Below are 72,089 nucleotides of genomic sequence, written 5' to 3' on the forward strand. Positions count from 1 at the left end.
TAAGCTGTCAGGTTGGTAGGCACAAAGAACACGGCAAGCTGACATCGGGCATGAAGCACTGCACAGGGAGATGGGGAAGGTGTTGTGGATCACCATACATTTTCTCTGATTTTTGTAGCTTTCTTTAAGAAGCCTCCATGGCACAAGGTGCCGGCTGTGCATCGCCTCCTGGTGAGCTGTGCCACACGACAGTGCCAAACCAAAACACCAGATACAGGACCGGGACAGATCCCCCCAGCAGCAAAGCCCATTTTTGTGGCAGAAAACAATCATACAGAACTTCAGACCATGGAGTTTCCTAAGGTGGAAGGCAAAGTGCTGCAGGAGCAGAGCAGGGCGCGCTCTCTGAGGGGGGGGAACCAGCTCTGCAGCCACAGCTGCTTGCCTCTCCCTGCACGTTTGCCAACTTTCATTTTTTGGCACTCGGGCTGGAGAAATTTTTGCTTTTTGCCAGGTGAAAGGCGTTGGCTGAGCTGAGGTTACTCGGTAGTAAATTCTTTCTAGAGCTCTGTTTAACATTACTTGGACCCAGTGCAGTTTGCCCATCTGCTCACTAGCTGCTGCGGCCCTTATGGGTGCTGAGACATCAGCAGCATCCCAGCCCTCAGTTTTATGGCTCCCATTATTTTCTCCCTTCCCAGGCATTCTGCTGAGCAGGTGCCTTGCTGATCGCAGTATATGAGCCTGGATGCAGACACCAGGGCCTGAAAGACATTTCAACTCCTCCAAAACCCAGGCATTTTTCAGCAGTTTTTTGGCAGCCCGTGCCAATGGCTTTGAACATACTTTTTGTTTGGATCTCTCCTCCGAGCCCTTTGTCACAGGTTTAGTGCCCCCAGCACAGGAATGGATCTGGTTTGGATTAAAGCAGTAGCTTCTCTGTGGCCTCTGCAAGCTGAAGTCTCAGCCTGCACATTTTTGGTTGGTGTTTTGCCTGTAATCCACATTGTCTCGGCAGCAATAGGGCTGTGTCATCAGCTGCTGTTAATGGCTGCCAATTTCCTTTCTTCTTTCACATAGCTCAGAGGAAGTCAGGCTAACCTGGCAGGCCCCGATCTGCTTGGCTCGGTGGCTTTCCCTTCCCTTTCTGCATGCTCCTGCCTGCTTTCGTGGCCAGCATTACTCTGGGTTTTGGAGGAGGCTGCATCTCTGTGAGGTTCTGCAAGCCACTTGAGTCCAGAAATCTCAAAATTTCAGCAAAATTTCACCCTTCAAATCACCACAGCATAGTGCAATTTTTTTTTTTTTTTCATTTTTTTTTTCTTTTTGGCTGCAGCCTGTGACATAAGGACCCCTCAATGTGCCAGCAGTGCTTACATCTCCATTACCCGGAGCACAGCCCATGATCATTTTTCTTCGCAGCCTTGCACACCTCCCGCCCTGACTTCTGGATAGCAGCAGAAGCTGCCTCCAGAACAGACGAGCTTATCGGAGCAGCCTTCATAAATCAGGTCTTGCCTTTAACCTTAAGCCAGAGCTCTCAGCGTAAGATAAAGTGGTGCCAGACCACACAGTTCATCCCGAAGACGGAGGTATAAACCTCGGAGCCTGGCTTCATTCCCGGGCAGATGCCAGCCCTAGACACATCCTGCTCGCAGGGGCCGGCCAGCGCTGGCTTCTCGTGCTTTGGCTGTTGGTCAGCGCTGGATTCAGAATCCAGCTCAGTGACAGATGCAATAAACCCTTCTCTCATCTGCCTCCCATTGCTACCCAAGGAACGTTATGATTTTTGTCAGCTCTTCTTGACCCTCTCGTTTCTTTCAGCGCTTAATGCTGCTTCTAGCAAAGTACTGCCATCAAATCTTATCTGATCTTTTTCCTCTTGAGAACGAAAGAAAAAAAAAAAAAAAAAAGAAAAAGAAAAGGAAAAAAAAAAAGCTTACATAAGGAATTCAGGTCATCTGAGTGCTCCTTCTGCCTTCCTGTCGGTTCAGGTATGTATAAAACTGACAGCTGACTATTTTATTAATTTACACATAATAACTATTATTTGGCACTCCTCCACAGCTACTCCAAAGTCAACATGAGTGTGTTAATCAGCTACCTGTGCCATCACTGCGATGTGATGTGGCCTACAAATGAGTGGCCTGGCAGCTGATGGAGGCTTTAAGGACCCAAAGCTCTTCCAGCAGTGTCTGTAAGAGGCATTTCCAGCAGCACAATTCCAGCTCAGCCTAAACCCGAGTCACAATTTCTGCTGTTTAAACGCAATCTAAACTCCACCTGCTGGCTGAGCTCCTTAACGGCATCATCTCGGCACAGGGAGGGTGCTCCAGCATCCCCTGGCAGTGCTTAGGGGCTAAAGAAAAATCTCATGGTACATCCGACTGAGAAAAGCACCGGGCAGGACTTTCTAAAGTGATTGATGGTTTTCGTAGCTCTGTCTAATAGACAGATGTCTAAAAGATCTGATTTGCAAAATCACTAATCGCTTTTGAAAACGTTGGGCAGAACAGCATAGAAATAATGAAATGCAAATGAGTCTAAGGAGAGACAAGAGAAAAGTCCTCTGCGTTTGTTTGTTTTTTTTTTTAAATGAAAGAAAAAAAAAAAAAAAAAGAAAAAAAAAAGAAAAAAGAAAAGAAAAAGAAGAAAAAAAGAAAGAATGTATTTTATGAGCAAGGTTTGAGATAGTAGTTTGAGTAACCAGATGTTGCTTCATTTGCCAAATCCAGTTTCCAGAGATATCTTTCAAATAATTATATAACAGTGGACTTAATTATGTGTACAGATGCAGAGCACAAAGTATATCGTGATAATGAGCAATGAGATTGGTGCAGAAAGTAGATGTTCACTGAGGATTCCTGCATGCCTATGTTTTTACAAAGCCATGGATTGAAAGAAAATTAGGATTTTGCTTTCTTTTCTTTATTTTAGCACCAAAAAAAAAGCAACTTCAGTGGAAAAAACAATATATAGAGAGCCATTTAAGAATACGAGGTGCATTCAGGAGAAATGCTGTGCACTACTAAATGTTTCCATCTGTGATAAGGGTAATTTAGCACAAAACTGCACATCTCTTATTTTCTAAAAGCTGGCCAGACCTTAGAAAAATGTTATGATATTAATGAGACAGAAACCTCTGAGAATTCAATGCATAGCGTGTAGGGAAATAAAAAAAATAATTTAGGAGGCATATTCCCAAGCTGGGGGGGTTGTCCACAACAACCAGCACAGTCAGCAAGTCTCCAAATACTATTTCCTTTTCAAAATAGCAGATAGATTTAGATTTTCATTTTGTTACATATTCATATTTCATATTCATTTATTATCCAATAAACAGTTTATGTGACTGTATTTCTAGCCTATGAATTGTTGGGGAAGTGTTCACCACAAGTATCACCTGGAGAATGCTTTGATTTCCATGGTTTGAGTCGTGGGACAGGTCAACTGACACGTGAGCCTAATTCTGCTTGCCTGGTTGATCCATGAGCCCCGCAATGACCCTCCAAGCACCTCCAAATAAATATCCTGGCATATTTCTCCATGATCTTCACCCCAATGCTTTCCATAAGCCACTTTTTTATGAGCAAAAATGTCATCAAATGAATTAGCAAGAAGCAAGAAGAAGGGAATGCCATATCCCAAAATAAGTTGTGGGGCTTTATGTAAATACAGTAACAAGGAATATTTTTCTGTCAAAAAAAAAAAAAAAAAAAAAAAAAAAAGATCTTCTGTTTATACATTACAGACACAAAAAAGTCTGTCTCGCACCTCTAGGCTTGTGCTTGGGTTCAGGGCATTGATGTTTTCCTACCTTTACAATGGGAAAAATAATAAGTTCCTTCTTCCAAGGGCTATGTAGAAGGATGGACCCAGTGGCTTGTTGGTACATAGCTGGATGCTGGTTACCCCATCAAAAGCAGTATGTATGAGCACAATCATATCACAAAACCCACGAGAAATAAAATAATAATAATAATAATAATAATAATAATAATAATAATAATAATAATAATAATAATAATAATAATAATTTTAAATAATAACAATAACAATAACAATAACAATCCAGCAATAATCACTGGGTTTCTCATAAATATGTGTAAGCTCTTTAAAAGCAGAGGTTCTGAACAGTTGTCAGGAAACCAGGACTCCAGTTAGGCCCAGTTGGTCACGGTCCATGCCTGGGGCAGCTGCTGGCCTGGCTGGAGCAGGGGTGCAGTGCAGAGGGAGGTGTTGCTTTGCTCCTTCCTGCTGTTCTCCAGCCCCGCCATGGGAAAACCTTCATGTGCTTCACTCATTGCACTGATGCTTTGCAGCATGCAGATTTTTAGGAGGAGCAAAACAAGCACTAGAACTCATTACTCGTGTGTATTTCTGAATTAAATCTGTCTGTTGTCTTCACACTCATGTTTTTCTGAATATTTCTGCTCTACCAGCAGCTGGAGGTGGACTGCTACAAAACGACACGGCAGATCTTGCTGAGCCAGCATTACCACATTTACGGTTCGTGCCTGTTTCCTTAGCCATGCCTGTTTCCTCAGCCCACCCCAGCTCCGTCTCCCAGCCTGGAGGCAGCAAGTGGCCTGCAGCAGCACCCCCAGCACTTCAGGTCCTTCCCCAAAGTCCCCTGTGATCGCAGCACATGGCTCTGCTTGGACACAAACATACAAGAACAATTCATATCCACACAAACATCCAGCACCATCATTTCTTGCTTCGTTTTCTCCCTGCACAGAGAACACGCTTCAAAATAAACAGGAGGTGCAATGGGCTCTGATATGAACAGATTTACAAAGGGCATTTTAAACTCAGGATGTTAGCCCCTAACAATCTTCTGTTTGCTGTGAGAGTGATCATCATATCTGTGGATTTTGTTGAATTTAAAGAGTAGGGTTTGTCTCATGAGATGAATATGGAAGCCCCTGATTTCAGAGCTGCCTGGTACTGTGGCAGATGCCAAATCTCTTGACTCCTTCATGAACTATATTCTATACAATACCTGTTGTCCAGCATGGGAGCTTTTTTAATTAATATTCCTCAGAGAGGTGATCTGATTTTTCTCTTGGAGGCAAAGAAATGGGTCCGTTTTAAAAATAACCTGCTATTTGAAGTGATGCATCAGCGAGCTCTCATGCAGAAGAGCAGTTAGTAAAGTATGCCATAGCAACAGCCACATCTTAATAGACGATCATCTCCTGGACATCTCCCCCTGCATTTCTGCAATTACCAACTCTGTCTCCTACCATCTGCAATTACATAAAATCCCTCTGGCAACTATAGCTATTGCTTACATGGAAAATTAATGTTGGGGAAGCTATGGGATTTAATAACTAAAAATAAGAGATGTGAGTTATTACTCCCTGCCTATCCACCAAGCTTTCCACCAGCTACCAGGAGCCACAGAGCAGACCACCATGGGACGTAATTTTGAATCCTCTGGCTTAATGATATAAATCATAGCTCTTAGATTTAATACTTCATTTGCACAATAACACAGAACTTTCCCCAGCCACTTGACATTCAGAATGCACTCATGCAAGAGGCTGCTTTGAATAGCAGAAGAAAATGAGCTGCGCTGCTTAATGCACAACCTGAACCAGGTTACGCTCCGAGCAGAAGGCTGACACTACACATAAGAGGCAGACAAGTGTGCCTGCTCTCCGTGTGCTCCAGCGTGCTTCAGTCTTATTTTAGAGCACGCTTCTTCCGTACTGCTGGGAGACAAGCATTCATGCTTCCTGATGTCACTGCGTCACACTGCAGTTTTGCTGACAACTTGATAACTCAAAACAGCATTTTGCTTTCATTTTGATGAAGTACGTTTTGAAACGCATTAGGTCGCTTTTATTTCGAAGAAGCAGGTTTTGAAATGCATTATATGGGAGGTTAATGTTTTCCCAACTCTTCAGATTAATTATGACTTTACAGATTTTTGGCGTGTCTTTGAATCACAGCATCCATTAGCTGCATAAATGACTTCACAATCTGGGTTAAGAAGTGCAAGTATCATCATGGTTTTCATCTCCCAGATTTAAAATGGAAAAAAGTTGCCTTCCTTTTTAAAAAGTGGCATTTTAAAAATTTTCAAAGCAATTAAGGATTTGTGTGTGTGTGCGTGATAGGGGACATTGATAAAAAGTTGCATAGATGATACTTTTCTAGAAGAAAACAATTACAGCAACATTACAGCAATGGCATAGATATTCAAAAATTAGGTTGTTGCAAATCTCATTTTTGGAAAAACACAAAAGGTTGCCTGCCTCCAAAACCAAAACCAAAACCAACAACAAAAAAAGGATTTTGAACAAAAGAAGTCAATTATCTGTACTAACTCTCTGTTTACCAGCCTGGAAAATGAATCCCAGACACCCACTTCTGCTCTGAAAGTATTAATCTAACCATAACATATTAGCACCAGTTGGTGCTTCTGCTACAGAATAACATGTCTGGCAATAATATAGAGTTGACAGTGTCTTGAGAACACTGAGGCAGGAAAAAATAATTGTTTTTTACATTCAGCAGAGGGTGAGTACACTCACAGTTGTTGGGACCTGAATGTCAAAGCAAGGAGTGGCTATCTGAAAATGGGATTCATTCTGTTCACCTATGGTAGAGGATGGCTGGGTTTAAAAGAGCAGCTTGCTTCAACAAAGCCAGCTGTTGGTTTTTGAAGGATGCTGGAAACCAATCTGCAGCTCTCTGTTTGTCTATATAGTGAAGGTAAAGGGGATTGTTATGATCAGTGGCTCTGACCCTGCACAAAATGTTTCCAGCATCAGTTCCAGGCATTATGGTCAATCTCTCTTGCATAAGCTCCTGATCTTGATGGGTTAATTTTGGGTAACGGGCAATCTGCATATCTTTATGGTGGCAGGAAACCAGAGCAAAGGGAATGAAAAGACCTGCTCCACACACATCCAACTCCTGTAGTGCAGAATTTCTCCCGACAACCACGGTGGGTTATAACAACCTGTATCGAGGCCAGTGTCGGCCCTCTGGAAATCACAGTTAATGCTCTCTGCGCTCAGCGGGGACGGATACTGGCTCTGTGCAATGCATTAAAGCGTGATGAGCATTGACTGGATTTGGTAGGAGGTCACCGTGCCCGTTTGACGCAGAATGCAAGGATGTCAATAGCATTACACAAATTACAGGTATATGTAGGTGATTGTGGCCTGCCTTTAAGGAGTTAACCGAAGCACGGATTAGTGGTATAGTCTGCAGAAAGAGAGCAGACTAAGCAGCTGAAGGAGGTTCAGATAGCCCCTCCAGAGAAGTAGGTCACTCCTGAGGAATTTGAACTTTCTCTTGACCATGTGAGGGTGGAAGGAAACCAGCAGGGATCTGCTGGCTTTGCACACTAAATCCTGAGAAGATATTTCAGCAAACCAAAGTAACCTAGGCCATGTATTCTGAATATCCAATATAATAAACACACAAAAGCACCACTGACAAATGAGGTGACACATTCAGAATTAAGATAGCTATCCCAAAGTGAAAATGCTTGTCTAAGTTTAAGGGAATTACATCAGCTGCAACCCTCCCCACATTGCTGCTTCCCCTCCCAAGCAGTATTTCCTCCTCTGCCACCTATGCTGCATAAACAAGTTGGGTGTTTAGATTCTCAATCACTTAAGACTATCTTCTGCAAGTAGTCCCTTGAGGTTGCTCAAATTGATTATAGAGTCAGGATGTCAAAATGAAAAAACACAAAAATGTAAGAACACAAACTGTTTATATTAATCATAAAGGCAGCAGAGCTCTTGGAAAGGTGTTTTTTATCATCCTATATCTAAATAAATACATCACTAATCTGGCAAAGGGAATAAAACCCGAGCCAAAGTTTGTTTTAGTGAGGTAGTTTATGTAGTGTAGTTTTACAGACTTTTGTAAGCAATGCTCCCTTTTATACAATCATTTGTGCCACTCTATGTCCTTTCAAAGCCAGCCAAAATGAGCCCTCTTTGCAGACCCAGCAGACATTCAGCTTGATAAATCTGTGCGTTGGTGGGAGGTGAGGCAGGCGGTGTTAACATTATGATGATCAACATCAGTCTCTGTGCCAGCATCCTATTCCATGGAAAAATTGTTCAGGCTTTCTGCAAACCCAGGCAGAACTCAGGCAAACTTCAGAAATTCTCACCAGTTGTGTTTGGAAAGCTTTCTTCAAAGGCACAAGATCAAGATTGCCCTTAAAAACAGACATCATGAACGATGATAGTAGAAAGGCATAGACCTGTGCTGCTTTTGCAGATAGCTATCTTCACCTGGTTGCTGTGTATCAGCCCCATTAGACAATATTGCAGGTTCTTTAGATTCCATCTAGACCTTTCCAGCTTTTCATGTCAACAGAGATGTTTGGGTTGGTTTGTTTGTTTTTAAATAACATTTGTGTGGGTGACAGCAAAATGGGCTGGGAAGAGGAGTAGGCAAGGGAAGAGAAGAGGAGCAGAGCTGTGGTGTGAACGCGGAGGAGGAGGTGGGAGGGAGATGGCGTGTGTGGATGGGAACCTGGAAAGCAGAGTGTGTCCTCAGCTGTGTAAGATGAGCCATGGCAGATGGCCTAATAAGTACTGTATCCATATCCTTAGGTTAAGGGCAGTCAGGGACTATGCGGTGCTTTACTTAGCGGGGAGTCTTTGTTAGGCAAAACTGCGTGTGTGAATAGCATTGGGTTTGCAATTAGCGCTCAGGGAGCACAGCCAGACCACGGTTGCATTTGACTGTGTGCTGCACTGCAACGTAATGAGGGATGGCTTGGGAGAGCAGGAGTTTAGCCGCACTAAAAACCAGACCGATCCTGGCCATTTTTATGGGTGAGAACAGCAAAATTATAATTACTGAGCTTGGTTAGCGGAATTGCATGGTATTGCTATTGGGGGCCACACGGACTGTATGCAGTTCTGCCTGTACTGTGCCTTCTCTCCATCTATTTCAGAAACTTTTTTGGGTGATGTATCTCAGGCCAGGGGCAATATTAACCCTAATTTCTCTTCTATAATCCTCCCCCAGTTCCCTGGTTTTCATTCTTCCTTTATACCAGTCCCTTCTGTTCTGCTTTCTCTATCATATGACAAAGCTTCTGTGAATATGTGCTGATGCTGAGCAAAACAAGGAGAGCCGGAGCATGGCGTGCTGATGAGAGAGAAACTCCTTGCCTCCACCTACTGTCCCTCAGCCCTTCTCACCCCTCGCCCCTAGGGTTTAATGGCAACGATGCTGTGCCACTGTCACCTGTCACAGCTCCAGCAGCACCAAGGGACACAGGGGAAGAGGCCACAGGCCTCATCTTGCACTGAGCACTGGAGAAAGGGAGAAGCAGAAGGGTCTGGGAGCAGCTGGGGGACAGCAGGAGCAGGGAAGGTGCTGAGGGGACACCAGCCCCTGCCCCGTAACCCTCAGCTGGTGCAGGCAGGGGCCGCGGGCAGCGGGGAGCCAGCTCTCCCCATGCGGCAAGGTGCGCTGAAGGACATCTGTGCCACCACAGCAGGAATTCCTCCAAAAGCTCCATCTGGGGCCTTGGCAAGATGGCAGCCAGCCACTTTTGTACAGCAGGAGAAAGCAGTGCTCGCCACGGCGCGCTCCTTCCTCGCTCCCCGAACAAGGAACTTCGCTCGGGGAAGGATGCGGCACCGACCCCATGCTCTGCGCTCCCCTCCTTGAGGAGCGCGCACGATTTGTACACAATGGCCGAGGTCCTGTGTCCACACTGGGGCTGGGCGGCAGGGAACGGAGAAGAATTGAGGGGAATAGAGGGGAATTGAGTGGAACTGAGGAGAAAACTGAGGAGAATTGAGGGGAACTGAGGAGAAAACTGAGGAGAATTGAGGGGAACCGGGGAGAGCCGCCTCCACAGCCCGGCGGGCGCCGCTTAGACGGGGGTGGGCGGCAGAGGGGACGGAGGTGGCGGCGCTGAGGGGACCGTGGACGGTGAGGAGACCGTGAGGGAACCATGAGGGGACCGTGAGGGGACCGTGAAGGGACCGAGGGGACCGGGGGCGTCCCCGTGAGGGGCGGAGGAGGCGGGGAGGGGCTGAGGGCAGGGGCTGAGGGGAGGGGAGGGACGCGGCGCGGGGCACTGTGGGAGCCCGCCCAGCCGTTCCCGTTGGCCCCGCGGGCGCAGCGCAGGCAGCGGGAGCGGGGCGGCCGCCGGCAGACATCTTGCGGCCGGGACCGCGCCGTAAGTCGCCGCCGTGGGGCTGCGGCCGCGTGTGGGGACGGGGGAGCCGAGTCCGCCCTTCCCCGAGGGCTGGGGCCACTGCCGGCACCGCTGAAGGAGGAGGAGGAGGAGGAGGCGGTGGTGGTGCTGGGGAGGGGTCCCGGGGGGCAGCCCCCTCGCTGAGGCGGCTGTGTGTGTGGGGTGGTGGGGGGGGGGGGGGGGTGTTGGGTTTTGAGGTGAATTTGGGTGGTTTTTTTGTTTGTCTCGCTCGGGTTGCGGAGGCCTGGCGCTGCTCAAGCCGGGGGAGCCGGTGTGGAGGTGGCAGCGGGGTTTTGGGGGTCGGCGGGCGGGGTGGGGGCTTCACCGGGGGAGGGGGGGGGCGTTGGGCCCGGCGGGTCCCGGCCTCGCCTCAGCGCTCCCGGCCCCGGGGAGCCGCAGCCACCGCCGCCAGCTGCAGGCGACGAGAAGCAGGAGGTGTCCGCAGCCGGCTCGGCTTCGGGTGAGGAACCCGTGGCGTAAAAGTTACCTGCCCAAGGCGAGCGGCTTCGGCATCAAACGGAGCCGAGCGGCGTTTTGAGAGCCGTCAGAGGCAGCCAGGAGGGAGCGAACAGCGGTTTTCGGCTGGAAAAGGGGGCCCCTCGTGATTTCCTGAGCTGTCACCTCCCCAGTAGCTGCAATATGTCTGCCTGCAGGAGCCCGGCAGCCCCGCGGGCTGTCCCTGGTAGGGGCTGCGAGGAAAGGTGGGTGTAGGGGCTTAGGGCATCTTGCACAGCACCCAGACCTAGGCAGGGACCGACGCGGTTGTGCACGTAGCAGGCAGCCACAGGAACGGCTGCTTCCGTACCCCGCATCTCCTGAAATCCTTTGGTTTCCATCCTGATCTCCCAAAGTAAGTTGCAGAAGGCCGGGGCGTTCGCATCTGAAGCAGGTGTTTGGAGCCAGCTTGTTTGCGAGCCCGGTGGTGTAAGCCAGGTTGCTTCGTTTGTACTGATGGAAAGAAAAAGGCTGTTGAGAGGGGTTTGGGTGAGGCTTGTTATTTCTCTCTCGACTGTGGAAGTAGAGGACCGTTTTTTCCCCAGGACTATGTGAGGCTGTCACTTAGCAACAGGTCTGTGGGGAACTTTGCAGATCCGCTGCCTCCCCCGTTCCTGAGAGTCGGTCGAAGTAAAGGAGCTAACAGCAAGTCAGCAGCTACTGGAACCCGAATCTGGGTTCTTGGGCACAGCACTGAGTTAAAAGGTTCAGGCATGAACAGGACAATTACAGTTGCTTCCACGAACATATTTTAGCAATCGAACGTGATGTATTTTGTATCAAGCAGTCCCTAGCCCACTCCTGAGTGTATTTCTAAAAGTGGTCTGAAAGAAAGGAGTTACATTGCTTTTCTCCCAGGTTATTTTGCTGTGTTGCTACATTGTGGTGGCGGTTGTGTGTGCCAGGTAGCAGTTGCAGGTTACCTTGCTGTATTATATATTGTAACCTCGCACGCTGAAATGTTTTAGGCCCCTTGGGTTCCTAAAGAGTAACTTTGTTTTGTTGTGTGTGAAGCATAGAGTACTGATTGCCAGTAAAACTAAATGTTGATAGTGCAAATTAAGCCATAACTGATCGAAGAAGTCATAGTTAAGGCTATAATTTGGCCTAATGATGGTAATAGAGGAAGAGTGCTTAAGCACTGCTTGCTTTATAGATCAACATTAGCAGGAAGAAAAACCTGCTACTGCAAACTGGCAAAGTAGGGATAAAGAAGCAGGAAGCAGTAATTGATGCCACAAGAGGAAAAAAAAAAGAGCCTCCAGAGAGAGCCTCCCTTGGGAAGAAGAGTATTGATCCGGGGCAGATCAGTGAGCATTAGGCTTTGTCAGCGCAGTGCTTCTGAGAGGTGAGTTTGGAAAAGAAGTGTTCTAGGCGCAGTGCTCCCTCATTTGTTAGGGAGGGATGTAAACAAGAGCCTCTCTGAGCACAGAGCTGTTACAGTGCCTTGCCCAGACCCACCCAGAAGAGCAGATGGACAGGATTCAGCTTGTGGCCCTTGCTGCAAAAAGGGTGATGCTAGAAGCACAACACTCATGGCCCCATCTGTGGGCTGAGTTCTTGCACTCCTTGTCCTCAGAAGTACAACATCTTCATTAAATTTTTGGATTTGGAAGCATCCATGTGAATTCTTTACTGTGTTCTCACTGCTGTCCAAAATGTCAAGTAGCAAACAAGTTCTCAAAATGTTCTTTGAAACAATTTTTCCAGAACACCGGATTCATAAACAGTCTGGTGATTTCAGGTCCTGTACCAAATTTTACACTTCCTACCTACTCTACAAAAAGCTACAACACACGACTGGACTTGTTCTCATGCTAGCACTCCCAACAGCGGTCAGCGAATACAATTGTATTTACATTTTCCTGACTATTGGTGGCAGGGTGCCCAGCTAAAACTCTTGTCACACTCCCAGCACTGTTCAGAGAGGACATTTGCACATTAAGAGGATATTTGTTTCAAGGTTTCAGACCCATTGTGGAGGGTAGGGACTTCTGCCAGTTGAATAAAATTGTGCAATAGTATTCTGTTTTGCACACAGATTTGGTGAAAATGTTATTCCTCTTTTCATCCTGCTCTGCATTCTCATGAGGGCACTGGTAGATGAGTATTCTTTCAGGTTTTCATGCGAAAATAAATGTATACTGCTACCTTTGCAGATAAGAAATTACTGTAGTGCTGGAACAGCTGTTGTGCAACCAGTTTCACTCCTCTCTTCCAGACCACAAAGAATTGCTTCTTTGATAAAGCACTTAAGCTGAAATTTGAAATCACGACAGACGAAACAGTTACTGAGTTATTAGCTCTTCTTTTATGACTGTAGTACCTAGAAACCACGGTCACAGCCTGAGACACTGTTGTGCTAGGCAAGCATTATTAGAGACTTTTTTTTTTTTTACTGACTCTGTAAGCAGTGCATTTTATAAATATGTCAGACTAGCTTCTGATTAGCCAAGAACAGAGCAGATTAGTTGTCAAAGCAAATTCAAGTGTACCTTTTCAGAGAGAGTTCAGTGAGCAGCTATTACAGTACATAAATAGGTTTAAGATGGAGTGGCAGCACTTACTTGTTAATCTTTTGAAACAATGGAAAGAAAATAGCATTGCAGTTAAGCCCTTGTGATACAAAAGTGGACTTTTCAGCTTAGTCTCTGTGTAGGAAAGAGGAGAAAAATAATTACTAAATTTTAGTATTTGTCCTGTTGTAGTAATGGTCTCCTGCATTCCCCTGTACTTACAGATGTGATGCTGTAGCTCTAAATGTAATCATCTGTTTGCTGAGTGCAGTTAATACACCAAGGTAAGCCCACGAGGAGAACAATCCCTGTCTGACAGCAGTGGAAATCAAGTAATTTATTAAGTATTTAAAAAGCAGTACCTGAAAACTATTAATAGTGAGTGCTCTTTTACTGCTACTGCTGGATAAAAGGGTCAGAGTGACTGAGTTAATGAAGTGGTGTCTGAGCTATCAGAAACCAGGCATCACTTGACTGGGGTGTGCAGTCAGTACCTCCAGAACGATCTGATGGTAAACTTTCAGAAAAACAGATGCCTTTGGCCTTTAAATGTAGATGGTATTTAAAAGTGTTGTAGTGGAGTATCTACCTTCATACAGAAAGCTATGGCCAACAGCCAGCTTCAAGCAGAAAAATATTAATTATGCCGATTTCTTTTCTAAACCTGAATTTTATTTTGTTTCTTAGGCTACTTATTTCTGGCTTGTAAAGACATGACAGCAGAGGAGCCTTGTTAGAATCTTTGCTGTGTGCTAACATAATACCTTCACGTTCTCATTTCTGTAATTTTTGAAACATTAGGAAGTGGCGTGAATCTTGCTACAGCCTTTAAGAGGCTTTCAGAAAGCCGTGAGTCAGGTGCTGCATTCTGCAGCTGGGGCAATCCGTGTCCAAGCACAGCAGAGCCACTGGAGAACACAGCATTAAATTTTAGTCCGAGTCAAAGGTGGGCTTATCTAAGTTTACCTCTTAGTGATATCCCATGATTATCCCAGTGATAATTCTGTGAACTGTCACCTTGAAACTATATCATTTTATTGTCAAGCCTTTAAAGATGCTAAGCATTTGACAGAATTTCTCAGTAATTGCGTTGCAAAGGCAAGAGAGGAGTAAGAAAGGAAAAGGCTGGTCCATTGACTGGGATTTTTTTTTTTTTTTCCTGCCCAAATCTTGTCTGAGCTGTGGTACATGTGATAAAGCTCCCTTTGGCAAGCACTGCCTCCCTCATCTGCTGGCTAGCAGTGACTCAGCAAACAGCCCTGGTTCATTAATGTTGGCTGTGAGCCAGAGTTTCTGGTGCTACAAAGATAAACCATTTGAAAACATATAAGGCACATAGTTTTCTTTGGTTTTTGATCTGTTGCCCTGCTCTTTACATTTAACTCTAATAAATTTCTTTGTGGTTTCTGCAAGTGAAATCTTTTTTTCTTTCCCTTCTCTTTTGCCATAGAAAACCAGAACTGGAGAAAAGTCTTTGAGAGCTCACTGGGCCATCCATCCCTCTGCTCAAAGGCAGGACATGCAAGTTCTGTAAAGTAATGATCCCAAATCCAAGATTAAGCCCCAGAAAAGCTCTTCCATTCCAGGTTCTCCCTTCCCCTTCCAAATTAAGCAGTTGGCAAAATGAAAAGTGGTGCTTAGAACTTAACTGGAATTTCCCTCCCTTTGCTCCCAGTATGTCAAGACATAGCAATTCCTTACATCTGGCAAGGATGGGGTCCTTTAGGCAGGATGCTCTGAAACTCACTTTATCACATTTTACATTTAATATTAAAAGTTACAAAAGTGCTTGCTTTGTTCAGTATGCAAGCCCCTGGCTTTCTGGTTTGGGCAATGTTTTTCTTCGTAAATAACCTTACAACTAGATAGCTCCTTAACGTACAGTAGGAGAGGATCGTGTCAGGATATTTCCAGGGTCATCCTAAGTATTGAGAGAAATGTGACCAGTATAAAATAAAAGGGGAAATGAACATCTAGATTTTGTAGAAGAGGTAAAATAATTGTTTTTTACAAGAAAAAATTATACCGTTTTATATATGGGTAGGGGTTAGATGGTTACAGATGATAGGAAACTTGAAGGTATTAAGAAGAAAATAGCATGTTAAAGGGGAGAACGCTTCCCAATCTCCAAAAACAATGGAAACTAAAAGCAAAATGTATTGCTCAAGCCTGATAAAGGACACTGGTTGAGCATGATCAAAGACAATTACATTAACAACAAACTTAGCATCACTTTGAGTAGATGATATTTATCCAGGGCCGGTGATTCACAGTAACTGTTTGTTTCTACATACGAAGGAACTGCTTCCCTTACTTTGTGAATAATCTTTTTCTTGGAACTGAAAATGAAAGGGCAGTGCTCTTTCATCTCCTCCTGTTGCCAGTTACACTGTGGCCATCTGTGGATGTCTTCCATTTGGATTTTTAGGCTGGGTGAGCTGTATTTATGGCAGCTCCTCCCATGCTGCTTTAGCAATAATTCTATATCGCCCCGTATTTTACTCGTGCTTTGATCCAAATGTTGTAGCAGGTCACAGGTGGATGACGTTCTCCCAAGGGAAAACAAAAAAACCCAAGGACATCAGGAAATAAGGACTTCCATATTGTCTTCCAGCTAGCCTGACCATCCCATAAACTCAGTGAGCTGGATTCCATAGATCAAGACCACAACTGTCTGCAGAGAGGCTTTGTGAGAGCTCACATCTGTGTGTCTCTCAAAGACCTGATCCAGTTGCTCAGCTCAGGGGAGACAAGAAGCCCCAGAACTTCTCCATTATTTGCTTCCTTTTTCTACTCCCTTTTTCTACTCCTTTCCTATCTTCCACATGGAATGTGCAAGTTCTATATCCTGATTTTTGGGAAAATAGGCAGTCCAGAACAAATATGTTCCTTTTGGAACATCTCTACTGAATTTAATTGTTTCTTCCTTTTTTTCCCCTCAGTAGAAGTGTGAGTAGATTGTTTAATTGTTCCCATCCCAGTTCTCAGACTCATACCAGTTAGGAGGTCAGATCTGTAATTAACATGGCATTCAGTTTCAGCTTTTTCTTCCCCAAGCTACCCTGTTCTGCAACAGGATCCTCACTAAAGCTATGGAAAGGATTTTCACAAGGGATTAATGACCTGTTTTTGGAAGTGTTATGTGTTAAAAATGTACTTTATTGTGACAGCTAAAACTCGATTACAAATGATTAATATAAATTTACCATTTAAGGCTTGCAGGTTTCCCTTGGAAAATATCTGATTTTTGTCATTCACCTGTCAGTTACAAAACAAAGGAATTCCAGGTGAGGCTAGAAGCACAGCTGTTTCTCATGCCCATCTTCTCTGTTGCTTAAATTCAGTGAACTTCTTCACGTTTGTGAGACTAAACATCTGTAGCACTGCTGAAAACAGAGCATGGACCATAAGAATTCACAGGCAGAAAGCCCGTAGCCAAGTGAAAGCCCCACCCAGCCATTCTCAGAACAATGGCAGAGCTAACAAGATGACAAAATGCAGCTAAATTGAAAGGTTTGTAAACCAGCTGTGAGCTCCAGTTTAGGAGGCTTCTCTAGGGAAGAAAATGTCCTCTTCACAGAGTCAGAGCTGTTACAGAGCTGAGTCCGCAGTGAAGGGAAGGGGGAGCAGGGCTTTTGATGCCTTCCTACTTCCAGTTTCCTGTCTGGTTTTTGACATCCCTTTCATAAACATAGCCTGACTTTTGTCTGAGCTAAAAAGGTGGGATTGTTCTGTTTACTTTTAACAAGCCATAAACCTGTTGCATTTATTTTACTTAATGTGCTGTGCAGTTACAGAATCCTTGATGAGTAAAGTGTGGAGGTGGAAAGGAAAATAAATGTTTAATTTGTGAGCTTCTTTTATCCTGAGTGGTCTTGATTTGATACTTACGCAGTCGGTATCTCAGTGACTCACTGAGGTTTAAGAGACTCCAGGACATGTCAGTACAGATCAGAAGTTGCAAAATTAGAGTTGGTGAACCTGTTTTGCCTAATTCTGAGTTCACGCAATCACGGATTCAGATGGTTGGCAAATACAGTTAAGTTCATATGGAGAAGGAGAGAATTCAGCATAAACATGAGAAAAAAAAAGTAGGGAAACAGAGAACTAAGTGCTGTGATGGGAAAGCAGGCTTGGAGAGCTTCTGCTGAGTATATAAACACACAACAACTTTGCATTCGTATCAGGTAAAATTTGGGCATCCAGGAAAGAGCCGGGATGTATCACTGATGTATACCACTGGTTTCCCTAGAGTTCAGACATGCTGGAGGGAGGGAGTGGGAGAACAGTCTCCTTCTCAGTAATTTCAAACCCCAGTGCATTGCCTAAACCTTCAAAGACACTTTGGGAGTCTGCAAAATCTCCACCTCTTTGGGTTTGCCAGTTTCTATATTACAGCCTGAGCAGAAATCAAAGAGAGAAAAAAATATTTGACAGCTGTATCAGCAGCAGGTTTCTTCACAGAGATAAACTGCGATGCAGTTGTCAGATAGCTGCTGGGTGTTTAGACCACTGTTATATTAGGGAAAGATAGCAGACAGAAGGTTGTACTGCTGCAACATGCCATCTAGGAATCTGATTAACTTCAGCATGGAGATAGCTGGATGCTGGTAGGTTTGAATCTCAAGGGGTTCATTTCAGGTCTTTCTGAAAAACGTATTTAGTTTACAGGAAATGTAGTTTACCATGCATAGGTCTGTGTTCTGTAAATCCACACAGCCTTGAAAATCCATGGTTTTTTTTTTTTTTTTTTTTTTAGGAAAATAAAATAAAATGTACAAGAACCTTAGTGTGGGTATGGTTTTCTAGTTGGGAACATAGTTATTCATGAGTATAACAGTCCTACCGTGGTTGTTCAAATGCCAAATCAACAGTTTTTCCAGGAGAGCAGAGATTCATGACAGTTCTCCCTGCAGAAAGCATCCTCTGCCTTCATGCTAAAGTTCTATTTTCCATCTTAGGTGGTTATCACACTTTGCTCCACTAATGGTGCCAGTTTTAACACGTTAGGAATTTCAGAAAAGTAATTCCAAAGCCAATTTATATGAAGTTGCTTCTCTGATTACCATTTGAAATCATTTAAATGTGGTATTCCTTATTGATAACCTTTTATCTTTTTCTTTTCCCTAATATATAGAGCGTTGTTCCAGACCCAATACAGCCAAAATGTCCAGCAGGGGTGGGAAGAAGAAGTCAACCAAGACTTCGCGCTCTGCAAAGGCTGGGGTCATATTCCCTGTTGGAAGGATGCTGCGTTACATAAAGAAAGGCCACCCGAAGTACAGAATTGGTGTAGGTGCTCCAGTGTACATGGCTGCTGTACTGGAATATCTGACTGGTAGGTTTTGCAGAACAATGTGAAATGGTGAAAACAGTGAAAGAAATAATATAAACTGAATTGGCACAGTATGCTAATGGGAAAGCATTAACAGATCCTTTGATTTATAGACTAAATAAAATGTTACTGCTGAAGTAAGGGCTATGTTGTTCCTGCATCTTAGTCAAAACTAAGGTACAGCTACCCCTGCCTCAGAGCTTTGATGGCTTTTGTGCATTGCAGTATTTGATTCGCTTTGACCTGTTGTAAACACTCTTTTCCACATTGTCAGTCAGAAGGATTCTTACTGACATCACTGAGTATGGACTGGGCCTTCAATGTTGCAGTCCTTCCTGCTCTGATTTTGTGCCTAGTGGATTTGCTTGGGTATTGATAAGGGAATACATTCCTTTTAAATGGAGAGCTCCTCAGTGTTTACACAGTGCTAAGGTAGCTTACAGTGTTATTTAAGCATTTTTCCCCAATTTGCAGATTATTTTTGAGACTATGTAGGCTGTTTGCAGTTTGAAGGGGTCTGTGTGTAAATGCACACTATTCATCTGCCACAGATCAGCATAGCTTATTTGCTTTTGGTTGTAGTCATTTTTCTGTTTCTCTCATCACAATTGAATGAGAACACGTTAAATGATTATTCCATCTTCACAATGCACTCTTGGAGGCTGAAAGTATTGTTTGTCCTCTGCTTAGAAAGAAACTTCAATGGAAGAAAGTGCTTTGTCCTAGATTTGCAACTAGATATGCAAGTAAAGGGCATTATGTAGCAGTTCTTTGCTCATACAAGACTTAAGACATTGCAAATTTACCCCACAAAAGAGCATATAAAGTAGTCATCTGAAGGAAAATGAACCCTAATTGCAATAGCATCAACATATGGACTTTTTTTTTTTTGGAGTACCATTTTTTTCTGGAAAAAAATGGACAAGAACGAAGGATCAATTCAGGTTGCATTCACATGGCCAGATCGACTTGCAAACACGTAAGCAAGGGATTTAGCAAAAAACAAAAGCGCTAAATGGATGAGTGTTGGGAGACAGGTTCTATCAGCATGACTACAGAAAAGCTCGTGTTGGATCTCATGTCTCATAACGCAGTTCTTTGTACAGTGCAATTGCTCATTTCGGTGTTCTGGTTGCAACAGATGCAGGTGTTTCAGGGTCTTTAAGCTGTAATCAGTTTTGTGTTTTTTTTTTTTAACTTTGATTTGAGCAAAGCATGTAGTATGTATAACGTGACCTGAGTCTGACAGCTATGATCATACACATTTAAGGCAATTTTAAATACACCTCATAATTTATATTGACAATGAAGGATAGAAATAGGCTTGTTTTCTATAAAGCTTCCAACCCTAAAGACGAAGATTGGTAACATCAGAGAATAATTAAGAGTACTTGATTTCTGTAAGGTATTTATATTACATTATTGAATTTTCTAAGCCATCAGACTTTTCTTCACTTGTTCGTGTTCACGGTTTTATTTATTTGAGCCTTTTCTCTAAAAGAATGCTTTTAAACTTCATAGATGGCCTTAAAAATTAACATTTCCTTCAGCTAGGTTCCTGCTTAGAGCAATAACAACTCAAATAAAATGCTTCTTAGGGTGAATGGGGCTTTGAATACTGCCCTTTTAAAGAAACAGAACAGTACAGGTGAGCTCAAGGCACTGCTAATGAGCAGCACATGTTATTGGTTAACCCTTTGATTTAAAGGTTTTCTCAGTTTAGGCAGCAGAGAATAAGCTGGGGAAATAGAGGTGTTTCTTTAACTGCCATGCATCCTGGGAAACCAGTTGAGGAGATTTAAAATAAATAAATGTATACCCATCACTCCTTCAGGAAATAGAAAAGAGGGGGAGGAAGAAGAAGAAGAGCTATGGGGGAAGGTACCTCTGTTCATCTCCCTCAGAACACTTTTAAACTTTTTGTATTGCCGTTCCCCCACAAAAAAAAAAAAAAAGGTAGATAGTCTGAGGATCCTGTACTTCAACATTTTCTTTCATTGTTACACATAGATACATCTCAAAAACATAAATACTTATAGAGTTAATAATAGTTTTGTTTTATGACTGTTTCAATCTGGTGACTTTTTTCCACCATTCTTTAAGTCTTTTACACTATATAGCTTAATTTATTAACCTTTAATAATGAGTATATTTTCTGAAGTTCAAGTAACTCATTGTTTTCAGTATGATTCAGAAACACTTCCTGGAAATGGGATGCTTAGACATCTTTCTTCTGTGTGGTGTTATTTAATTTTTTAACTTCTTGGCAGTTATTATTTCACGAAACCAGAGAAATCTTGACTTCTTTATGGGAGAGTTTTCGAGGATGCTCGTGTCAGCACCTGATCTGAGGCTAAATGAAAGTGTTTGAACCTTTTCAAAATAAAAGGAGGAATGTGACCTAATAGAAATGAGACCGTGCAAAGTGGTATAATAAACTGTGCATCCAGGAAGGAGAGGAGAAACATAAAATATCAAAAGCAGTTGCAGGAAAGAAGATCTTTGGAAGGGAAATGACAGAAACGTGACCTAATAGGAAGGAACCCACTAAGGTTTGAAAACTAGTTCATGTGTGTACAGAATATGGCACTGGCTTTAATCCTTTAGAAGATGAGGTGCTAAATTTTGCTGGCCTGTGCGAAAGTTTAACTCTGGATGTAAATCTGAAATTAGGCCATAATGTGCTCAGATCTGGGATTTTTTTTTTTTTTTTTTGATTCAGCTTGGGATTTGAACTTTTATAACACTTCCAGCTGTTCAGACTTACAGTTCTGTTCTGGATCCATCTGCGGGTATGGCTTTATCTGCTTTTTCCTTTGAAGGTAGCTTCCTGTTACCATATATACGCTGCTATTCATCAAAAAGTGAAAATACACACTCTGCAGCTTCTTGTAGTGTGTGTGTCCATTTGGACTTTAAGCCCTTCTTCAGCCTCTGCTGAACAAAGTGCTTTTCAAACTACATTTATGTCCTCGTGCCTTGGTATTAGCATGTTTGTGTACTGTATAGCTCCAAGAGAAGGAATCTGTACTGTTTTAGCACATGAAATTAGTTTGGCTGCTTCAGCTGCTGTAAACTAAAAACTTTTCATGTTTGCTGTGCCACGCATATTTGTGTTTTACCAGCATTGAAGCAAGTGGACATACTTCCTTTCTTTACCCTGGAGGAATAGCGTGGATGATGGACTATAACGTGTGGTTCTTGTTTCTTCTTGGCAGTAACAGTTCATGCAGTGCTGCCTATCTTGTAGAGAGATGACACAGAGTAATTGACTAGTTTCTGCTTCTGCTATAGAACTAGTCTTAAGCATTATTAACTAGTTTAAACTGGCAAGAAGTTCAGTGTTACTAGTTCCTTCTGTTGTCTTTCCTTATTGTGGCACTTTCCTTACAATTGTTCATTGCATGTTTCCCCATACATGTAGTTTGGAAAACTACAGCCACTCCTTATTTTCTCTGCAAAGTAGTACACATCAGTTAATATCAAATAAAATACTGACTCAGTCAATAGGTCAGACTTCATTTGGGGCATCGTAGCAGCTCTGATGATGTATGGTTTTTATTTGGCAGAACTGATCCAGCCCTACAACTAAACACTTATCTTTCCTTCAGACCTATAGCTTGCAGAGGTTACAGCATAGTCCAAACTCTCTTACTAAAAGACACTCATTTGCCCTTGGAAAAAAAAAAAGAAAAATCTCTTGAGTGTATTTAGAGGTAGCAAGAACCAGGCCTGCAAGCGATTTCTGCTCCCCCTGCCCCCAGTCACTTTCTCTATGCTGTAAATAATTTTCATTTGCCAAAATGTCATAGCAAATAAGGAGAAGGAGAAGTTTATAAAACAGCAGGAGAACAGAAATACAGAAGAAATAAGACTTTGATTTATATTTGTTCTGTACTTACTGAAGTAAGGTAGGAGAAAAATGTCTGTTTTCTCCATTAGACTTTTTTTCCAGTGGGATTTTATTGCCCATTGTGTATTGTTGATCATGTATTTTGTCAAAATGTAAACTAAGCACCTTTTCAGTCCCAGGGTTAGAAATTGCATCTGAGGCATTCTGGTGCTTACCCGAGTTTTTGTTTTCAGGCTTACTGATGTCACCAGAATCCCTTAATGGAGGTTCATGTGCTGGAGCTCAGCTCGTTGCATTTTCATCTTGATTAATTTTCGATGTGGAAAACTTTCTTAGGCCAGCTGCCGATTGGCTGCAAAATGCAAGTCCTTCCCGAATGCAGTAAGTTTAACTGCTCGCTTCAGATGCTCACTTTCCAACGTGCAAGCTAATCAGCTTGAACTGCTGTTCACCTCTCATGTTCTGCTCGCTGCTGAACATTTTTACAGGGTCACAGAGGAAAACAATGCTTTGCCCTGTTTGTCAAAGCAGAAGTACTGCTCAACTGCTTTGAGGCAGAGGGGTAGCTCAGAGGGCCATGCTAAAAAACAAAACATTAGGTTAAAAGCAGATTGAAGTTCCAGACATTTTTAGACAACATAATAGCGGGCTTTAGTGAGTAATGAAATTTAAGAAGGGAATTAATTGACAGTATCTATTTGATACAGTTGAAACGTATTCACTACCAGGATACATTTCTTCTATTTAAACAGGCAGCTTTAGAAACGCTAATCCCTATTACAGTGTTGTGCCACAAACTGTGTCCCAGAAGAGGTTTAAAATAAATTAAGGGGCTTGTAGGACCCATGCTCTATTTAAGCAAGCATGAAACTACCTCTTCAGATGCAGGGTGTTTTTAACATGGATTAATACTGGGCCTAAAATACAGCAGGGTCGCAGAGACCTTTGAAAAATACCATTACAGAAAGCTCCTTTGTAAGATTCCTCTTTTATGTAGGGCTTGAGTCATTTTCTTAACAGAGGTGAGATTCACAGCTATGCTTTCAAGAAATGCCACTTTAGATTTAAAACTTTGCACTGTTATCATTTGAGTGGTTAACTTTCTTTCTGAACTAATAAAGGCATGAATTAGTCTGCTTCAGATGTATGTAAATGAGGAGTTTTCTTTCACTGATAAGACTTCCTTTGGCTACAGACCTGTAAACACTTAAGCATGTGCCTGTCTTAGCTTGTAGTCCCATAAATTTCATTGGCTCTTCTAGTTACAGAAGCTGAGTTTACACAACGTGACTTGCCAGGTCAGGGTCCCACTGTATTCTCCAAGCCACGCAGATCAGGGTTGATGAAAAATAAGTGAAAGTATTGTCACAAAACAAAAGCCCTTGCAATGCATCCTGATTAGCCAGTAGAGATATTTATTTCAGAAGGGTAAATATCAAAATTTGCATTGTGGTGTGTCATTGAGAAAATGTACAGAATGGTAGGTTAGGGTTGTTGGGACTTTTTTGTTTTTACATCTTAATCATGAATAACTTTACCCCATTGATAACTGTTAAATTCTGGTTACATTTTAATATTCTTAGATGTAGAATAAAGAGAAAACATAGAATTCTACTAACGTTACGTCTCTTTATTTGCCTAAGTTACTGTTCAATTTAATAGTGGTGCAATCATCATTCAAAAGTGCATAAGGGGAAAGGGTGTTGCAGAAAACTCATGCCAGACTGAAGAACACACCAACAGAAATTCCCTGTGAGGGTTGAAATGGGCATAATGCTAGATGAGAAATTAAATATGTAATTTAAAAGCTGTACTTTTCCATTGATAAATTCCTTTTGTCATAGGCAATTTTAAAATGTATGTTGGATTTGTTTTCTAAGAAATGTGTGTTACAGTTGAAGTGGAAAGAACTTGGGTTAACTGCCAGGGTCCCATCAGACAAGAGAGCTGGTAGCATCGCTGGTCATTCCTTCAGGCCTTCCTTCTCTGACACGGTCTCCTTGTTAACCCCACCTTGTACAACACATGAAGTAATACAGAATATTGCTGCGAGAAATTAGCAGTAATAGCACACTGAAATAAAATACACGTGGTGTTTTTAACCCTGTCGACATTACAACCATGCATGTAAATGTTTTCATTAGTTCATGATAAGTTTCTTTATTCTGTCCTCAGAACGGGTGCTGCATTTATTTTTTGTTCTTGAATGTCTGAGGTATATAACAGTGGTCCAGTTGCAAGCAGCTAATCTTCAGGGTTGGAATTTATATGGGAGTTCACAATTTGAAGGGATCTTGGCTCAGGGCTATGAAACAGGTTTTCAGCAGTGTATAGCAACAGACTTTTATGAACTTTGATGGAGAGTTTAAAAGAGTAATATTAATTTTCACTTGAATATGTCAGCTGTTTTTTTATGACATCACATGTAAAAGCTAGTTTTTTTCCTCAGCTTTTTTCAGTTTAGAGGTTCTTTCATCAAGTATTGTAAGAATGCTTTTTTTTCTTTTTTTTTTTCCATAGGGATTCTATAAGAATGCCTGAACTCTGTTCACGTTATATTTTTGCCTTGGGTCTTCAGTCTTCTTTTCCACACTGTATTTATCCCTAATTTTCTTTCAGGGATGAAATTCCATATAGATTGTTAGGTGCAGTCAGATGAAATGCTCTGTCCTTGACATAAACTTCCTCAGGGAAGAAATAAATATAGGGGTTCTGCAGTGAAATAGAGTATTTTTTAAATAAACAGGAGGTACTTTTCCTCCAAATTGCAAAAATGTCTGTGATGTAGTGAGGCTTGTTATTGCAAGATGTTAGGGATTCCAGAAATTTGAATGGTTGCAGAAAACAATTAGACACATCCATCGAATTAAATTCCATTGGGAGATGCACATGAAGATAGCATTTCTAGCTTCAGAAGCCCCTAAGCTGCAGATGTCTGGTAGTGTTCTTGAAAAACTGCTTTTTAAGTTTGCCAGTTCCTTGAATCCTCCGGAGAATCTGCAGTTGGGCACTGGCAGGGGACAGGTTATCAGGTTAGATGCGTTTTTTTTTGCTCTGATGAAATTATAGCTAGATTAGACTACCCTTGAACACTCAAAGTAATAGAACATTTTACATGATATATTCTCCAGGCATAGATTTAAAAAAAAAAAAAAAAAACACATATTTTTGAATATTCTGTATAGTCTCTCCTGTACTGCTTCCACAAAGTAATAGAGAGAAAGATTTGCAACTATTTTTCTTCTAAATAATAATAGTTGTATTTGTGTGCAGATGCATGTATTTATTATGACTTCCGTTGACATCTTGATACAAAAAACAGAGGCTTGGAGTGGTGAAAGGACTTAGCGACAACAGCAATTTAATGAGTCGTAGTATTTTTAATAATAAATTTGGAAACCTACCGCCTCTGCTGTCAGAGGCGGTATCTAATACAACCATCATCACCATCTGCCAGATCTTGCTGAAATGACTATGCTACAACAACAAGAGCACAGCATATATGGATTGCATCAGGTCGTTGTTTTGTAGAGTCCTTGATAGTGACTTGGATGCTTTTCTTCTCTTTACGTGGGCTTGGCTGCACACACCCCTGCTATGTAGGGGTGTAGCCATCCCTCCTCTGCCCAGGGTTTGGAGCCACTTGAGTAAAATCCAAAATTTCAATATGAAGCCCTCTCCTCCTTTTCTTTGCTTAATAACATTATTCATGCTCACGGAGTGTCAGCAGATGATTGTCAGCTGCCACTTGACTTCTTTAATGTTTGGAAGTGCAGGTTCCTAATGTGTGCCTGCAAAGGTCAAAGACTAAGTGAGGACCAAGTCAGAAGACATCAGTAGTCCCCTGCACTCTGTAACAGCCAGACCAAAGCATACATGCTGCATTTGATCAAGTGACGTCTGGCAGCAGTTAAATTAATCATGTTTGAGTGTATTTCTAAAACATATGTAAACTGTTAGCAGTAACAGCAAAGTGTAAAATGCTGGGTAGAGGAAGCTCCACAGAAACAAAAGGGTTAATTTGGGTTGGATAGAATTCTTTAAGTCAGTGGAGAAGGAATAGGCTATCACTTTTTAAATCAGTTCTCAGTGTGACTGTTATAATAAATAACATTTGAGATTTAAGTTCATTTGAGATTGAGGTTCATTTTCAAGTTTCATCAGAAAGTGAACTCATACATTTTACAGATCAATATTTAACCAAGAATTAAAAAAAAAAAAAAAAAAAAAGGAAGTTAAATAGCGTTAGATCTCCTACCAAAAAAAAAAAAAAGTAACGGATTGTATTAAAGTGTGGAAATGAGAAAAGAGCTGAAAAGAAGTGTGAGTCAGATCAGAAGGCTCTAAGTGGAAGTGGCTTTTGTGGCCTGAACTTGGATTTTATGTAAACAGCAGTCTGTCATCTGCCTCACAGAAAAGCAAAACTTACAATAACTTGGCAAAGTTAACAGTTTCTCCTTCGAGGGGCCTAGTTTTGATACAGCTCAGAGACTAAAAACTGAAGTGATTTTTTTTTTTTATCGCATCCTAAGAGAATGATTGCTCTGTTGAGAGTTGAGGTTTCATCAAGGCTTGTTCAAAGCAGTAAAATTTCTTGAATTGATTTTCACTGCATCGAATTTCCATGACTTTGAACCGAGGCTGAGAACTGTTTTACTGGAATGCATACGAGGGAAAGTGTTATTAAATGATTCTGCCTTCACTGTTAGGGCTGCAGATTCCAGGGGGATTGGGTGGAATACACAGAGAGAAGAATGCAGGAAACTCTTAACAATCTTGGTTGATTGGGGTTGATTGGGTTAAAACCTTCCGGAATCATGTAAAATGATTCTGAAGTCAATAAAACGCTGATGGAAGGATGATTAATTTAAAGTACAATAAACAGACTCCTTGTCATGTAGCTGGCTTTGTAGTAAGTGCACATTTTCTCAATGGAATTGTATCAACATTTCATTTTGCTTTCATTTCTGGATATTGTTCTCAATTTTATTTTGAGGAGAGGCTTCAAAATTTTTTAGAGACCCCGGACTTGTTCCTTGTTGGAACTTTTGTGTTCAGAAATTGGCTTTGTGTCAACACGTCACCTGTTAGTTGTTAAGAGCTTAATTTTCAAAGCTATGATTTCATCTCCCGGAAGAAAAGGTGGACAAAAGGATTCGATGCAAACAGCGGTGGTTTAGCTCGAGACGTAAACCCCCCAAAAAATAAAATAATAATTTTGGGATGAACTCAGACCAGATTGAACATTTACATTTAGGAAGCAATACAGCCTAAAATGCATGCTAAGCTGGAGGCTTCGTCATTTAAGCTTTTTAGTCAGTAATGACCAGTAATACTTTGAAAATTAGGATGAACGAACTGGTGTGTTCTATACAAGTGGGAGAAGAATGCAGTTACTTTTGTTTCCATATAGGTCTGCAGTTGGTAATGTGCCTGCTTTAGGTTCTAATAGTAATTTACTTTATTTTAACCTCAGTGTTGAGTTCTTGTCACAAAATCTGCAAGTGTTGTGAAACACTAAAGCAGCGGTACTCAAGGCACAGCAGTGCCACTGTGAAATAGGGAAGTACAGATAGTGAATTTGGGAACTTTGTGGGATGTCCAGAGATGATCAGAGGAGAGAAGTCTCCAAGTAAAGGATGAGGAACTTGTTCTGGAAATTTGCTTTAGGATGAGGTATCAATGGAGACTTCTAACACTTCTTGGTTGTGTTTGAGTAGGAAAAACCCTCACTTTTTTAAAATTATATTGTTTTGGTCTTCTGGCTGGATGTGTAGGTGCCAAGTAACTCCTGACATCATGGAAGCTCTTAAGATTTTTTTACTTTGACAAAAACAAAGCTTTCTATGTTGACTTTGTTCAGTTGCGTGAGTTGAGTTTTGAGTATCAATTTGTTGTGAATTCTCATAGGTGATTGATATTTACTCATTTGCATATTCAGGCAGACTTAAATTGGTTTGTGTTTATAAATTGCAAACTTAGATGTAATTAAATCATTAAACTTGCTACAGTATTAAAGAGAGAGGAGAAAAATCAATGCATTAGGCCCTCCATTTGACTGCCTGTGTCCCAGTCTAATGATGCTCTCTGTCCAGGGATGCTGCACACTTTTTTCCTACTGTTGGAAAGTTACCTTTAAGGAAGGTAAAGGTGAGGTTTCACTCTTTCATGACTCAAAGCTTTGAATCTGGTGGAAAGTAACTTCCAAAGCTGCCCCAGAGAAGGGTCTGACCAGAGAATTCAGGTCCAATCTCAATTTTAAATACCTTTTCCCACCTACTCCTCTTTCAGCTACATGCCTAAATCCAGAGAGATTATTCTGAAAAGTGGATTCTCCCTTACAGAGCAAGCTAGATTTTCATCTCATTTAAGATTGGTTTCAAACATGGCTGGAACACCATTTAAATCCTTGGAGCTGAAGTAGCATAAAACAGATGTGAAAGGAAAGTTGGCCGCGCGTCCTCTCCAGCCGAGTAGTTCGGATCCCATCCGGATCCAGAAAGTCTTCATTTCAGCATTTTTAAGTGCTCAGATCTGCTGGGTTTGGGTCAGTTTTGTCTCTATCAGTGATAAATCAAAACATTGCTGCCTGTATTGGCGTCAGCCCCTTTGAGAGTCCCCCTTCGGCCAGATTTGTTCACCCAGTGTAGTTTTGCTGCTCTCTGCACGCCCCAGCAGTGCTTGGTTATTGTTGGAGAGCTGTGAGGAGGAGGCCAGAGGAAAAATTCCCCCCTCCGTGCCCTCCTCCTCTTCTCCCAAAGCTCCTCTTTTGTGGTCCTCGACACCATTGCAAAGCGTTCTGTTCCTGCAGAGGAAGTGGGGTACCTCAACTTCCCTAAAGGACCATTAGAAAACTGTAATTTCAAAATGAGTTTCCTGTCCAAGGAAGAGGGCTTAGCACTTAGAAGAACAGTTCTCCACTGTACAGGGCAGACATTTTAGTTTTATGAGGAACAAATAAAACATTCCTCTGTGCTTTACAGGCGTAACACTTTCTTAGGCCCTTTAGTTACGAAATGACCTGTCTGCATAGTTATGCTGATCGGTTGCAGAGAATAACACGGCCCGACTGTTCAGCCCTGCCTGACGCAGTAAAGAAGCGGAGAGGTGGGGGAAGCAGGGGCAAACTGCAAAGTAGGCTGCTGTTTGTGGCAAAGCCTTCCCTTGCTTTGCAGCCAGCAGTAAAGTCTGAGATGCAAACAAAACAAGTCCTGCTCTGGAGAGATGGAGATGTTATTGCAGTGACACAGAAGCTTCTGAGGTCAGTGGGGATGTGTGGGGTGTACCCCGGAGCACAGCTTGTCCTTCTGAATGTGACACGGGTCTTCTGAATGAGATTTTGAATGTCTACTCTCACTACAGGTAGCTGCGTGCCCTGCCGAATGCAAGCTAGACCTCAAATGTCTGAGCTGCAGCTTGTAAGAAGTACATGAAAAGGATTATGCCAGCTTAATTCTGTTCTTTGGAGGTGTGGAAAGCGTAGTCAGGTTGACCTTACTCTGTTAATCCTGCTTTAAAAATAAAGTAATTCTTGTCAGCTTGAAACATTGTAAGAGTTACTTCTGGGGGCTTAGTTTTGTATTCTGTCTTGCCCTGTAATACAGTAAATTGTACACTGGAAAGCACACAAAAATATCAAAGGCCTACCATGAAACTCAACTGCAGAGCATCCAGAAGCAGCTGGAAGTTTTACAGTAGGTGTCACAAGTAGCTTATTATAGGACTTAGGATGAAAACTGATTGGTGAATCATGTTAAACTCAGTCTAACAAGAAGCCGTAGTCTGTGCTAGTACTGCTGAAGTTTTACTGTGTGTTGCAGTAAAGGCATGTGGTTGCCTGGCCTTTGATTCTAGGCTTTCACTTCAAGATTACTGTCCTAATTTACTTCTATTTGTCTCTAAAGCAAGCTTGTAGGGCTTTCATGGTGTAGTCAGTTGTTAAACATGAAACTAATTTCATACACTAGTTCTGATGTTAAATTTTAACTTATTTTAATGTTTTATATATGTGTGTGTGTATATATGTGTGTGTATATATATATATGCATGTATATGTGTATATATATATATATAAAAAAGCGGGCATTTTCTTTTCTTTTTTTCTTCTTTTTCTCCAAAAGTTTACAGGTTTACAGAAGGTAGTATACCAAAAGCAATAGTGAAACAGAGGCTTATGCAGAGGATGAAAAGGTTTTGTATAATGGAGACAGCAACAGCATGTAATTGCAAAGTCAGATAAACATATGCCATTTTTTATTGTTCCCCAGACTTTCTTGTAATTAATTTTGGTCTTTGCCTAAGGCTTGTTTTGTTGAAGACAGATAAGTTAGCAGGTAAAGCTCCAGCCTTGCACTTCACAGATCCTTACAGGAGAGCAAGTTAATCTTTCCTAATTCGATAACAGTCATCATATGCACACCTGTTAAACATAATTTGTCAGGAGTGGAGATTTTTTCTAAAAGGATGATCTACGAGGAACAAACAAACGTGACTTATCACTTACCTCTTCTGGACAAGAACATCTTCTCAAGAGACAGAAAATCATTAAGACCATGTAACAACTGAGTTTGTATTTTTAGTACCCTAACTTGGACATTGCTTCTGTAATGTTACAAAGAAGGAACTGAGAATAGGAGCTTCTCCAGTAATAAAAAAAAACAGAAGCAATGCAAGCCAGAAGTCATATTTGTGACAGGTTTGAGGAAAAAAAATAAAGATTTTGTACATCTAGTACCCTTGTAGAGTAGGGGGATTCCTTGTAGAAGGGGGATTGCAGGAAATAAACACACAGTAACCTTGAGAAGAACACTGAAAAGTCCAGAATCTAGAGGAACTGCGTTAAAAGGACAAATATATATATATAAATATATATATATAAAAACATTGTTTGCAGTTTAGACCATAGGACTTAATGTGTGCATTCTGCCATCAGTGATTCTACATAAAAAAGCAAGTAAAAATTTTAGGGTAAGATGCCTCATTCAGTGTATTTTGTGGCAGTGAGGAGTACCATGCAAATCAGATACCTTTTTTGCTTGAATGCTAAATAATACATACTGATTTTTCTTAATGATCACAATGTAATTAAAAGGGGCTTGCTTTTTTTTCCCCCAGCGGAAATTCTGGAATTGGCTGGAAATGCAGCAAGGGACAACAAGAAGGGTCGAGTAACTCCTAGACACATCCTGTTGGCTGTAGCAAATGATGAAGAATTAAATCAGGTAAGAAAAAACCCCACTGTGTGAGGGCCGGGATTTCCTTCAGGGCTTTTTAAATTGTCTTTCCATATAGCTGAATAGTAACTCAAGACCTCTGCTTATTGAACAGCCCACCAGGAAACAGCTCATTCACTCACTAGCACACTCGCTATGTAACTAAGTAGAGCACTCAGCTTAATTACGTATTTCAGGACACTTAAAATGTGTGAAAATGCAAGGGAGCTCTAGTGTGACACTTGCTTGCACTATTACAGCCACTTCTGTTAAAGACTGGAACATTATTATAAGCTCTGTAGAGAAGTGGTGGAATCTTGTACATACTTCTTTGGTTGGTTTTTGTCTTCCCCTTAAGCAGCTTAGGACTCAGTGGGACCTATCCCATTCCTACTGAAGTCTGTCATGACAACCACAGAATGAAGAGCTCTGGAACTCTTGCAAGTCTGTGTCCTTTGCAAATTTCAAGATGTCTAACTTAGCCAAAAAATAATTCAGGCATTATTATTATAGTGTTGTGGTGGCAGCCAGAGGCACTGGCTAGGATTAATGTCTCTTTGTGTGAGGTGTTGTAAAAATACACCTAAAAAGACACTTTTTCCAACCCTATGTATCATGATGGAGCAGAAAAAAAATCCCCAAACCATCCTCCTGCCTGAAAATTGCTAATATTTTCCGTTCATCATTCTTTTGTAAGCTCAGAGCCTCAGTGGGTTGTGGTTGGGGAGCAGTAACCATGAATCAGAAGGTGGGAATACCTGAGGGACTTTGATATCACCGTTTGTATCCTTCCTAAAACTGAATTAGTCCCAATTAGATGTTTTTAAAAAATGGATTAAAGTGGTTTTAAATGCAGAACATGATTTATTTCACCTCTGCTTTTAAAGGCTTGAATGAACTGCACACTTTTGAGTATTGATCAGCTTTTCTTCAACTACATAAAGATTTTTTTGAAGAAAGACTTCCAGGTATAGAGATTTGTATAAATGTTACCCTCCATTTGAAGTTTCTTTTTCTAAGAACTAATTTCTGTTTTAAAAAAATGCCCGCTCAAGAAAACTCAGCAACAAAAACATAATATTGCATTGCCCACAGCATGGTACCTATTGCAGTCCTGTACCATGGACTTTCAGGGCCCCATCCCTCAAAAAACAGGGCAGCCCCAGCCACAGACATGAAGGCATTGCAGGGCAGCCTGTTTTCTAGTAGCTGGGTAAGTCTTCATTGCATGGCTTCACAGCTAAGTGAAGAAACAGCTCTCTTGTGAGCCCAAGTGACATTCACAGTAACAAGCATATGTGCAAGAGGAATATATATTCCCTTTACAGTTACACCTTAGTATATGATCAACTTTTTCTGATATTTCACACGTTTCATGTCTCTCTTCAAAGATATATGTGGAGAAACATAAAATAATTGGTTAAAACTCAAGGCAATGTACAAAATTTGCAGTAAATGCCATTTTCTGTTTATTGGTGAGTGAATGCTGGAATTTGTCATCTACAACTTTTATTTTTTATTAGCTATTGAAAGGGGTCACCATAGCCAGTGGTGGAGTGTTACCCAATATTCACCCAGAGCTGTTGGCAAAGAAGCGGGGGTCAAAAGGAAAACTGGAAGCCATCATCACTCCACCTCCAGCAAAGAAGGCAAAGTCTCCATCACAGAAAAAAACTGTATCAAAGAAAACAGGCGGCAAGAAAGGGGCAAGGAAATCCAAGGTAGAGTAATCAGTTTATTTGAAACACAAACAAATTCGGTCATAGTAGCTGTAGAGAGCATCATGTAGGGTAGTTCAGGGATTTCAGTAGCAGCACAAGCAAATGCCAAAGGAGGAGTGCAGCCCAGTACCTAGGGTAGGTGGAAGTAGCAGCACAGGTCTGCAGGGCAGGCAGGCAAGACTCCTCAGTGTTTAGACTTGGTGTTTTTAACTCTGAGGAAGAAATTAAACTAATTCAGAAGGAAGTGTGGAGGTGACAGAAAGAACAAGAGGACCAAAATATGATTTTTCTTATGCTAGAAAGCTAGAAAGAACATGTAACTGCCTTTTTTCCATTTTTAGTTTCAGTTTGTAGGAGTAGAGAATCTTTCTAATGTGTGCATGTGTAATCAAGGATAATTCCTTCTGCAAAACTATTGCAAAGCAATAGGTTATGAAAGTAGGAAGAAAAGTACATATATTTTACCTGAAATTAACAGTGTATTTGAAAATGTTGCCTTCAAACAAAGCTTCTATATTCATGCTGTATGTCTCTGTTATTGTTTACTAAGAGACTTCTGATTGTTTCACTCTTTGTTTTTTGAACTGTTGAATTTAATTTTCCCTTTTAGAACACCTAGAAGCTGACATCTCAAGTTCAGTGTTTCTAATAACCAAGCACTAATAATTTTCCTAAATCTGGATTTTTTTTTCCTGCTTGATTACAAAAGCAGGAAGTCTGTTGTGGGGTTCTGTTTTTCTTCCATACAATAAACTGCATTGTCTGCTTACTATATTGGTATTCAGCTAACAGTAAATTCCAGGGGAATTGAAATAAGACCCCTGAAAATCTAATTTTCAAAACAATTGTGTAAAGTAAAACATGGCTTCAGCTCCTAGAAGCACCAACATACCTTTGCATCAGTCATCTTAGTTGGTCTGCCACAGATTTAGTTTATATGCTTTGGAAAGGAAGAACAGGATAATATTGGCTTGCTTAGTGATTCAGGTGTGCTTTTAGCTTCAGTATAGATATTGTTGAGGCAACAAACGTTTATATGAAATCACAAGTAGTAGTGTTATTGAAAATGATTTTTGGCACCACTTGAGTTGGTAACTGCAACAGTCAATTCACTGTCTTCATGATGCATCCTTATCAAAATGTTCTTATTCTCATTCTTATTCAATAAATCAATGCATTCCTGAAGCCTATCATTTTACTTGTGTTTAAAAATAAAAATGAATGATTGAGGGGACTTCCCCTCTACAGTTTTCCTGGAGATAAAGGAAAGTGATCAGGTTAAGCAAGACAGAAAGTTGTTCACTCTATTTCTTATTGTTAGGCAGGTGGAAAGTAGAAGTATTCTTCTGACATGAGCTCTAAGGTCAGACGGATTTCAAAACCATATTTCTAAAACTGTTTGGGAAACCTGTAATCACCTCCCTTCACAGAGGGACAAAATTTGCACTCTGACAAGCCAGTTTTAACCTTAGAACGAGCGTCTGCCCACACGTAGATATGTAGGGGTTTTTGTTTGGCTGGGTTTTTTTTGGTACACAAGTCTTCAGAAAGCTGTTAAAAATGTGTGGTTGTTTATATTTTTCCTACAACATTTAAGACAACTGTCCCGTAAATAGCGTACTATCATAGGCAAGAAAAGCACATGCATAGATATGCAGACTTTGAGGTTGGTTTTGTTATTGATTCCTTCAGCTCTTAGCAGTTACTTTAGACTTAAGGATAAAATCCAAATGCCAGTTTCTGTACTGACATTTTATTGCCTGGTAAGCATGTATGGCATGTCTTATATCTTAGTGTTATTAAACAGTGTTTTTCTCTTAGTCTTGAGTTAACTAATTAACTATATTTTTGGAAGAAGAAGCAGGGAGAAGTGAGCAAATCAGCCAGTGCTGACAGTACAACAGAGGGAACTCCTGCAGATGGTTTCACGGTCCTGTCCACAAAAAGTCTGTTTCTTGGCCAGAAGGTATGCTTCTACATTTTTATAAATGAATACCTATTTTCAGTGCTGCTTAGGGAATAGCCCCTCCCACCACCCCCTTTCTCCCCCAGACATCTAGGTACAATTGGTATTTCCTTACCAAGCACATGTGGGGGTGTGTGATATTAGTTTTTGAAGAAATAAATTCTTTGAAACTACTTCTAGAACACTTTAAAAATACATGAATGAGTCTTTGTGCCTATGTAATTAAATATTCAAATAGAAGGAAAGCCTGTGTGCTTGTAATTTATCTCACCTTATTCACAGACAGCATAACTGGTACTGCTAATCTGTTGCCAAAAGTGAAATTATTTTAAGAATGAACCGGCTCTTCTGAAGGGCATCCCTCTTCATTCCTGTTGTGAAGGATTTATATATTTTAATCAAAACCTACTTTAGACATTTGATTATAGTAGTTGCTTTGTGTTTTGTTCTGCTTTGTTTTATTTTGTTGTTTTTTTTTGTTTGTTTGTTTTTTTACAAAAGTTAATGCTGCATAATAATGAATGATGCTTTAATTAAAAGCTATAAGTCAATGATCCTTTTTTCCCTGTGAATATGCTTTGGGAGGACATGGGGTGGTTTAATACAAATACTTACCTGTTTAAAGAGACAACTCATTTAAAGAGACGATTCAATAAATTAATTTGGTCTTTTATCTTGAAATCTGCCTTTAGTTTGCCATACAAAATTTTATTAAGTAAAACTGCATCTTTCTTCTATCATTCGGTAACCAGATCATTGTGTTGTAAGCCATAAAAGATGAACCATTTTTGTCCATTGTGGAATGTATCCTCTGATTCGTTTTTATTTCGTGTTGAGGTTGTTCTCCATTTACCTTTCCACAACTTGCTTACTAAGTTTAAAATGCATGAAAGTAACATTATTTCTTGCAAGACTTCTTGTTTTCCCCAGTTAATTTTACAGCTAGAGCCCAACTGTTGGTTTGTTTGGGTTTTTTTTATGTTTTGGTAGGCTTTTTGCTGTTTGAGTACTTCCACAGGGGGTGGTTTAGAGCATATTTTTATAAACATTTTGATGACTAAATTGGAACCCGAAACTTTTAAATGACATTACTTGCCAAGAAGGCAAGTAAGAAAGAGTTTAATACCTGACTTTGAGCCCCTTTTAGTTAGTTACCATAGGAAACCTGTAATCAGAACTAAAGTGTCAGAACTAAAAATCAGAACTAAACAAGACTGGCCTACAAATCGATGGGGCTTTGATGTTGGGCTCAGAGGAAGAAAATGATGAACTCCAGGACTGCTTTAAGCAGTGGTGAGCACAGCCAGTGTCTGTCAGAGAGCTTCCCAGTGAGTAGCTTGTGCTGGGAAATGGACTTTCTGGCTTTCTCATTCCCTTGGAGTGCAGCCCCCTGTAAAGACATGGGGTGCTATGTGCCCATCCTCATACTGGTTCTTTGTCTGTTAGCCCCACATTTTTTCCATTGACGTGAGAGGGGTCAGGTGTTAGGCTGTGTTTCTAACACAGTACATGTAAATAAGAGAAAAATGAAAACCAGTTTGGCTCCTGTGAGGGAACAGACCAAATGAAATGGATTATTTTCTCAGGGGTGGAAAATGCACAGATGTTGTTGAGATATTTCTAGCACAGATTATATTTTGCTTTTGACTCCATGAGAGAAACCCTCTTTAGGAGCAGTAAATGATTAGTATAAAAATCTACATAAAAAGTAGGCTATGTCTAACAAATACACAAATTTTCTGTATCTTGTTATGTGGGAGTTCAAAATGAAATTCTTGTTTGTTAGGACTTACTCCCAAAACAGCGTGTTTAGACCAACCCGAATTCTTTCAAGCATTCATGTTAAGACTGAAAAATGGGAAATCCTACAATGCAAAAAAAAAAAAAAAAAAAAAAAAAAAAACCAACAACTTCACACTGCAGTGATCAAAAACATCTCATTTAGCATAAAAACAAAAATACAACCCTGTTATGGTGGCTCATTCCTAGAAATGTTTTTAAAGTATTCTACAGAAATTATTTTCCAAATCAACATATTTTTGATTTTCTTCTGTTTAAAAGGGCAAAGCTAAAACTTCCAGTCATGGATTCAGTGCTTCCTGTCTCCTAAATTTTTGATGGGACAGGGGGTTTCTGGCTGAGCCAGGATGTCTGCTGCTGAGTGCAGGGTTAGCAGACTGGGTGCTCACTTGTGGTGGTCGATAATCGTTTGTGACATGTGGTAATCTCAAATAATTGGTTTTTTATTTTGGAAATTTACAAATGCTATGTAACAATCTTAAAAAAAAAAAATGTAGAGACTTTGAATCAACTAAGTGCTTCTACTTATCCACTTCTACATGCAATTGCTGTTTAAAAGGATAATAGTGATACTTAAAATGTTCATCAAAGTCTGTTAATTCTGACGCTTAACAGGAGAAAGAAATGTTTAGTTGTAGCTGCCTTAAATTAGTGCCACATGACTTTCATAAACACAATGATAAAAGAATTTCCTTCAATAGCTGGCCTAGACAAGTGTTGTGGCTTGATGTCTTAGGCTTGTGCACGTTACGTATTTTCAAAGCACGTGAAGACAAAAGGTGATTGATTGCCTGTTCGGAGGAGGACCTTTCTTCCATTTAAGATAGCCTCGCTTCTAAAGAGCATTTTGAAGGAAGGAAAACCTTCTAGTCCGTTGGGCAGGGAGGACAGCACATTTAGATGGTTCACATGGAGGCCTGGCAGTACGACTCCTGCCTTCTGGAGTTGGCTGATTCTGAGATGCTGTGAATTACCTCATCTTTCTGCTGTCTTCCTCATTCATGAAATGGAGACCCAACTACACTCTTTACATGGATGGCAGGAAAGCTTAACGTGTTAAAACATTTTGAGCTGTTCAGTTGGAACGCAAAAATGCTCATATTGATCACAGCTATTTAATTTGTCTTGAACTTGTGCTTACAGATTTTCAGCATATTTTAATGTTGTGTGTTCTTAATAGAGATGTCTGCAGAACCACTATCTGCTAGAACAGGAAATAATTTGGTAGATGTGGAGAAGGAAGAAAATAATCTCGTTCTTAGTAGCACATAATTCAGAGCTTAAAGCAAATATCTTTTTTCCTTGGCCTCACGTTTGCAGAAGGCAAAAGGAAAGGTTTTACTTGCAAGAATGGCTCTTCGTATGTCTAATATCCCCAGATTTGATTAATGAAAAACACAATGGAAAATACTGCTAACCTGAGTATTGTTCAGTTTTTTACTGTTATTGCTTTAAATCTTAAGACAGCTGCTGACATTCAGCTAGAAGTTCCTGGAGATCAGGAAATGGCTCAGAACCCTTCAGTTATACTTGCAGAAACGTGTTAGTTCTACACTATACAATATTAAAATCCAGTTAATATTTAAGTGATTGCACATCCTACAAATGACATCCCAGTGGAAATGTGACATTCTGCACATTAACTAGTTTAATTTCCCTGAGACTGTTATGGAGCAGAGGCAGACTTTTAAGACCTCAAGCCTAAGCACCAGGGTATGGACTTTAAGAAAGATCTCAGATTGTTGGTCTGCAAAAGGCATCTATAGTTTTTTGTACGAAGCTCAAATCAGAAAAAGTTCTAGGAACGTAAAGGTAATTCTGTCTGAACTGAGAAATGCAAGGTTTAGCTCAGTAGAAAGTACTCATGTATGTGCCAAGTGCCATCTGCATTTTATCTAGCATTTAATGTAAATGTTACCTAAAGTTACATCCATTCTTTATTACACGTGTATATGCAAGTTGTCATATGTTGTTTTTTTTTAAGTGGCCCTCTAGGGATTAATTTCTTCTGTCTAAAATAAATGCTTCGTACTGTTGAGTAGTAAAATTGAGCAATTATTCAATGTAGTATTTAAATCTATAGGAAAACTTTTGGTTTTTACTGTACTACTTGACAGTTGGCTAACAGTATGTTGAACAGTAAATGCAAAACTCAGCAAAATAATGCTTAGCTGCCAACACGTCATCAGTTACGGGCAGCTTTTTGAGCATTTTGTTGTTGCTTTTAAGTTGAAGCTTTAATTGCCAACTGGTTGCTTTGCAAATCCCATATTTGCGTAGGTGCAGAGACAGTTTAAAGGTTGGAAACCAAGATGGTAGTTAGCCAATAAATCCGGGGCAAAAACTTTTAGAATATAGGGCATTAGGGATCAGAAAGTCACTTATAAAATGGATGAAATGTGCTTAGGAACATACTAAAATTTCCACAAAACAGTCTTTTGGTGTGTGCATGTATTTTGTTGATTGTTTTTTTATTTCAAAATTCATAGTTTCTTTAACATTTTGGTTTGACTTGATTTGACTTTATTTTTTTTAAACAGCAGTTGCTTGTAGTCAAACTCAAGACTCAAACTCGAGTATGAATAACTCACCAAGTGTGAAGTAATAAGGGATTCTAAGCTATTTGGAAAGTAAGCTTTCTTAGATTTGTTACAGACTCCCATACAGACTCATACTTAAAATGGGGCCGAATTACACTGATTTTTAGCCTAAATCACCCTATATTAAGGGAATATCATTTTTTCATGCAACATATGCAAAATATATGATATTGCAGAAAAGGAAGGTCAATTCATGTAATCATATGAATGAAATGGAAATAATTTTATTCATAAAACTTAAATCAATGTACATTGGCCTCCTTAAATGACCATTCATTTATATTGGTTTCATGAATTGGTTTGTATTCCCTATTAATAAACTCATACATGGAGAAGATATAAAAAGTTTACAGAATGTGGATTACAATCCACAAGATGAAATTCAGTTATTGATGAGATTAATTGCCGCGCCTGAATGTTTATGTTAAGCTTTGTATGTTGAATCCAGTGGGCTTTGGATTAGAAGGAAAGCCTCACTTAGTTTCAGCTGGCTTCAGGATTGCATAAATAAATGAGAACTTTCCCTTCTCTAGTTGCTTTCCCTGTTGCCCAATCACCAATTGAAACAGTGATTTTAAATGGATATGCATGTTGTAGATCTAAGCATAATGTATGATAGAAACAGCCTATTTCCATATACAAAAGTCTGGATTTTATTTTCCTCTGTAAAGTGCAAAGTTTTGGGGCCAGTAAAACCGGTGCATGTGAAATCAGACTTCCCAGGGTTGGCTGCAGGGCAGTGGTCCAAACCCTGGGTTATAAGCCTCCTTACGTATCTGTCAGTGTACTGCAGTTTTAGTGTTGCTGACTTAGGCATTTTAATTAAATTGTCTCAAATTATGGAGTTGTTTCTGTGACATGGGTCACAGGAGACACCCAAACCATCAGCAGAAAGGAAATCATGCCATTACTTTGCACCTCAGCACCAGTCAGTTACTGCTGATGGTCTGTATATTTCCTTGGCTTCTTATCTGTTTGTAAATCTTGCTCAAAATGTGATGGTAGGAGTTGAAATCTCTCACATTTCATTAATTCTTCTAAGAACACATGGTGTGGATGTGAGCTTAATCTCTAGGTATCCATGCTAACTTCCTCACTGTGCCCATAAGAAATCCTCCTGATGTCGTAACGAACAGCAATTGAGAGGCGTGTTTAAAATGCAGGGGTGTTACTTGGAGTTAATGGGCATTAATGGGTGGGGTTAACATTTCTATTTTCATAAATAACAAAAGGAAGTAAGGCAAATAAAATAATAACTAGAAGTGGTAAGCACGAGTGTGTCTGTTTGCAGTAGGTTGCTGGTCACAAAGCCAGCAGAATTGGGCGTGTGAAATCTGAAGGGACTGCAGCACAGACTGTGGGAACCACTAGCATGGGAAGCAAAACTGTGGCCCCTTGCTGGGGTGGAGTGAGCTCTGGAGCCAAGAGCCTGCTTTCCTGAAGACGTGCTCCAGTTTGTTAGCTTAAATAAGGAGAAGCGGTATCTTTTTTCCTGTTTCAGTACTGAACAGTCACAGCACATGCATGTGACTAATGTAATTAACGCATTTGAAATTATTAGGGTGTCTTTCATCTATCCTTTCAGGAAAAACAAATAGCCCTTTATAATGCCAAAATTAGAATTCCAGATAGAAGACAGCCTAAAGCTTGTTAGTAGGTACATTTACTTCCTCCTGGTGTGAACAATGTTTGAGTCTTGTGTTTGAATATTTTTTTTTGGATAACAAACCCTCCTTATGACCTGCCTTTTATTTTGCATATTTGTTTGCAGTGATGCTATCTCCATCTGTGTTGCAAAGCTCACTTTTCTGCAGCTTCTCTGTGATTTCCCAGCTGTCCTGTTATTTCCCACCTCATGCTTTTCTTTTCAGCTGAACCTTATTCACAGTGAAATCAGTAATTTAGCCGGCTTCGAGGTGGAGGCCATTATCAATCCTACCAATGCTGACATTGACCTTAAAGATGACCTAGGTAAATGGGGCATGGGTTGACACAACTAATGGTCACATGGAAATTATGGAACCCAGAATTTACTCTGTAGGGCTTCACACATTGAATAAGAGCCAAATTCAAATCTTCCATGTTCTCTTTTGTTGAAGAACTATAGCCAAAAGTCATTACCAAATCTGAAAACTTGCAGCTATTGCTAATCTTTAAGCTGAATTCAGTTAAAACAAATTAAATTCTTTTCCATAATGATCATATGTGACTGTTAGCTATTTTGGGGGGTTTCTTATGTGGCTTCTTTGAGGACTAAAATACTTTTTTTTTGTCAGGTTGTTTTCAAAATAAGCAGTTTCTCCATTCTAACTGCAATCTCTGTGTTTTTTGGTTTTGTGTTTTCTTATAATCAGAGTAGGCGTAACATTATTTAAAGAGGAATGATTAAATAATTAACTATCCCCCAATTTTTTCTACCATGATTCCATGTTTGATTCAGTCAAATTATGTTTCCATTGTGTTTAAATTATTCCGTCACATTCACATTCAGCTGAAAACAAAAACTGATATTACACCAACAGTGAACTTGCAGATATTATCATCGATGGGGTATCACTTTTAAACATCTATCTTGTTACAAATTGAAAACCAAATCCTTCTTCAACTGTCTGCTCTTCAGCAAAAGAAAAAGAAAAATCCCTGCATTATGTACTGCCTTCCCTTGTTATTTGATTATACCTGCTGCTGTCTCTTTTTTAAACTTCCTTAATGGAATGCAACCCATAATTCTCCTACTACTGCATTTCCTATGGGAATGTTCTTATGTAATTTAATAAGAAAAAGACTTAAGGCTAATTTTTAAGTCGGTATTTCTCTGAGATATGTATATTTTTACATGTCTCAGCCTTTACAACATATAGAGAATATGTCTTGCCTTTAAAATAAAGATTGATCACTTACATGTTTGAAATCATATTCAGTAAGGCCCTGCAAATACGTGGTTTCTTCCATATGAAGGAGACTGTCATTTTTAGAAACAAAATGATAACTTGCTATTCATATCAAGATTAGCGCTTGTCAGCTTATTGGTGCTGACAAAATGGAGAAACTAGTTATTTTGTTTGGCTTGATGATCCTGAATTTCTTTTTTTAAACAGATTCCGTATTTTAGTGTCATGCTCTGTGGGGAACTAGTTGTTCTAGGTTTCTGCAAAGTGAAATGGGGAATTAGCTGATCTTAAAGCTTTGGAAATGATCTCATTTGATTGCTCTGACTTGTCATTTTAACGTTGATTTGATCATGTCGTACTCAATATTCCTCCTCCTGTTCCCTACACCCCTTTCTCTACACACACCTGCACACACAACTCAGCATACTCCTTTGGCGCAAGGTTTGGAGATGTAAAGGTAGGAACTATGGACGTTGGTACATGTGTAAATGTAGAGCCTGTGCTGGGTCTCTGTCCAACGTGGTTGATATACATCTGTTTACCTGTTGTAGTTGCAAGTTGTACAGGCTGACATTGCCACGATCGACAGTGATGCTGTCGTTCACCCGACAAACTCTGACTTCTACACCGGTGGTGAAGTAGGTAATGGAAAGTTCAGTGCTGCGGAGTTTGTATGTGTGTGCATGGTCAATCAGCAGCCACAAGCTTGTTGTAGCTATGCAGATTTGCATTTATTTCTCACTTCCAGCAGTCCTGACGGATAAGAAAAAGAAACTAATTATTGCCAACTCAGTAGGCATTTCTGATTTGTATCACCAAATCAGATTTTCAGAAGTAATGATAGAACGCACTATCAAAATTTGAAGTGCAAGAACAATATATGTGCAATGCAGGCATGTGAGCAAGGAAAATGAATTACCACATTGGTTGTTTGGCATGTTAAATGCCTGTTTTCAATACAGTTTGAGTCTCGATCTTTAGATGTCTGGCCACTTCCAGTACGCTCTCTCCATGCCAAGTTTCAGATGTTCACATCTGACATGCTGGATCTACCCCACCTGTATTTTCTGAACTCTTTTAAGATTATTTTTTTTCAGGCTTTAGCTTATAGACCAATTACCTTTGTAGCCCTGCTCAATGGTCCTTACAAGCACATGGCTAGAGATGCAACACACATTTTTCATATGGTCAGTCATCTAAGCTGCACTGATGTAAGAAGGCATCGTAATACAGCATGACAGACGTCTTAAATTGTATCTCTGGTTTGCTCAGGGTAACTCCTGTCTGGGTATTACCCTTCTCTAAGCACAATATTTTGAAGGATTTTATAACCAGGCAGCAACACTTTAACTGAACTGCTGAGTAATTTCAGAAGGCAAATCAGAATTTGGGCCAAATATAGAAGTTGCTGATGAGGGTGATGACACACCATGCTTTTTTAAAAGAAATTATCCCAGCCTCTGTTTTACACTGTGTCAGCCACTGTGCAAAGGGTGTCCCTTCGTGCCAGAGGCCCTGCTTCAGTGCTGGCTTGAAGGGTGTTTGTCCTGCTACAGGGCGAGCAAGCCTGACACAGCTGCTGTTTCTGAAGGAGCTACTTTCTGAGTAACGTGCAGAAAAATGTAGTTCTGTGTAGCCTGTCGGAGCGGGAACAGCTGTGACTTGGCTGGCTAAATATTATGCAGAGACGTTAAAAGACAAGTGTCATAATACCCTGTATCTAAAGAATGTGCTTCTAAAGTCTGTCAGACTCATTTAGCTAATGTGCTCGTCTCCTGCCCTTTGACAAAGAACTGCTTAAGAAGCTACCCTACAAAGAAAATTTTTTCTCAAAGCCGCACTGCTCATACCTTAGCGTAGGTTCCTGTTGCCTCTGACTGCTGTAAGAAAGAATGGAAGTGCACAAATGCCTAGCTTCCAGTGATTAACTTTTACCCATCTAAATTTTTTTTAATTTTTCGTTGTTTTTTCCCTAACAATTTAAATGTACTGGGGGCTTATTCTGAGAATTTTAGAGCCTAAATTTCTGCTAACGCTGTTTTCAACACTGATACCGATGCCTGCTTGGAAAGCATGAGATAATGACCTTATTCTCATGGGAGTGGCACATATTTATGCCTGTGAGCAAATAAGCTACTAACCTTGAAGCTGTGAAGCAAGACTTCCATCAAGAAACTTGCTAATGTAGTGGAAAATGATTAAATACAGTGTGTCCTTTCCAAGATGAAGCTAATTTACAATCTAGTTCTGAAATATAATTTCAATATAGAGCATTACTATTAAGCAGAAGAACGTATTTAGGAGTAAATGCAGAAACCAGCACTGATTCACAGCACATACTACTCTTGCTCTTCTTTGCTCTATATCTGTGAGAAGAGTGCTCCATGAAATAAACTGACAAGGTTGTTCATTGCTTTTAATTATAAATTAATTCCCAGTAGAAGGGGAAAAGCTGGTCTTCCTGGATTGAATTAAACAAAACTAGGCTAAATTCCATTAAATGTACAACAGCTTTGCAATGGCAAAGAGATGACCCAGTTAATAGATCTTTTCTGTTCCTAAGTTCTGTACAAGGCTTAATTATGTTTTGCCTTGAAACAAGAGAAATTAAGGATTATGACTGTCATGGGGTTTAGGACTGATTGAGTTCATGGATTCATGGGGAATATAACTGGGATACATACACGAGTGCGAACACGAGCGTGATATGGCAATACACAAACAAGAATCTAACTGGGATGGAGAAGTGCTTCTTTCCCTCCCCATCCCCTCCCTGTCAGAGTGATTTCACAAGTGCCCGGTGTCAGCCCCACCAGGTAAATAAGCTCAGCAAAGGGCACTGTGTGTCGTGCTGCCCTCTGCGAAAGGCAGTGCCCTTCAAAACCCCTCCGTCCTGGGGGATCTCTGTGCAGAGCACCCTCTCCTAGGACTTGCTGCTATCGATAAAGCCATTGCTGTCTTGTCTGAGAGATTTGCTGGGTGGTGCCTCCTGCTCTGCTGCACAGGTAGCTTTGAGTTTCAGAAACAATCTCAGTGAGGAATTTGTCTAAATAAACTTAGACTAAAGTATTTACACAAATAAGTTTAAATGAGTACAAGGAGCAAATTGTGCTCTGACATACACAGTCTGACCTCGCAGTTTGACTTCTGGCAACCACCAGTTGTGAATTGGTTATGAAGTAAGCAAAATATGGGATGTGTTTTTTAATTAGCCTCAGCTTTTGTACCCCAAAAGCAATAAGCTGCCAATAGCAAAACAGAGGTAGGGTCACACAGTCAGTTTTTGAACGAACAAATGCCTTGTTTTTCAAGAAACAAGGAACTTCTAATATTTCTGTTGGAAGAAATTCAGCAACGGTGTCAAAACAAAAGCTTCTGGCAGTCCTAGAGCCTAGTTCCTAGAGCCATAGCTCTGTATGTTAAACTGAATCTTGGAGGAGGGGCTCTGCTTCCTTGAGCATACAATATGTGCACTTCCATCAGAAAATGCGTTTTTTATTTTCCTCATCAGTGAAAGTAAGGGGTTTCACCAAATGAATGTCTAGATCTTTAGAGATCCTATTCTGAATTTTTGGAAATCAGTTTTCAAAGTAATGTCTCAAATAAGAGCCTTTATGATACCACTGCTTTTTGCTTATTTACCTGTATAATTAATATGCACAGTACAAAATTATTTGGGATGCTTATGTAGTTAGGAAAATGCTTTCTTGGGCTGTTTTTATTATATTAATACCTAAAACTAGAGCTGCAAAATAAGATCTAAACCATTTAGTGATGGACTGCCTTTGTAAACGGCGTACCTTTTGGTTGCCCTGATAACACTGCACAGCTCTTCTACTCCCAAAATGACTTTGTCCAGCTCCTTAGCTGTAGTTAGAGAAGTTCATTGGAGGAATATGTTCCTTAGAGATTCTCCTTATTTCTGAGGCTCTTCCTCTTGGTTAAAGGTGGCTCAACAAGCTGGGCAGTTACCAAGTAAAGCAGCCCGCTGCACTCACGAGACTGTTTCATTCCTGGTGCCACCTGTTGGGGTCAGGGACCAAGATCAGGTGAGTCTCAAATTCTTATTGTGGCAAATGGCTCTTTAAAACCAGTTATAAGAGAGAGGGGAAATGAACCTTGAAGGCAGGAATTATGAACCTTCAACCACCCTTGAGCTAGCACATTCTCTTGCAGCATTTCACACTGACAGATGCTTATGCTAAGGAAGGAGATAGGGGTGGCACGTCAGATGTTTTGACGTGAAAAGCACAGTCTGAGAATGTTAGCAAGGGATACAGACGTGAGGTTTTTGGGTTCTTAGGGTTGTCTTTTTTGGTTTTTCATTTTTGTTGTCGTTGTTGTTGTTTTTAATGACTAGCTAATTCTGAAGTCCCAAAAGGTTTAGATCTTACTTTGCAGTCCCCAAAAAACGTTTGGGCAGAAAAATCTAGACTGATGTAATTGCCAATAATGATGAGTCATGTGTCTGCTGTGGAAAGCTGGGATCAGAGGAGTAAAATAACAATTCTCTGTTCAGGGAGCACTTTGGAAAAGAAAGGCGGCAAGGAGTTCGTGGAAGCTGTCATTGAGCTTCGGAAAAAGAACGGGCCCTTGGACATAGCTGGAGGTGAGGCTCTGCGCTTCGGAAACAGGGAAAAAATACACTGGGGTCACGAGCTTCAATGTCTGCAGCGGTCCTCGTTGCAGTCACTTGGCCAAGCTCATTCTAGCACACTGCTTGGGTTCATGGTGTCCCCAGGCAACTCTGCTGGGTTACACGGTACTTGTGCTCTCCAGAGTTAAAATACACACCGTGCATCTTAAGTAACCATTACCAAAGCAGCCAGGAAATGGTGTGGTGACGTAACATTACAAGTAAAAACAGGGCTGTTCAAGGATACATCCATACACAAAGAATGTTGATTGTTGAGGGCACAGGTCATAAAAGCAATTAATTGGATGCTTATTTTTCAGAACAGTTGAGTCCAACTCTGTTAAACATCTGCTTTGCTAAAAAGTCACTGACTTTCACTGAATTTAAGCACGTGCTTAAAGTTAAGCAGCTGTTGGATAATTGGTCTAAACAGTGCCAAAATTATCACTGTAGAAGCTTATGATTTTTTGATGTCTGGTTATCAAAATTTATGTAATATCTGAGAAAAATCTACTATAGGAGTACTAATGTTTGGTAATGGCAATCTGACACCATCTGTGATATCGCTGATACATGTTGTTCATATAGAACGCTGGTGCTGCCATCTGTGTTTATGCTATAAAAATAAATAGAGTGCGTGCAGTTTTGTAAACGAATTTTGACTAAAACTGAGGGGAAGATGTAAGACTTGAGCTATGGCAGGAAAAAATATGACTGTTTACTTCTGGTGCTTAATACAAATTTTTTCCTTGCTTTTTAAAATTTTTAATAAGTTTTTCTTGGAATTGTTCTACAAAAATATGTAGAATCAATTACTTTTTTTTTCACTTGCTTATGTACACTGTTGCTTATCAACCTATTAATGAGTTGATCGAACTGTGCTAAGAAATAGACCACAATTTGAAGAGAAAAAAATTTCTTCTCAAACATCAATGCATCCCTCAGATCTGAGTGCTGCTCGGCAGCCTGACCCTGTAGGGAGCTCTCTGCTACCCCAGCAGACGCTGGACTGCTGGAGAAGAATTGACACGAACCAATTTCTCCATCACATGGATATCTGCTGTTCAGATTCCCCAATGACATGGCTATCCCCTTTAATATAACAAACGGGATCCTTACCTGGAATATTATTGTAACTAGCACAGAATGTGGCCGTGTTCTTTCTGTTCATTTCTATACCAAAAGTAAAACTTCCTCATTCAGAGCATTTGCATTTGAAGTAAGGAATGGCCACTTTGGGTAATTAATGGTTGTCTTCAACAAAATCCTTATGAGTTAATTAACGGCTGCCCTAGAATACACTCTCAGTCTGAGAAGCATTATAGTAGGTGATGCGTATCAATACGGTATTTTATTCATTCAGTGTGAAGACATTATCAGCATTTCACATCTGACTAGAGATATGTCAGCTGCTTTTATTAGATTTTTCTTGGATTTATGATGTAGTCTGGATCTGCCAACGTTTTAGTTGCATATAAGGACAAATTAAAGTTGCCTAACACTGAGGTTATTCAACATGTTGAGAATTTACAAACCCGTAAGGACATAAATCCTTGTGCTTCCATTGTCCTTTAAAGTGTACTCTCCTGATTAACCTCCTGTCAGAATGCCACACGACAAAGTCTATTTTCTCTCTTCTTCAGCAGCTGCAGGATAGCATCCATATGTGATGATAGTGCTCCAAGAGTTATTTCTACTATATTTAAATTACAAAATGCCTCATAAACATTCCGGAATGGAGTAGAGGATTTCTGGTCTTTAAGCACCTTTGCAAAACAGATTTTTTTTAATTAAAAAATGGTATTTTTCTTATCTCTTTTTTGAACAAACTCCAATTTTATTCTGGTGCTTCTATGGCTTTATATTATTATATCCCAAAGCCTGTTTGTGAAGGTTCAGTGTGTGCCCTTGCGAGACCGACTAGGTTTATTCCTTCCATGAGCTTATTAATAAGGTGTTTTAGTTTCATCTCTCTTTTTAAACAACCAAAGCGTACAAGTTTTTATCTGCAGCCGCAGAGCTGTGAGGTCAGAAATGGCAGGGACCTCTCACCCGGTTTTCTGGCAGGCATAGCACAGTTTGCTGCCCGGTGATGGGAAGCAGTGAACCCAGCATGTGTTCTGTTACGGAGACAGGGACTGCTCTGGACACTGACTGTACGTAGTCTATAAGCAGGCCCTCGTCTGTCTTTGTAATCCCCACCTGTCCCTGAGAGTAACCTGGTGGTATGATCAGTATGGTACAAGTTATCCGTTTCTCTGTACATCCAAGGCCTCACCTGCTGGCATATAAACAGAATGAATCAAACTTTGTAAATCTGTAAATGCATCCTGTCAAACTGTCAAAAATATGACAAAAGAGTTAACTAAAAGAGGCATTGTTTAAGCGGTCTTGGATGACCCATGCACATAAAGGCTTGAACAAAACCAGGCTCAAAGTTTTGAAATCACAAAAAATCTTCTTTGTACTTACTCAGAAACAAAGATGGAAATAAAGCAAATACTTGAATTCAACCCTTTTCCAGCCTTCCTTATCAGTTTGCAGAACACCAATAGCTCTGAAGTAAGCCAATTTGGGTTCAGTGTGATCAGATGTTGGCTAAATAAACTGTGTTTAGCAGGAGTAGCTGAAGGTCACACAAGTCATAACACCAACAGTGCAGCATCCTGGGATTTACTGTAGCTCTGCAATGAACTCTGAACCGAAGGATGATCATCTCTTGAACAGGTTTATGTCCTAGCGTATTACTGCCTTTCTCCTCCAACATTAGACGAGTTTGCACAGTCCCCAGTAGGAATGTGTTTCCTTTGATGTCAGTCATGAATTCTTGCTCTCTCTAAAATAAGCTCTATTATAACTATGATTTATAAATTACCACAGCAAAGTACAGCTGGAAGTGGAAAAGTCTCTGTAATCATGTTGTTATATTTTAAGGCTGTGTGATTCGTAATCTAAAACATTCACAGAGGCTAAAGGAATGTCTGTCAATTGTTTGCTATTTTAATCACATACGCATTCTTTTAATCCTAATGAGAGGAAAGCAATTATGTTTCACTTTCATTTCTTACTAGCTGTTGTCAGTGCTGGCCACGGATTGCCTGCAAAATTTGTGATCCACTGTAATAGCCCAGGTTGGGGCTCAGACAAATGCGAGGAGCTGCTGGAAAAGACAGTGAAGAACTGCTTGGCTCTGGCCGATGAAAAGAAGCTGAAATCAATTGCATTTCCTTCAATTGGCAGTGGCAGGTAAGGCTGTTGCATAAACATGATAGTTGATACAGGCTATGTTTCCTAAGTGCCATCTCCTCTGTACCTGTCCCTTCTCATGTACAAAACTCACTTCTACAATGCTGACTCAATTCTTGCTTGTTTGGATCAGTTCCCTGAATGCAATGTTTATTCTGGGTTTCTTCAAGCTGCATATGGAGCCTGTAGTATTCTGAGTAGTAGTTAAACTTCAGCGTGTCTAGCAGTGATCCCTGCAGACCTTTGAAGCATACAAATAGATTAAAGAGCATAAAAATAACTTTTTAAGAGTATATTAAAAGCCTTTTTTTTCAGACTATTAATTTGTTCATATAAACTGGGGATATGGAGGACAGCACGAAGAAAAGTGGTCTCTTTTACCTCGTTTTACTGCATGTTGTAGGATGGCCTGAAGATACAGAATCACAGAAAGGTTTGGGTTGGCAGGGACCTTACAGATCATCCAGTTCCAACCCCCTGCCCAGGACAGGGACACCTCCCACCAGCCCAGGTTGCTCCAAGCCCCATCCAGCCTGGCCTTGAACACCTCCAGGGATGGGGCATCCACAGCTTCTCTGGGCAACCTGTTCCAGTGCCTCACCACTTTCATAGTAAAGAATTTGTTACTTATATTTAATCTTAATCTACCCTCTTTTAGTTTAAAGCCCTTACTCCTTGTCCTATCACTACACTGCCTGATAAAGAGGCCTTTACATGTCTTAGTATTTGTTTAAGCAGTAGACCTGAAGTGCCTTGATTCTCTGGATTTCCAAAGTCACTTCAAGCTTTCACCCAAAGTCTTCAAGCTGAGCTCCACACAGTTTATATCATAAGACTCTCTCAGGAAAAAGAATCTAAATATGGACTAGCATTTTAATTTAAGGCTCTTGCGTTTGGAAAGGATAGGGAGGTTTGGAGCACTTGGCCCTTGGTTGCTCAGAATGAAAAACCAAATCTATGCTGAATCACACAGTGGTGCATTTAACTCTGAACAACTGCCACTTTTGAAATTGCCGTGAAAGAATTTGGCTGATCTTCATCAAGAATCTTCTTCCCGTTGTGCCATGTTGCAACATTAGATTAATTCCTGCACATTCTTCATAGGGCAGAAAGCACTATTTGAGCTTTTGGGTGAATGACAGTGAAGAAATCGAAGTTTTATTAGGATAATAAATGTAAGTGACTTGCATCAGACAGCTCCAAATAAGGTGGTTTTGGATGGGTGGCATTTTAAGGAGGTAACTTGAGCAAACTTTATGGAATGGTAGAGCAATACAGTGGAGGATTCATGCTGACCTGGTGAATTATCTCTTGGATAAAGCAAGGCTACAAAAAATACCTTCCACGGAGCCCTTTCTTTTCTGGAGAGCTCCCAGTGAAGAGCCTTCCAAACTGTTGTTGCAAAGTAGTTGAGTGGTGTTGGAAGATGATGAAACCCTGAATAATCATGAGATCCACGTTCTGTTATGAAATCTGGTTACTGACAGGCAAGATCTGTGGCTATGTTCTCAGCTTGGCATGTGTATGTTGCTCCTACTCAAGCCAGTTGAAGTGGTGCTTTGAAAAGATGGAGAGGAATCAACAGGCACATGTATGAGGTTGTATATTTTCCCTCTCCTCTTTAATTAGAGTTATTCAAGCATAAATGAATTTTGGAGAAAACAGAATATATTCTGACAATACTCTACTTGTTTTTATGAAGTCAGAAGTGTTAAAAGAAGTAAAGCTTTTAAAGAAAGCAAATGCCAAAGACACCACATGTATGCAGCTGTTCTAGTACAGACATCTGTCAAGCAGACATCACCCAATAAACCCACATAAACAGTTTCTTTCTCTTTTATAGTGGAGGAATGGGATTACATGAGGGCAGTTCAAATAAATCATGGGGGAAAATAAAATAGCATACTTGTAGTGTTCGGTGGGCCAGATGCTCAGCTACAGCCAACTTGTGGAAAGCACAAATTGGGTGCTGTACAAAGGTAGCCTGGAGTTCACTCTGGTAGGGCCAGCAGGAGAACAGGGAAAGAAGAGTTTGGGATTGAAAACAAAATCATCCTCAAAGTAGGGATTTCGTTCTGAGGCTCCAACTTTGATCTGAATTGACACTAGCTTGGCTAAAGCCTCAAGCCACCTATTCACAAGAATTCGACTCAGACCAGTAGATCGATGCAAGAGGCTTCTGTTTCTTCTTGCAGCCCACACGTGGCCATTGGTCGGCATCCTACTTCTGATTTTTCCACTTTCTCTTTCCCTTCTTTAGCAAGTGGTCCTAAACAGCTCATTTTCATCAGCTTCCCTGCGTGCATGCCTCCCTTTGATCAGGCTGCTCTTCTTTCGTTTGCCTTGTCATGACCACTTTACTGGGACATGGCTCAATTGGAAGTTGCATGGCTTCAGAGTCCTCGTCAGCACTGCAGAAACAGCATGTACCCTGATTTTGATGCTGGCCTGTTCAGGAGCAAAACTCCTCAAAGGTCTGTTCTTGATATGCCAGGATGCAGCATTCCTAAGTAACCAGCAAGGGGTCAGATGTGGAGGCGTCTTTCTCTGTGTAAGCCACCAGCAGGAATTAGCTCTGATGTCAAAACTGTGCTGCCAGTTGATTACTTTATCACACGGCTGGTTCTGCCTGAGCAGCTCAGTTGTCTTTGGAAGAGTACAAGTGTTTTCACAGTGCTCTTTCCTTTTTTTTCCTCTTCTTCAGTGAGAGAACAAAATAGGCATTTTCAGAAAAGAAAGGAACAGCAAGATGTGCTATTTCATGTCATCATCTCTGAAATATCACAAGCACTGTCCTCAGGCAGCAGGTGTAATACCCCATTACAGGCAGCACTACCCCAGAATTGCTCTCACAGTGTATTTTATGGTCAGGTAATGTGCAGTAAGTGGTCTATGACACAGGCAATTGCCTTTCTCGTTTTGTGTCTTGCAGCATGTAATGAGAGGGAGAGTACAACAGTGTTTTATTAGCAGAGGTTGGTGCTTCAGTGAGCAAATGCTGTCATGTTGCACCTGTTAACACCAGAGGTGAATTTAGTCCAGCTTCTTTGAATTGCTGAGGAAACTCAAACTCACCTACCTGTGTAATTTTTAAATTATTAATAATATTTCCCAATATTATACGACAGTGTAACACACTTGTTGGCTTAAATGAAAGAATGTTATCGATCTTTTTAATTAAAAAAAAAGATGGAAACTTGTCAAACTTAGAACTGTTAAGTTACCATCCATCTCTGCCACTCTGTATTGAAAATTCACGTGAAAGTGGTTTTAGTATCTCCTTATCACCCTGTGTCTAAGAAAGATTTGCATAATTGCACACTTTATTACAAGGAGTGTTGACTGTCATGTACCTGTAAGTGTATGTCAGTCAATCAAGTGATGTTCAACAGCCTCTTCAAATTCTTTTGGGTCCTGCTCTTAACAGAAGGGTGACATCCCATCACCTTCAGGCTGATTATTTCCGTGTACTTTACTGTGGCTTGGGGATTGCTCAGACTTTGACGAGGGCAAAACCACCCTCTGGGTAGGCAGAAATACTTCCTGAGTAATACAGCAGCAAAGCGTAGACCACATTCCAGCACCAGGTGTAATGTGGGGCTTTTGCCATGACCTGTAAAACGTTTTCATAGTTGAGGTCATGGCTTTGTTCAGACTGCTCTCCTTGTGCTTGACCTGTCCTAACATCAGATGAAACTTTCAGACAAGAGCTACAAGAGATAAATGAGGAAAGAAAACTGTAAGCAGAGTTCCTAGGCTAGGTACTCAGCTTTGAAATTTGGCCACGCACAGCTTAGTCATCTGAGAAAGCAGCAAGGTTTTTCTGTTTTCTCTTGTGCTGTTTGTATACCAAGTTCCAGGTCCCTTTTTATTTTTCTTCAGGGGTTGGTTTGCTTTGACGATGGGTTTGACTCTAAGGTATATGCAGATTCCTGAACACTTCAGGCTGACCGGCCATTGGTTTCCTCATCTGTTAAATGAGCATAATTGAGCCTTCGGATGGTGAAAGGTTCAACACATTAACGTGTGGACTCTGTGTTCGCATATTGGGAATGCTTTCTTCTGTTTGAACGTTTTAAGTCTTGCTTAAACAAACAACTTTGTAGCTTCTAATTCCGCCTGTAAACACTAGCTTTGTGGCTTTATTTACTGTGCTGCATTAGAGAAAAGGCTGAGCATTCCCTGCAAGGTTATACCATCAAAAGCTTGTTCTGCAGGTCTTGATTCCTTTCTTTTTTTCCTGTTTCTCTTACTAGAAACGGTTTCCCAAAGCAAACGGCTGCCCAGCTGATCCTGAAAGCCATCTCCAGCTATTTTGTGTCAACAATGTCCTCTTCAATCAAGACGGTGTACTTCGTGCTCTTCGACAGTGAGAGTATAGGGATATATGTGCAGGAAATGGCCAAACTAGATGCCAACTAAGCATAGAAAGCTACAGTACCAGCTCCCTCTTACCCATCTTCTTCCCCAAAATCCTTAACTCATTGTGAAGCAGAACATCCCTTATTTTAAATTTTGCTCATCTAGGGAAATAAAAAGGTGGTTTTTTGGATTTGTTTTAGTTTTATTTTGTTTTTTACTTTCTAAAATGTTTTATGTTGGCACTGATAGTTGGCATTACTGCTGTTAATGCACTGTATACCAGGCATCGTCTGAACTTAGTGTAATCTAGGAGATTTTATAGTTTTATTTTAATGAAGTATGGTTGAAGCAGAAAGCTGTTAGGAATATGTAGTCTTTTACTTGTGAAAGAAACAGGCCGACCCTATTTTGTAACTGTGTTGTGGTGCTTTATCAATACATCGAGTGGCGTTCCTTTCATTTTTTAAAAGAACAGATGCTATAAACCTAATTTGTGTTTGTTTATTGTCTTAATGATAAATCTGGAAGAAAAGATACAGAAACCCTGTTGTTCTTAATTATATTTACAATTTTGAAATCGTGTGAATTGATTTAGTAAAATGTTTGAACTGTTGCTGTCAGTGTACTTGAATTAATTTTCCCCTTAAGTCTTTATTTTATAAATTCTGAAAAGGTAACTGTGAGAAGGATGATGAAACCAGATCTGAACTATCAGCCTGGAAACTTGTTTGGAGATGCTGGGCACCTTACATGTACCGGCTGGATGACTACATGCTTAGTGACACCCACAACTGAACTTTCTGCAGTGAGCATTCAGACTTTCCTGTTGGTGCTTCAGATCCTCCTGTTCAGAATCTGACTTAATTGGCTGTTTATTTTGAGAGGTCCAAGCCTTTTATATCAAGTAAGGCCTAGGGTTTGTTTTTTTGAACTAGTTCCAGTCATTGAATATTGGCTTGTTTGAAGCCATTTTGTATTTTTTTTCCTACTCTTTATGAGCCCAGTTTGTACTGGTTGCCATATAGTTTGCACAGCTGAAATCCATACCAACATAAACCTTACGGAAGCCACTTGTTTTTGTACTTTGAGAAAGAAGAGGTTACATGTTCAAAAGCTATTGCATATGAATGCTCTCTCTGAAGAGGAAGCTCTTCCTTTGAAGTCTTTAGCCTACTTTCTAGATAGTAGGCATACGTTTTCGATTTCTGTGGAAAACTTCATTTGCTGATGAAAGAGTGCTTCACATCCATCCTGGGTTGATGCAGAGCAATGAGTGGATGAAATGTGACTGACTGTTAACAGTAAGCTCAGGACTCCGTATATGTATCCTGATTATCAAATATTAAAAACATGTAGTTTAAGCTCCTGCAAGAGTTTGGTTTTTTGCACAGAATTCAGAACACTTGCTTCAAGTGGAGTGCTCCAGAGGAACAACAGTACCAATACTAGAAGACAATTTAAAATGTCTTTAAAACAATGCTGCTCTAAACATGTACACAAAGTTAAGAGGAACAGAGAATAAGTTAACTCCGTGCAAACATGTAAGGTGTTTGACCATACTATGAATGCAAACTTTAAATTTTTAAATGGCCCAAATGCATCTGGTATCAGTCTTTAATGACAGCAGGTTAAGTGGCAATAAATAAGATGCAGTAAGATAAGATTTAATTGTGGAAGGGGTGCTGCACTTTCCATAAATTTCACTAGGTGTCACTGAAAGGATTGAAGAGTAGACAATGGATGAGGGTCATAAGGAAACACTTGGTATGAAAAGGGCCCTGAGTTCTTAAGCTCAGAAGGGGATATTTAATGCAGGAGTGTACACATCAGACCAACAGCTTCTTGGTCTCTTTGCACTGTAGAATTTACTGTAATGTTTTTTTAAGTCCCAAAATTTTTCATGTCAATAACATGAAAAGTGTTTGATCAGGGGTGTTTTCAAAGCAGTTAAAAGTACAACACCCAGTGGTATTTAACAAATCTGACTTACACTGTTACACAAAATGAAGGGATGGCAACTTCTGTCTTTCAAGAAAATCCTGAAGTAAATTGTAATGCAATTCAAATTACATGGACTTGTTTCTCCTGGCTTCAAATCTTTTCTGCTTATTCAGCCACTGGCTCCATGAACAGTTCCACTGCTCCCATCGGATTGCTTGTGACATGCAATTTGCCTTGTTTGACTGCAGGTCCTTTTGCAAACAAAGACCCATGAGCAGCTCCCACCTGGTGAGGATCTGAGCTCTCAGCACCACAGTGAACAGGAACAGTTATCAGTGCTTCTTACAGTGCCTTGACTAAGAAGGACAACGCCATGCTCACAGTGGGTCACAGTGGGCAGGGCCCCAACCTGAGAGCTTTCAGGAAGCCTGTTCTCATTCTAACTCATAACTGAAGCATCTTTCACTCCTGTTTAAAATCTCTGCCAATTTTGAAGCTAGTCTCATAGGTAGCATCACTGTATTCTCCTGAACAAACACCAGAGCTTCCTCCTCCTTCCTAGCATTTATTCAAAAGCTCATAAAGCTTTTGCAGTGTTTGCAGTAAATACTGTGATTCCATTGCTTTGACCCAGCCTGCTCTGAAAGCGACCTTGAACTGCTGCCCAGCTGGTCCCTACCGCACTTGGAGCAGGGGAAGTTTGCCTGGAGGAGGAGTTGGTGGTCTCTGACACAGCCCTGCCTCCCAGTCAGCACTCACCCACGTTTCCCACAGCCTGAAGAATGCTGCTCTGAGGTCCTGAAATCCAGCAGGCTTTGTCAGGAAAGCAGAAGCCAAAGATCCTGGAGCAAGCTTGAACTCAGCCACATGGTACAGCCCAAGTAGATTATGGCTCATATTCAAGTACCTAAAAAGCAACAGATCTGGTTACATGCATAAGAAAAACAGAGGAAATTCCTGCTAACATGTACTGCGACCAAGATGATACCACTTTGGGAATCCTCCTAGCATTTTGTTTGTTATAGTTAAGTGTGCAAGCTCCATGCAAAAATAAATTAATCATATTTCAGGAGGGCTGCATATGGAAAGTCTCAGTCAAAGCGCCTTTACAGCTTGTTCTTCTCCTGGTAAGACCTTTTGGGATCTTATCTGAAAACAACAGTTAAAATCAGTGTCCTCTCTTTACCAATTCATATACTTTAAAAGGTTGAAAATGCTACTGGCAACAAAATACTCTTAATTAACTGCTTCAAATCTTGCTCTCCACTACTATTCTGCTTTTAGTCCACTGACTTTTTCCACTGTGGAAGAGAAAATTCATTGTAATACTGTTCTTGGGTGCATCAAAAGTCACATAACTTCAGCAGTTCTCTCCGATTTTGCAGGCTATCACCCTCCCGAAGCTTTTCTCATCCTAGGCTGACAGGCTGTGTGATTAGCAGGTATAATTACCCTACCACAGTCATGGTCAGGTTGCCAGGCTGGGTTTTAGATGCAATTAGCTGCTGACAGAAGTGTTAATTTGCCCTGGAGAGGAATTAAGCAAAAATGCAAATTTGGGGTCTTTCCCCTAACTCCCCATCTGAAGAGGAATAGCTCACAGTCCTGCTGCAGCTCCTCTGCCTCTTTGGGTCCTGGCTTCCTGAGGTCCAGCCCCCACCTCCCATCCCACCCCAAAATGGAAGCAATGAACAACATTTGTGTAACCTTTAGTTTTCTAAAACAGTTTGAGGAGGGCAGATTATTTAGGAACAGCAGCACAGATGTGTCTTCTGGATGATTAGCGCAGTGATGGACAGGTTAGACTTTGGGTCTCATGTTACATCCCACTTGAATCAGCCCTCCCTACCTCATGATTTATTTAAGAGTCGCTAACAAAACTTGCTGCATTTGCTTCAGCTCCTTTCTGGATCTCAACGTTTTGGAAGTCTGGATGAGCAGTTTGGGAGATTCAGAGGTACAAGGAGGCTCCCAGCACTCACATCCAGCCCACAACCCCAACTGAAATCTTCCTACTGCTCTTAGACATACCCCAGACAAAGGACTGGGTATGCCCCAAGCTACTTCAGCTCATCGTGTCCTGCAACAGAGTGAAAGCAAGGTGGCCAAGCAAAGTTTGATCCCAACAAAGGTGGGTGATGGGAGGCACAGGAATGTGTTGGGGCTTTTTTTTGCCAGCAACAAATGCTGCTTATGTACAAGCTTATTGTAATTACAAAATATCACTCTATGACTCATTAGGAGCAGCATCAGCATGATTACAAGCACTATATGAAAATAGGAAGATATTAATAGCTAGAAGGGAGAGCTTCCAACCCTTCAGCATTCAGACATACCTTGGTGAAGTCAACAAAGTATTTGTGCAAGTGTGAGGAAGGCTGGAATCTGACTCACCAGGCCTGAGCAGAGCACTTGTAGAAATGCTTTTCTCAATAAAAACGAGGCAGGAACTTTGTTTCTCTCCAGACATCTGAGAAGCTAAGAATTCAGAGAGAGTACCCCAAAAGGTAAGATAAAGCAAGGAACTGAGGCACATAGGCTGAAAGAGCAAGAAGACTCCTTGTTAGCCAAACAAGCAGAAGTCTGCAGAAAAACAAGGCTCCAATTTCCCTGTGTTAACACCAAGTTTTTTTGTGAGCTCCCTTCCCCTTGATCCTAGCTAAAATTGGGTTTTCTAGCCTGAAAAACAGCATTGACAGGAGCTGCAGGTGCCCGGGCACTCGAAGATCAGGTCTGTAGCCCGTGGTAACTAGTGACATACCGTGCTCCATGGTGGTTTTACAGAGGACGGTAATACCTAAAGCTGCAGTGGCAACCCAGAGGGAGCAGCATAATTGATAGGCCTGAAGAGTGCAGGTAAGTAGAAGGATTGTATTTATATCCCTGGCGTGAAACCCAATGGGAACCAGGCTATCGCACACTGGCTGAAGTGCTTGAAAATTGCCACCAATTCCTTTCTGTATTGAGTTCTTCAGAGATTTAGTTCATTCCTCCACCGAATCCTACTTAATGCCTGCACAACTCATGTTTAACCATTATCACTAGCACCCAGCTCATAAACGCTTCCTCCTTGTCAGACACCTCGGACAGGAATCAAGGGGAGATGATTCCGCCGTTCCCTAATACAAAGCAAGGAGCGACACCGCTTCGCAGCGTAGCCTACGAAATCCCAACTCTTCCCCGCTTTCTCGCCAGCCTGGCTAACAGAAGAAATTTGATATTTCTGCACCTTGAAATGACTCGCCTTCTCAGGCTTAGGAGAATAAATTAAAGTTGAGCCAAAGTATGCCTCAGCTGCAGCGATGGGCAGATTGATTTGCTTTCCATCTGGGAGATTAAATTCCACTGCCAAAAAAATGGCACCAGCATAATTAGCTGTCAGTCAAGTTGCAAAGAGACAGACTATGTGGGATAATTGAAAGCCCTGCAGCTTCTCATTACATACTACAGTAGCCCTATTTGCAAATTTCCACCTTGAGGAGGTTCCCCGAACATTGTCAGAATTGTACTTACTCCTCCTGGCGCATTCTTCTGAAGTGAAACAGGAATATTGTGCAGGGATGGATTAATTTTAAGTAATTCTCGCTTAACCTAAGTTGGCTATAATATATTTGTCAACAGCCCCTGACAGCTCCACTAGGCTTTAATTGCAAGCAAATCCAAGCAACCTGAAGGAAGTGGTAGCTCTTCAACTCCGCTTATGCCCAGGAGATGCCTTTCTAGGCCTAAAAAACACCAAAAAAAAAAAAAATCACCTCCCTTCTTTTTCCCTCAACACAATATCCCTCCCTCACAGTTTCTTTTATTATTTCTCATAATGAGCCTATCAGCCTGCAGTGTCACAAACACATACGTTTCATTTAAAAATATCAACTTTTCTTTTCCCCTTTCCCATTTCATGGAGCCCAGGAGTGGTTCAGCTATGGCTGAGCATACACAAAAAGTTTAGGAGAAATGAGCGGCTCTGATGGTCACATTGATGGCCGTGGGCTCTTCTTGGTAAGATGGTGAGAGGCAAAAAGGGCCCTAAGAATAAAATATATTACAGTCCTCATCCTAAAAACACAGGGAGTGTGCAAAGCATTTGACTTCAGAGTATGATAGCAGCCAGTACTGACTACAATCTCCTTTTCAGGTGAGCATCTCTACTTTGTCACCCTTCACCAGTAACTGCCCAACTCACCAATAAAACAAAGAATTCAGCCCATCACTCTTGCCAATTCCCCGTTTTTTAACAGGAAACAATAACTGCCAGCTCTGCTGAAGGCCTCAGCCATCCTTCACTCCCCAGGAGCGGAGGCAGCGCTGCGCCACCGGCCTTACAGCCAGGCATTATCTGATCACGTCTGCACTAATGAGCTTTTATGCTAACCTAACCGAGGTGGGAGGAGATGGGGGAGATTTTGTGGGCTTTGCCTGCTTTTGGCAGCTTTAAAGTTCTCCACGCAGGAAGGTTGCTGCTTCCCACAGAAGAGGGAGCCAGTGTCACACCTCCCACATGGCTCCAAAAGCTCTGAGCTAATAAAGCCCAGCCTAATACACTAATAACTCTTCTTAAACCAGAGCTTTCATTATAAAGAGTAATTTATGTTCACCTTTAAGAGCACCACAAGCCTGAGCCCTCTTACAGGTCCAGATTTGCCTTTTGCCTCCCCGTAGCACTTCCCTGGAGCTGGGAGTATTTCCAGACCTGCTGGGGACTCACTGGTGCGAACTGGGAGCCAAATGGAACCGAACAGGTAGTTCAAGAAGTGCTGAGGCTGAAGTAATACCTCACTGCTGTGATGTGGTGGGAGGCTGGCTTGGCACAAAACAGCAAGGCAGAAACTGCAGAGAACTGTGTGAAACGATTTCTGATCGCTTTGGCTCTATCAGAAGTACAACCACAGTCTACTCCTATGTCTAGAGGGAGCAGGTTGGGATTTAGCACGCAGTCAGGTCCCTTGCTGGCTTATCCTCACGCAGGTTAGGAAAGGAAAAATCATCCCTCCTGTCTGGGTACAATGGGCCTTTATGATTTATTAGACAGTCCTCCTTTTTTGCCTCAATTACTCACTTCAAAAGGGGGTGGAAATGGGACATTCCTAGCCCTAATACTAAATGCATGTAGTCAATAAAAAAAGAAAAAACACTGAAAAATGTTTAAAGGGAGGGTGCTTAAGTTATTGCAACCCTTGGGAGCATTAATGTATGTGCCAACAAGTTACTGTATGCGGCTTTAACATGCTTATTTATTCTGCTGTGCAATAAAACTCTGTCTTAAACAGTGCCAAAACCTGTTTGCCATGGCAACCCCTCATCACACATGTGTTCCAGTACTACTTACAAGCACCTTCTTAAAGAGAAATACACAGCAGGATGAATGGCTCGTGACCTCCGGGGCATTTTACAAAGTTTTAAGCACCCAAGTAAATATTACTTTGGGCTGAAATATTTCTCCCAGGTATTTTTTTTTTCCCCCTTCTCCTTTTTGAGGAGCTCTTTAAGCAGTGAAGCAAAGCCTGTTCCCCGCTCACTTCCCTCCAAGTGGAGCTCTAAGGACCTGGACAAAGCACAGAGCCCAACTTTTACCTGGCAGGCCTCAGGTGCTGCCTCCTGGCTGGGGAGGCACGGCAGGAATCAGCTGGCCTTCTGCAGTTTCAGGGGCACGCAGCTGTTCCTGGAGTCATTACTCATCCTTTGTATTGGCACAAAAGTAGATTCTTTCCCTCCTCCCACTCGCACTAAATGCTAGCTCGGTCTAGCCACTGGCCTTTAAGTCTGCGTGTTCACATGTTGGTAATAAAGCCACGTAATGTGAGTGTTACACTCACCGGCTCTGAGAGTGCCCAGCCCAGGAAAGGGGTTGACTCCAGGTCCTTTTTCCATTGCTTAATTTACTGCTGGGCCTTAAAACTGGTGAGACGAGCTCGTTTCCCACAGCAGGGGGAAGATGCGTCCTAGCAGGGACTTACCTGAAGCGGGGTAGGTACAGCACACAGCTAAACCATCCCCAAATCTGCAGCATGGAGGAAGCTGGGTCCCTCGGGTGGCTTCTTCCAACGTGTGTGCCCACAGCTACACACAGCTACGTGGAGAAGCAGTTCCCACCACCAGAGCACTGCCTGGGGTTGGGGTCCATGCTTGGGACATCCACGATCCCGCTAACCCCACTGGACTCTTCTAGTTAGATCACCAGAGGAATCACAGAGCAGCATCACAGCATATCGGGTTGGAAGGGACCCACAAGGATCATCGAGTCCAGCTCCCAGCTCCACACAGCACTACCTAAAAATTAAAACTTCACAAAAGTTAGGGGTGTCTTAGTCCTCGGGCACCACATCATTAATTTCTCCACCAGAAAGCTCAGTTTAATCCTTACAGAAAAACCTCTGAAAGTTATCAGGCTCTCCAAGGCCAGGCACATTCTCCAGAGCTGACAAACTCCCCACACTTCATCTCCCAGTTAAATCCCAGTCCCAGCCCCTCACAGACCCTAGTGGGAGGGAGAGAGCCAGTCCCCAAAAGGCAAAGGGAACCTTACCAGAAACACTTGTGGTGACATTGCCTCTTGTTGTCATGTCCAGGGGAAAGACCTTTCCAGCACCCAGGAGAGAAATCCTAGAAAGTACCAAAATACAGTCGTTTGAAAAATAAATAGATGTGTATAAAGCAAGGAAAGAAAACAGTGTATTTTTAATGCTCCATTATTAACGGTACTCAGTAAGGGATTTTCTGCTTTGCTGGAGCATGTAACAGGCTTAAGTAAGAATCCCTATCAGAACATAACTTTGTAATTATGCAGATAACGTTTGCTGTTGTAACAACAAAAGGGCTCAGGCTCCATTGGCTACACATTTCTTTGGGTAAGAGATGTCTCTCAGCTCGTGCTTCAACAAGACCACCTTGACAAACGAGCAACCATTTAAGACTGCAGGCATTTAGCAGTGCTGTCCTCTGTTCCTAGGGAGAAGTTCAGCTACTGGTTCCTGGCACCATTCCTGAAGAGTTGTGCCAGGGATGAATGTTGATCTTCCAGCCCCATGAGCAGCATGAGTTAACCATTTCCAGCCTCACCATTAGCAAACCCCAGCACTAGCTCAGGTGCATCCTTTCAAAGCTCAGCAGGTGGTACTCACAGTGAAAACCTCCAGGAACTACCAGCAGAGAGAAAAAAATAAATCATTTTTGTGGTGCCTGTAGTGAAATTTTCCTGTTTTCACCCTGTTTGTTTGTAGAAAGACTCTAGAAATAGAGCTATCTGGGGGCTGTTTCCAAATGCTTCTGTGTTTCTCTTTCTCTCCCCAAAATAACACCACCACTTCTGGGTGTTTGGCGGGGGAGCAGATGAATTATTCCATTTTCTTTCTTTTCTCACTGATTGACCACGTTTGTGATCCCAGTGACCAACACAGAATATAAGCACATCCCCACAAATGTAAGTTCCAGGACATAACCCAACATTTCCCAGTGTGCAGAAATGAAGTGTAGCAGTTCCGTACAGTAAGTGATTCCTTCTGGTAAACTGCAACCTGCTCCTGTGTGATTGCAGTGGATGTGTTTTACTGCCCTGGCCATGGGATCGATTCCGTCCACAGCAAGTCTTGTAAACAGATCTGTTCCTTGCTGGAGAGATGATTTTTGATCAGCTCCGTGTGAGTCAAAAATTGTGCTGAAATGTCTGATTACGAACACTTCTGTCATGTCGTACGGCTTCCCAACTCCCAACTGGAAAACATCTTGATATAATACCGTGTCATCAGTTTAAAAGAACATATAAAGTTAGGTTTATTGAGCTGCAACCTTGCAGTGCATTTGCAAAATTCAGAAAATATGTTAATGTGTTATTTCTCCTAAAAGTAGGCACTGAAAACACACTGATCTACTCCTGCATGTGTTTACAATTATTTCTGCATGTTACTGTGCCCAAATAACTGTTAGAAAAATTTCCAGGCTAGTGTGTGTATGTTTAGTTTTACTCAAATTCCCATAAATGCATAAGAAATCTCTGCTGCCTAGAGACTCGAGAACGTAGTTTTAACTGGAATCAAATATCATGAGTGATACCTATTACTGCATCCTACCCGCCTATCCCATTGTAACTTGGAGGCATCGTAATATTTCGTGTCATTACATAGTGCTGGAGGCATGAAAACTCTCCAGGCTGATTAGGATCTTACCATTCCTCTCAGTAAAGCACCCAATCCATTGGAAAGGACTGCTAGCTCTCGGCTGATCATTCATTTGTCTCGTTGAAACCCTATGACTCCATTTTAAGAGCTTTTTTATAGACTCGTATAAAGGAGAAAGTGAACTTTTTAACATGTTTGCACTCCACTAAGTCAATACACATAAAAAGAAGTACAACTGGGGTTCCTACATGGATATATGGCCCAGAAGTGCTAAGCTGGTAAAGAGATCCAGCTACTAGTTAGGCAGGAGATTAACATGATTGCCTTTTCTTCACATTGCTGACTGCCTCCTAGAAGTAAGGGGCACCCAGAAACCCAACAGGAGGATGAGCCAAGCCCTGGACTCCCCAGACAGAGGTTTTACCCAGTAAATTCATGTGGCTTTTTGTCAGAATAGTACATCTTGCTCTGGTTATTGTTGCTTATCTGTCCTTTCAAGAAAAGTCTAAATCAACAGCATCTATATTTGCTACATACAGAACATGAAGACTTTGTGGTGGGTGTTAGAAACCAAGCCCTCTTTGGATGGACACACACACACCCCTTTAGCAGAGTCCCATAGCACCATTGTTACTGTTTCTATAGGACTTTATTATCCTAGAAATTGCACATTTCTGGAGATGATGAGTAGCCTCTGTCCCAACAAGCCTATATTGCAAATACCTGGTACTTGTCCAGATCTTTCCCACATCAATACAGAGCTGAGTCAAGGGAGAGAGAAATTAAAAGCAGCTTCTCTCTCCCCACTGGTGTTGTTCCAGGCACTTGGCCCCTAACTCCAATGCCTGCACGATGGTAAGAGAGAAACTCAGAGGAAGCAAAACAGAAGATTCTCAGCAGCTGCAAGATGCAGCAAATGAAAGGAACATGTTTTTAAATAGAAACCATCAGTACCAGTACAGCTGTCAACTGCACTTTGCCCAAAAAGGGAATTTTTATTAAGCTCTGTAAAAGCTTCTAAATCTGGAACTTTAAAAGCATTTTTCTCTACATAAAATGAGAGCTTACAATGGCATATCTTCATTGAAAGCCAACGTTAGAGCAAGAGCTTCACCAAGAGAATAGCTGAGATGAATGCTGTTATTAATTATCATTGAAACTTCTACTTCAACAGCCTTTCACGAACTGTAAAGTTGATCAGGATCTCCCAGCCAGATGGCTAATGAAATGCCATCGGCCAGCCTTTCCCACAGATGATCTCCTTCATACTTTGTAGCTTCCAAGACATCCACACCACCAGTGAAGTTTAACAAAGGTTTAATCTGAAGTTAACAACCCCGATATAGTACCATTGATTGCTGGGGTTGCAGGAATCTGAGTGGCATTTGGGAAGCAATGAAAGAAACAGAAAACCTCAAAGGATAGCGTGAGGCCGTTATCTCAGGGCACGTAAATCAGTGCAGTTCTGGACTGTCTCTAGGCCTGAAAAAGATTTTGCTTCTCGAATTCAGTGCTGAGCTGTACAGCCAGGAAGCAGGGACTGAAGGAGGTGACAGTGCAGTCAAGCAATGGATTTTATCAAGAAGCTTGGAGGATCTCCAAGCTATGGGTCAGGAAAATCTCTGGACTTTCGTCATTCTTCACAACAGTTCATCCCACACCACCAGGTGTGGTTCCCAGTGGTTCTGGTCATCCTCTGACCCCACAGAGCCAAGTTTTCTGGAGTGAACAGCAGGCAGGAGAGAAGGGATCAAAGGGGACCATGCACAAAGAAGCCTCCTGCATTTCCAACTTCCTCAGCAAGTCTGAAAACAGCGACCCTGTCCACCAACCAGGTCAGTGGGAATCAGCCAAAAAATGAAATGAAAGTTCAAGTGAGGAGATGTAAGCAGACCTTCAGCTGCTGGATCCAGATAGACATGTACACAGCAAGACAAATCTGTAAATTTTAGGCTTAAAATAAACAAGAGTCCAGCTGCATCACCCTACTCCAATACAACGTGTCCATAACTGTATTAAAAGACCAACTGCTGAGGAAAGTAACTAAGAGAATTGGGTACTTACACAAACTTGGACCTTGAACTTCTCAGTGGTGCCTTTTCCATGTTGTAAGACAATGATATAAACACAACCCCCATCTCACAGTATAAAATATTTAGGATTGTAAAGCATTAGGTTAGAATGAGTTACAGCAACAGGGACTAACTAATTAAGACACATCCACTACTTATTTCCCTCTGACTGGAGAGAAGATCTGGGAGCCACCAAAGGCTGTGCTGAGCTATGCCAACCAGCAGACAAAGCTTCTTGTCACAGGCAAATTTACTGTGGAAGATTTGAGGTGAAAAGTGCCCAGCCCTGGAAACTGAAAGATAGACACTGAGAAAGTAACAGCACCCAGCGCCCACCACATTCAAGTGTTTCGAAGTCAGCTCTCAGATTATAGAAGTGGTTTCAAAGCAGTGGCCATGCAGACCATGTTCCCTAGACCTATACCTAAAGTTTTGCAGGGAAACCTTGATTTATATACCCAAATAGCACCAAATTGACCTCATCACCCAGGGATTAAGGTAATCTTGCAATAATTTCAAGCTTCCTATATAACTGGAAATATTGATTTGTGCTGTTTAAAGGGGGAAAGGTTTTAGAAAATTCTACTTCCACAGGATCTTCAGACCCTTCCAACAGCAAGCTAGGTAGCTATTAATTCCCAAAGTCTTAAAAGGACACCAAGAAAGAGAACATCCTTGGGCAAGTGAGTACAGCACAACAAGTAGTATGTAAGTGAAGTGTTTAAGTGTTTCTACTGATACTCAAACTCGTAATGTACTTGGGAAGACCTGGTGGAAGTTCAGCTATCACAGGCAGTCTGACAACAATTTGAAGTATGGCATACCCAAAATAACATCTGGGACACAACAAGCAGTCTAAGCAGCAAATACAATGTTTGCCCATACATTATGAGCCTGGACATGTAGAATAACATAATGAGAGTTTGAAATGCTTTAAAGTTTAACTTTATTACCTCACTCAGTGCCCCATTAACTAGGTCTAATTTTAATCAGCCAACTGTCCTAATTTAGTTGCGGCAGAATTATCTTCTAGGGATGGTGGGAACTACGTGTCACTGGCACATTACATTTATTCAAGAACTAGCATTCCTGGAGTGCTTCTCATTCTAAGTGGCTTTGTTTCAGAAACAACGGGTAGTATAATTTTATCTGGCCCTGATGACAGTCCTGGAATCGATTTCACCATAGTCTCACAATGATAGGTTTCTCGGAGATCCTCCAAGCTTCTAAGCTGTCCATTTCAGCAGGATGACCACAGCTCTGCTCACAACTTAGAGAAGAGGCCATAGGAGACAGGCCATCCTGAAGACAACTCTCAAGCCAAAATATGTGGACCTTTCCATATTGGTACAGTCCCACAAGAGATCTCGAACTCCCCTTATCTCTAAATGGCAAGATTTCCAAGCAGCTCTTTTCCTTTTTTTCTTTTAAAATCATAAAGACAACCTGTTGTGTTTTTTTTTTTTTTTTTTTTAATTAAAAAAGCCAGTGCCCTCCTGAGAGATACACAAAAGGGAAGGGGAACCACAGCCAAGTGAACAGGATCCACTCTCTGATATGCAGTTTGTGCATGGTTAATGGATGTTGGGCATTAATATTTCTTACCCTTTTGTCTGTGTTCACTGTAATAGAAACCCCTGTCTAGACTGAGTGGCTACTACAAGTAATCCCAGTAATATCCAGTAAAATCACTCTGAAATGCGATAGCTATAGTTATCAAGGAGCACCAGGATTAACTTGATTGATTGAACAATGGACTTCTGGTTTTTAACATGATCTATATGTGTCCCAAAATCAAAAAATATACATATGGTTGTAAACCCTTCAATTCAGGGCAACTTATCATAGTCTGTAAATGTACTGACACACCCTAAAAGGAGAGAGATTAGTGCTGCTTCAAAATGAAAGGATAAATGGCAATGGCCATAAAGAAATACTTTCACTTAAGCAGCCACTGCTTCTGCAAGGACAGGACACATCAACCTCTCTACTGGCAGCCAGGGAACAAACAATACATACTTGCCTCAATCTTTCCTTAAAAGTCCTCTTCTGAAAAGACATCACAGCTGATAATGTTTGTGGTAAGTTCAACCAAGAGAGACATCTCCTCCTGGAGGGGCCTCTGCAGCAACTCAGTAAACTACTATGCCATGGGACAAGGAGAGCTGGAGACCACCAGGAGGGATAAGATTACTTCCACTGCACTTGATGAATTTAAATGGGTGGGAAATTTCTGGGTCCAGGTGTAGAGTGTCATCTACTTCCACTATGAGCACACAGTGGTTTTCTTGCTAACCTGGGTCTGCAAGGGTGCACCTGATACCTTTGCTTTGAGCTGAGATAATCTGGGGTGCTTATGGCTGACCTTTCTGAAGGCTGATTCAAACAATTAATAATTAGTCAGAGATGCAAGACCTGGAACTGGAACTCCTGCATCCACATCTAGCTCAGCCTGCAGTCCTCTTCAGAAGTTTGGTCAAACTCTTGAGTTCTTTTTATAGGCTAATGTGGGCCTGGAAACATGAAATAGAGAATTTCTATCTAGCAAAACAGAGCTAACAGTAACTGAATATACAGTTAAGTAGAGGATGGATCACTTCTCACACTAGGAAAGCATCAACCTTCAGAAAAGTTACAGGTTAGATCACATTTTTTTAAGGATTTACCACTTGAAAGTAGATTTTTATATTGGAAATTCACAATCAATTCCCACTAATTTAAAAGGGAATTATGTCAATATAGTTGCAGCAGCACCTGGCTGTATGAAAGGTGACAAGAGTTAAACACTAAGATAATGAGAGCTTTTGTACTGTGACAGTCTCTTCAAGAACAGCTTTGGAACAACCTAACTAAAAGATGGGCACTTTCTCTCATCTGCAGTAGGCTAACAGACAACATAATTGCAAAGAAATGGAAAACTACTAACCTCCGTGAATTCTTCATTCGTTCATATTATTTCTGCCTCAATCACACGATGACATAAAACAATTGGTCACTAAATTTTGAAGCTCTATCACATGCTGCAGCAAAGTGGCAAACATCCTTCCAAGCCTCTCTGCCTTCCTTTTTATGCTGTACCTGTGAATCATGCTTCCTTTTGTTCGTGCATGAAAAATGGCAGAACAGGTGGTTTGTGTTTGTTTGAAAAAAACAATTAAAAGAGCTCTCACTCTATTGCTAATTGTTGAGTAGCTCACACTTGCTCACCTGGGATGAGTCTGCTGTAACGAGGCTGCTTGTTCCCTTTGTTTCTGTGAGCAATCCAATTTGAATGGGGCAGAGCAGGAAAGGGAGCCCTATAGAAATTCCCCCATTCATTTATTTTTAACTTTTCCGGTGGAAATGTTTTTGTTTCCAGAATCTGGGGCTGTACCTATTGCCTAGCCTTCCTCAAATTCTGATGGAATCCGATGTTTAAAATGAGCAAGAGATACTTGATTTAAGTCCCTTCCCTTCCACCAGCCGGTGTGGAGCTTTCACAGCTCCTTAGGTGAGGATAAATTTCCATGTCTAGCAAAACATGGGTAAAGAACTCTGCACTGACCTGACTTTGAACCTTTTGCTGAGCCATTCTCAGTGCAGAAAAATATTTATTTTATTACAGCTCTGCAGAACTCATCCCAGCCCAGATACTCAGATTAAGACCAAATGTGTTGAGCTTGCATTAGGTGAAGTCATGAGAGATTTGTGTTTGGGATTTTATCTATGTTTCTTTTGTAGATGTTACCGATGCTGAAACGGCACAAAATAAAAGAATCGCAGTAATAATAGTTCTCATGGCATCTTTCAGGTTCTTCTGGGGACTTCGTAAAGGGGATAGCCCTATCCTGTGTCAAATGCTGTTTCTGAGGGGTTATGTAACACCGGTCTCTCCGAATCCTGAGAAATTCCTTTTACAAGATATTTCACGAGGCTCTCCTGGCTGGCTGAGCAACTCTGAGTCTTTGAGCCTTGGCTTACATCAGCTCCCCGCACATCACAGGGCCTGCAGACATCTCCGGGCCCTGCTCAGCAACACCACGAACTGTCCCAAGAGCAACTAAGAGGTGGAGGAGGGAACCTCTGCCCAGCCAGAAATGGAAAATTGTCAAGCTACAGAGAACTTATAGCGGACATGTGTCTCTAGGCACGGCCCAGATTTGATCTTGGGAATCCTGAAATATGATAGAAGGGACCATCTGACCTGTGCTGAGACTTAAGTCTGAGATGTACAGTCAGACACCCATGAAACACTCATAAGTTTCTGATTTTCACTGCATTAATGGCTATTTCGATAGCAGCGAAAGAACTGAACACTCCTGGGACTAGACACTGATGAAACCATTTAAGAGTTTTCTCACCAAAATTTCTGAGTAATCCATGTTCTCATGGTAACAGCAAAATCCCTGTTAAAATATAGTTGCAAATATCCTGTTTCTTTTTATGGCCGAGCTGATATATCAGACCTGAGATATGAGATATACGATATTTCCATTACAACCATAATGTCTCCTTGGGACCTATATGGTGTCACTGTGTATTACCAGACTTCAAGAGTGATCCTGAATACAAAGACTTTATTTACTAAAATATCACATGTATTCCTGATTCTCCTATTGTAATACGAGGATGATGAAAAATAATGAAAAGTAAAAGCTAATTCCAATGTTTTAAAGCCTAAATGTAATTTTTAAACTTAGGTAGTATAGTAGAGAAAAAGAGAGGAAAATAGCGTGAAATATTTCAAAAGTTTTTTTTATCTGATCGTGATCACAAGGGAAACACCAAATGAATAACCTGAAGTTTTATTAGTGTCTCTGGGCTTGTTTCTGTGACTGTGTGAAAGAAACCTTTATAAAGGAAGCATTATCTGAAGACATCCCCCAGCTTTTAATACCATTTTCGTGAAGTGTAACAATATATCACTGGTACAGAAACCGAGATCTGCCGCAGCATTATCTATCTGATCTGTTTGGAAGTAGCCTGAGACGCAAGGAAGGGTGGCGAGATGCAGATGTTATCAATTAGCCAAAGAAGTTAACAAAACAACTTCAAACCGCAGCAGTTGTTCCAGCTGAGAAGCCTTGAAGGGGACATTTAGCTGGTGCTGTGTGCTCGCTCCTTTTGTATGTGCTGATAGGAAGCCCGTCAGACCACAGCTGTGAAATCCCAGCTTTGGCAACCAGATCCTCCCCAGCAAAACCAGGAG

General features: G+C 41.2%; 1 protein-coding gene across 6 annotated transcripts; it reads left to right on the forward strand.

The window, feature by feature from the left end:
* The first annotated feature begins 10,043 nt into the window (after window positions 1-10,043).
* LOC116494704 (core histone macro-H2A.1) lies at window positions 10,044-54,968 on the forward strand. 6 transcript variants are annotated; one of them, XM_032196727.1, is made up of 10 exons: window positions 10,044-10,126; window positions 13,380-13,439; window positions 18,293-18,493; window positions 31,458-31,564; window positions 33,079-33,276; window positions 35,132-35,242; window positions 41,514-41,613; window positions 47,053-47,142; window positions 50,241-50,415; window positions 54,672-54,968. In XM_032196727.1, exons 3-10 carry the CDS (start codon window positions 18,322-18,324, stop codon window positions 54,835-54,837), a joined length of 1,119 nt encoding a protein of 372 aa, XP_032052618.1. In that variant the 5' UTR covers window positions 10,044-10,126; window positions 13,380-13,439; window positions 18,293-18,321; the 3' UTR covers window positions 54,838-54,968. The 6 variants fall into 6 exon arrangements, with proteins under 6 accessions (XP_032052618.1, XP_032052617.1, XP_032052620.1 ...); XM_032196726.1 differs by lacking the exon at window positions 13,380-13,439; XM_032196729.1 differs by lacking the exons at window positions 13,380-13,439; window positions 41,514-41,613 and adding an exon at window positions 43,085-43,175.
* Window positions 54,969-72,089: the final 17,121 nt, after the last annotated feature.

This window comes from Aythya fuligula, chromosome 14, assembly GCF_009819795.1.
Source record: "Aythya fuligula isolate bAytFul2 chromosome 14, bAytFul2.pri, whole genome shotgun sequence".
Lineage (NCBI taxonomy): Eukaryota > Metazoa > Chordata > Aves > Anseriformes > Anatidae > Aythya > Aythya fuligula.

Coding starts and splice junctions, on each gene's coding strand:
- LOC116494704 (XM_032196727.1), top strand. CDS start 18,322: ATGTCCAGCAGGGGTGGGAAGAAGAAGTCAACCAAGACTTCGCGCTCT. Junction 31,565..33,078: donor ATGATGAAGAATTAAATCAG/GTAAGAAAAAAC, acceptor ATTTTTTATTAG/CTATTGAAAGGGGTCACCAT. Junction 33,277..35,131: donor AAGGGGCAAGGAAATCCAAG/GTAGAGTAATCA, acceptor TATTTTTGGAAG/AAGAAGCAGGGAGAAGTGAG.